This window comes from Alosa alosa, chromosome 13 (assembly GCF_017589495.1).
Source record: "Alosa alosa isolate M-15738 ecotype Scorff River chromosome 13, AALO_Geno_1.1, whole genome shotgun sequence".
Classification (NCBI taxonomy): domain Eukaryota; kingdom Metazoa; phylum Chordata; class Actinopteri; order Clupeiformes; family Clupeidae; genus Alosa; species Alosa alosa.
In genome coordinates, this window is record NC_063201.1 from 15,647,796 (window position 1) to 15,710,085 (window position 62,290).

The 62,290-nt window shown below is 43.5% G+C and overlaps 2 protein-coding genes across 3 annotated transcripts; both read left to right on the top strand.

Annotated features, from left to right (window-relative positions):
- The first annotated feature begins 16,358 nt into the window (after window positions 1–16,358).
- LOC125305931 (membrane-spanning 4-domains subfamily A member 4A-like) lies at window positions 16,359–26,193 on the top strand. 2 transcript variants are annotated; one of them, XM_048261002.1, is made up of 8 exons: window positions 16,359–16,452; window positions 21,061–21,234; window positions 21,439–21,549; window positions 21,702–21,758; window positions 23,900–24,058; window positions 24,168–24,281; window positions 24,391–24,459; window positions 25,181–26,193. In XM_048261002.1, the coding sequence occupies exons 2-8, from the start codon at window positions 21,076–21,078 to the stop codon at window positions 25,283–25,285; spliced, it is 774 nt and encodes a 257-aa protein (XP_048116959.1). In that variant the 5' UTR covers window positions 16,359–16,452; window positions 21,061–21,075; the 3' UTR covers window positions 25,286–26,193. The 2 variants fall into 2 exon arrangements, with proteins under 2 accessions (XP_048116959.1, XP_048116960.1); XM_048261003.1 differs by having other exon boundaries at window positions 21,443–21,549.
- Window positions 26,194–37,622: 11,429 nt separating this feature from the next.
- LOC125305932 (membrane-spanning 4-domains subfamily A member 4A-like) lies at window positions 37,623–45,201 on the top strand. The gene is made up of 8 exons (XM_048261004.1): window positions 37,623–37,764; window positions 41,897–42,060; window positions 42,248–42,358; window positions 42,591–42,647; window positions 43,834–43,986; window positions 44,090–44,203; window positions 44,313–44,381; window positions 44,844–45,201. Exons 2-8 carry the CDS (start codon window positions 41,902–41,904, stop codon window positions 44,946–44,948), a joined length of 768 nt encoding a protein of 255 aa, XP_048116961.1. The 5' UTR covers window positions 37,623–37,764; window positions 41,897–41,901; the 3' UTR covers window positions 44,949–45,201.
- Window positions 45,202–62,290: the final 17,089 nt, after the last annotated feature.

Sequence of the window (62,290 nt, forward strand, 5' to 3'; positions counted from 1 at the left end):
GACCAAGTTAAACCGTTGCGCTCCAGCATCGGAAGGGTGATGAATGTCGGAAGGCATGGGTAGCCTATCCTCTATCCCCCAGTAGCATACCAATCAAGTTCTCCTGTAATTGCACATATAACATTAAATTACAGCCTAAACATTAATTAGTCTGTAGTCGATCTGATAATATTCTAGTAAGGTGTAGGCCAAATTAGACTCCCGGAAAGGCTACATCATTCCTGGCATCGTGTAGGCCTACTGGGCCCTACCATTTCGCCCCCATGTTTGTGATAAGATGTGAAGCATAATCACATATCATCTGGCAATTATTAAAATAAAAATATGTTTTAAACACCAACACCATTGAGAGCATCCAAAAATAGAACCTACCTATCCATTCAACTTTAAGGACATTCTGAAAAAGCCAAAGCCCGTTAATTGAAGCTCACCAGCTAAGACAGCCTATCGTTGGTGCACATTTGGAAAACTTAATAAGTGATGCTGACCTGCCAGTGGGGTAATAATGATCCTCGTGGGTTTGAGTCCAAGAAAACGAATTAACTGCTTTAGCACAAGGCAAACTTTACGCACCGACCGACACTACAAAAACTTCCAGTCGGAGAGCGTGTGTTGTGTGTAGTAGTAATAAAAACAGAATGTAATAATCTGCAAATCTCATAAACTCATAGTTAGTTGCCAAAAGGACACAGACAACATATCAAATGTTGAAAATGACAAATCTGACTATTTCATGGAAATATATGCTCATTTTGAATGTGAAACCAGCAACACATTTCAAAAACAGTTAGAAAGGGGGTAACAAAATGCTGGAAAAGTTGTGCAATGATAAAGAAAACAAAAGGAGGAATATTTCACAACTATTTAGTGTCATGAGCCCTCTCACTCCACCGGGTTACCACCTTAATTGGTTTCCACTATCTTCCACTCTGCTCACCACTCTCTCTACTCAGCCTAACTAGCTCCACCTGTCCCTGCTCTGCTCTGCTCTAATTACTCTGCCAGCTGCGCTGCATTACCCACTAACCTCTCCCAGTATTTAAAGCCCTGTCTTTCAGCTCTCCTTTGTCAGATCGTCTGCAAAGCTCACACCCGGAACCTGTTTGCTTGCGCTTCTGGCTCACTCTTGTTTTGTGACCCTGGACCTGCCTGAATCTTGGATACTCTTCTGCCCCAGAGAACCAGACCTGCTTTCTGCCGTCAGAATCCACTTCTGACTACTCTTCTTCCCATCCCGGTAACTCTGACCAGCCTTCTGCCTTGCTACTACTTAATTTGGATCTCTCCTTGAACTGTACTTCTGCCTTGTTTCATCCGCCCCGTTGTGTCTGTGTTCCCCCCCCAGGACTTCCGGACCACCCACCACCGTCGTCATTGGATGCATCGCTGCCACTGGGGGGGACACAGACCCAGCACATTGGACGGAATCCCTGTTATTCCCAGTAACCCCTGGAGCCTTCACTCACTCCCTACTTCCCTTTTCCCTTAAGTTTAATAAACTTTCTGGTGTGACGCAATTGTGGTCGTCTGTCTGAACCGTGACAGTACGATCTGACCATCATGGACTCAGCGCACACTTCCCCCGACATGGAAACCGACGAACCTGAGCAACCCACCGCCATGCAACGCCTGGAACACACTGAGAGAGGGCTAGCCCGCATGAGCGGCGACATCACCTCCCTGCTTCAGGTCGGCCACCAACAGCATCAGCAGTTCCAGCAGCACCAGCAGCAGTTCCAGCAGCAACAACAACTCGCCATGATCATCCAACTCCTCACCAACCTTACCCCAGCCACTCCGCCCACCGGCCCAGTTCCAGGCAGTCTGCCCACCAGCCCTGCCCCCGAGTTACCTGCCCCGGTCATTGCAGCCGCTGCTCCGGAACCCAAGATTGGAAACCCCGAGCGGTTCAACGGCGATTCAACCCAGGTCCGGCCATTCCTGACTAGCTGCCGACTTCAGTTCTCCTTGCAGCCAAGGACCTTCGCCACGGAAGGGGCCAAAGTTGGGTATGCCATCACTCACCTGACGGGCCGAGCTCGACTCTGGGGAACAGCAGAGTTCGAACGTCAAACCCCCGCATGTGCAACCTTCGACCTGTTTGCTGAGGAGATGCTGAAGGTGTTTGACCTGGATTCACCAACCGCAGAGGCGCCTCCGCGAACTGTTCAGTATTCGACAAGGCAGACGTGCAGTCGCAGACCATTCCATCGACTTCGAACCCTGGCAAGACGAAGTTCTTGGAACACACCATCGTTGGTGGACGCCAGTTTCTTCCATAGCTTGGCCGACTATATCAAGGACGAAGTTGGTCTCCCATGAACTGCCTTCCACTCTTGATGAAGCCATCGCACTGACTGTCCGGATTGACAGAAGGATACAGACCCGCTGTCGTGAGAGAGGGGGGCCCAAGGTCCACCAACTACCGGCATTGGAGATCCGACTGGGCTCCTGTCATCTACTGCCACTCACCCAAGTCAGCTTGACCAGTCTGAGCCCATGGAGATTGGGCGAGCCTCTCACTCCTGCAGAGCGCCAGCGCCGCTTCACCTCAAACCTCTGCCTCTATTGTGGAGGTGATGGACATCGTGTGGTAACCTGCCCTTTTAAAGGCCGAAGCTCACCGGGCATAGGGGAGTCCGTTGAGCTCAATGACCATCCAGTCCTCCGACCGCCAAACCCCTGCTGCAGGTTCACCTCCGCCTCTCTGACTCAACTCACACCCTGGCTGCTCTGGTGGATTCTGGCGCCGAAGCCAACATAATGGACATCAAGCTGGCACGCCAACTGGGACTGGAGAACCACCGTTTGACACCTCCTATTCCTGCCCGGGCACTGGACGGACACTTACTCGGATCGGTCACTCATGTCACGCCCCGTCTCGATGGGTCTGTCCGAAAACCATCAAGAAACTATCCAGTTTCACCTGCTCCCTTCTCCAGGCCAACCCCTCATCCTGGGTTACCCATGGCTCCGCCGGCACAACCCTCAGCTCGACTGGGTGACCGGGGTGATCAGGGAGTGGGGAGAGGACTGCCACCGAACCTGCCTGCTTGCTGCCGCACTATCCCCTCGGCCAGTACCCACTAACTCCGCTCCTGACCTCTCCAATGTCCCAGAATGCTACCATGGTCTCAGAAGTATTTAACAAAGCAAGAGCCACATCTCTGCCCCCTCACCGACCGTACGACTGTGCCATCGACCTCCTCCCCTGGAACAGCCCCTCCAAAGGGGCCGTCTTTATTAGTTGTCTGCTCCTGAAAGAAAGTCCATGGAGGACTACATCAACGACTCTCTGTCCGCAGGATTAATCCGTCCATCTTCATCTCCCTGCGGGTGCTGGCTTCTTCTTTGTGGGGAAGAAGGACGGATCTCTTCAGCCCCTGCATCGACTACAGGGGACTCAACGACATCACAGTGAAGAACCGTTACCCTCTGCCTCTGCTCACCTCTGCCTTTGAGTTGCTCCAGGGAGCCACTGTTTTTACCAAGTTGGATCTCAGAAACGCTTACCACCTAGTGCGGATCCGGGAGGGAGATGAATGGAAAACCGCATTCAATACACCAACAGGCCACTACGAGTATCTGGTTATGCCTTTTGGCCTCACCAATGCTCCTGCTGTGTTCCAGGCTCTAGTGAATGATGTGCTGCGGGACATGTTAAACAAGTTTGTCTTCGTTTACCTGGATGACATCTTAATCTACTCCAGAAACCTGTCTGAACACACCCGCCATGTCCAGCAAGTCCTTCATCGTCTCCTGGAGAATTCCCTCTACGCCAAGGCAGAGAAATGTGAGTTTCATGTCAAGACAGTGGCCTTCCTGGGGTACATAGTGGCAGAGGGAAGTATCCAAATGGATCCTGCCAAAGTATCAGCAGTCACTTCATGGCCAGTTCCGGAGAACAGAAAGAAGCTGCAACAGTTTCTGGGGTTTGCTAACTTCTATAGAAAGTTTATCCGGAACTACAGTACCATTGCTGCCCCTCTCACTGCTCTAACCAGCACCAAGCAACCCTTCACCTGGACCCCAGCAGCCGACAAAGCCTTCAGTACCCTCAAGTAAGGTTCACCTCCTCCCCCATCCTCCAGATGCCTGATGTGGACCGGCAATTCATTGTGGAGGTGGACGCCTCGGGATGTGGGGAGTTGGTGCTGTGATTTCTCAGTGGGCTGCGGAGGATAGGAAGCTCCATCCCTGTGCCTTTTTCTCACGCCGGTTGTCCCCTGAGTGCAATTACGACATAGGGAACCGAGAGCTGCTGGCTGTGAAGCTTGCCTTGGAGGAGTGGCGCCACTGGCTGGAGGGGTCCACCATTCCATTTCTCGCTTGGACCGATCATAAGAACTTGGAGTACATCCAAGACGCCAAACAGTTGAACTCCAGGCAGTCCCGCTGGGCCCTGTTCTTCACCAGGTTTAATTTCACTCTGTCATACCGCCTGGATCACGCAAACACCAAGCCAGACGCCCCTCCCGTCAATTCCAGAAGGATGACACCCCTCCAAGGATCCTGTGTCGATTCTGCCAAGTCCCTGCATCGTAGCAGCTCTGACCTGGGCTGTTGAGGAACAGGTGCTGGAAGCTCTCCTGTAACCAGCCAGGTCCCAGCGCTTGCCCAGCTGGGATCAGCTTTTTTGTCCCCTAAAACCTGAGGTCCCAGGTCATTCAGTGGGGACATGACTCCTGCCTAGCTTGTCACCCTGGCTCCACCCAAGACTTACAACCTGCTCGCCCAGAGGTTCTGGTGGCCCTCTCTGAGAAGGGATGTACGGGAATTCGGCCCAAGCCTGCCCCATCTGCAACCAACACAAGTCGCCCTGCCAGCCCCCAGCCGGATTGCTGCAGCCCCTGCCTGTGCCCAGACGTCCCTGGTCTCACATCGCCCTTGACTTTGTTACACGGGCTGCCCCTTCAAGTGGCATGACCGTCATTCTCACCATAGTTGACCGATTCAGCAAGATGGCACACCTCGCTCCCCTCCCAAGCTCCCCAACCGCCAAGGAGACCGCCCAGGTGGTCCTGGAACACGCCTTCCGGATCCACGGACTGCCAAAGGATGTAGTTTCTGACCGTGGGTCCACAATTCTCCTCCGCCTTTTGGAAGGAGTTCTGTCACCTGCTGGGAGCCACAGTCAGTCTGACTTCCGGATTCCATCCCCAATCCAATGGGCAGTCAGAGCGGCAAATCAGGAGCTCGAGAAGGCACTGCGATGCATGACCTCACACAACCCCCCACCCTGGTCGCAGCAATTGACATGGGTAGAGCACGCACACAATTCTCTGACCTGCTCTGCCATCGGTATGTCCCCCTTCCAATGTGTTTATGGATACCAGCCTCCCCATTTGCCAGCCAGGAAGGGGAGGTTACTTGCCCATCTGCACTTGCTTTTGCCCAGCCGATGTCACCAAGACCTGGTCACAAGCCCGAGCCACACTCCTCAGATCCGCTGCCAGCTACACTACCCGGGCCAACCGTCGGAGAATTCCTGCTCCCACCTACCATGTTGGTCAAAGGGTGTGGTTGTCATCGAAAGAACCTGCCACTCAGGGTGGAGTCGCAAAGCTGGCACCTCGGTTCCTTGGCCCATTCCCCTATCGTAAGAGTGATTAGCCCAACTGCTGTCCGCTCCAACTGCCTTATTCCATGAGGGTGCACCCCACTTTCCATGTGTCTAAGATTAAGCCCATTCATGAGAGTCCGCTGGTCCCTGCTGGCTTGTCCTCCACTCCTCCACGGCTCGTCGATGGTGGTCTGGTTTACACTGTCCGCGCCTGCTTCGGTCCAGACGGAGGGGGTAGGGGCCTCCAGTACCTCATTGACTGGGAGGGCTATGGACCTGAGGAAAGGACCTGGGTGCCAGCTAGTCAGATTGTGGATAGGACTCTCATCACCGCCTTCCACCAACGGTATCCTGATCAACCTGTAATCTGTAGGGGGGCCCCCCCAGAGGGTCCCTAACCGCCCTGCCCGCCCCAGCTTCCCGCCCTGTGCCTGACCCTGTCTCCTGACCTGTCCCATCTCCTGACCACGCACCCTCCGGCCTCCTCCGGGAGATGAGGACGTGCTCACTGACTGCCTTGAGGAGTTCTAGCCCTCCTCCTGCTTCCCTCCCCGCCTCGGGGGGTTGCTTTGGGACTTCTGGGGCCAGCCCCCTTTGGGGGTTCTGTCATGAGCCCTCTCACTCCACCGGGTTACCACCTTAATTGGTTTCCACTATCTTCCACTCTGCTCACCACTCTCTCTACTCAGCCTAACTAGCTCCACCTGTCCCTGCTCTGCTCTGCTCTAATTACTCTGCCAGCTGCGCTGCATTACCCACTAACCTCTCCCAGTATTTAAAGCCCTGTCTTTCAGCTCTCCTTTGTCAGATCGTCTGCAAAGCTCACACCTGAACCTGTTTGCTCAAGGCTTCTGGCTCACTCTTGTTTTGTGACCCTGGACCTGCCTGAATCTTGGATACTCTTCTGCCCCAGAGAACCAGACCTGCTTTCGTTTTTTTTCCACTTCTGACTACTCTTGATCCCGTAACTCTGACCAGCCTTCTGCCTTGCTACTACGAATTTGGATCTCCCTTGAACTGTACTTCTGCCTTGTTTCATCCGCCCCGTTGTGTCTGTGTTCCCCCCCAGGACTTCCGGACCACCCACCACCGGCGTCATAGGACGCATCGCTGCCACTGGGGGGGACACAGACCCAGCACATTGGACGGAATCCCTGTTATTCCCAGTAACCCTGAGCCTTCACTCACTCCCTACTTCCCTTTTCCCTTAAGTTTAATAAACTTTCTGGTGTGACGCAATTGTGGTCCTCTGGGTGTCTGTGTCTGAACCGTGACAGTGCGATCCTGACCATCATGGACTCAGCGCACTTCCCCGACATGGAAAACCGGCGAACCCTGAGCAACCCACCGCCATGCAACGCCTGGAACACACTGAGAGAGGGCTAGCCGGCATGAGCTGGCGACATCACCTCCCTGCTTCAGGTCGGCCCACCAACAGCATCAGCAGTTCCAGCAGCACCAGCAGCAGTTCCAGCAGCAACAACAACTCGCCATGATCATCCAACTCCTCACCAACCTTACCCCAGCCACTCCGCCCACCGGCCCAGTTCCAGGCAGTCTGCCCACCAGCCCTGCCCCCGAGTTACCTGCCCCGGTCATTGCAGCCGCTGCTCCGGAACCCAAGATTGGAAACCCCGAGCGGTTCAACGGCGATTCAACCCAGGTCCGGCCATTCCTGACTAGCTGCCGACTTCAGTTCTCCTTGCAGCCAAGGACCTTTCGCCAAGGAAGGGGCAAAGTTGGGTATGCCATCACTCACCTGGCCGGGCGAGCTTCGACTCTGGGGAACAGCAGAGTTCGAACGTCAAACCCCCGCATGTGCAACCTTCGACCTGTTTGCTGAGGAGATGCTGAAGGTGTTTGACCTGGATTCACCAACCGCAGAGGCGTCTCGTGAACTGTTCAGTATTCGACAAGGCAGACGTACAGTCGCAGACCATTCCATCGACTTCCGAACCCTGGCAAGACTTGGGTTCTTGGAACACACCATCGTTGGTGGGCCAGCGTTCTTCCATAGCTTGGCGACTATATCAGGGCGAGTTGGTCTCCCATGAACTGCCTTCCACTCTTGATGAAGCCATCGCGCACTGACTGTCGGATTGACAGAAGGATACAGACCCGTCGTCGTGAGAGGGGGCGCCAAGGTCCACCAACTACCGGCATTCGGAGAGATCCGACTGGGCTCCTGTCATCTACTGCCACTCACCCAAGTCAGCTTGACCAGTCTGAGCCCATGGAGATTGGGCGAGCCTCTCTCACTCCTGCAGAGCGCCAGCGCCGCTTCACCTCAAACCTCTGCCTCTATTGTGGAGGTGATGGACATCGTGTGGTAACCTGCCCTTTTAAAGGCCGAAGCTCACCGGGCATAGGGAGAGTCCGGTTGAGCTCAATGACCATCCAGTCCTCCGACCGCAAACCCCTGCTGCAGGTTCACCTCCGCCTCTCTGACTCAACTCACACCCTGGCTGCTCTGGTGGATTCTGGCCCCGAAGCCAACATAATGGACATCAAGCTGGCACGCCCAACTGGGACTGGAGAACCACCGTTTGACACCTCCTATTCCTGCCGGGCACTGGACGGACACTTACTCGGATCGGTCACTCATGTCACGGCCCCGGTCTCGATGGGTCTGTCCGGAAACCATCAAGAAACTATCCAGTTTCACCTGCTCCCTTCTCCAGGCCAACCCCTCATCCTGGGTTACCCATGGCTCCCCGCACAACCCTCAGCTCGACTGGGTGACCGGGGTGATCAGGAGTGGGGAGAGGACTGCCACGAACCTGCCTGCTTGCTGCCCTTTTATCCCCTCGGCCAGTACCCACTAACTCCGCTCCTGACCTCTCCAATGTCCCAGAATGCTACCATGGTCTCAGAGAAGTGTTTAACAAAGCAAGAGCCACATCTCTGCCCCCTCACCGACCGTACGACTGTGCCATCGACCTCCTCCCTGGAACAGCCCCTCCAAAGGGCCGTCTTTATTCGTTGTCTGCTCCTGAAAGAAAGTCCATGGAGGACTACATCAACGACTCTCTGTCCGCCCAGATTAATCCGTCCATCTTCATCTCCTCACGGTGCTGGCTTCTTCTTTGTGGGGAAGAAGGACGGATCTCTTCGCCCCTGCATCGACTACAGGGGACTCAACGACATCACAGTGAAGAACCGTTACCCTCTGCCTCTGCTCACCTCTGCCTTTGAGTTGCTCCAGGGAGCCACTGTTTTTACCAAGTTGGATCTCAGAAACGCTTACCACCTAGTGCGGATCCGGGAGGGAGATGAATGGAAAACCGCATTCAATACACCAACAGGCCACTACGAGTATCTGGTTATGCCTTTTGGCCTCACCAATGCTCCTGCTGTGTTCCAGGCTCTAGTGAATGATGTGCTGCGGGACATGTTAAACAAGTTTGTCTTCGTTTACCTGGATGACATCTTAATCTACTCCAGAAACCTGTCTGAACACACCCGCCATGTCCAGCAAGTCCTTCATCGTCTCCTGGAGAATTCCCTCTACGCCAAGGCAGAGAAATGTGAGTTTCACGTCAAGACAGTGGCCTTCCTGGGGTACATAGTGGCAGAGGGAAGTATCCAAATGGATCCTGCCAAAATATCAGCAGTCACTTCATGGCCAGTTCCGGAGAACAGAAAGAAGCTGCAACAGTTTCTGGGGTTTGCTAACTTCTATAGAAAGTTTATCGAACTACAGTACCATTGCTGCCCTCTCACTGCTCTAACCAGCACCAAGCAACCCTTCACCTGGACCCCAGCAGCCGACAAAGCCTTCAGTACCCTCAAGGTAAGGTTCACCTCCGCCTCCCCAGATGCCTGATGTGGACCGGCAATTCATTGTGGGAGGTGGGCGCCGGATGTGGGAGTTGGTGCTGTGATTTCTCAGTGGGCTGCGGAGGATAGGAAGCTCCATCCCTGTGCCTTTTTTCTCACGTCGGTTGTCCCCCTCTGAGTGCAATTACGACATAGGGAACCGAGAGCTGCTGGCTGTGAAGCTTGCCTTGGAGGAGTGGCGTCACTGGCTGGAGGGGTCCACCATTCCATTTCTCGTTTGGACCGATCATAAGAACTTGGAGTACATCCGCACGGCCAAACGGTTGAACTCCAGGCAGTCCCGCTGGGCCCTGTTCTTCACCAGGTTTAATTTCACTCTGTCATACCGGCCTGGATCACGCAACACCAAGCCAGACGCCCTCTCCCGTCAATTCCAGAAGGATGACACCCCCTCCAAGGATCCTGTGTCGATTCTGCCAAGTCCCTGCATCGTAGCAGCTCTGACCTGGGCTGTTGAGGAACAGGTGCTGGAAGCTCTCCGTAACCAGCCAGGTCCCAGCGCTTGCCCAGCTGGCCGCCTTTTGTCCCCTCGAAAACCTGAGGTCCCAGGTCATTCAGTGGGGACATGACTCCCGCCTAGCTTGTCACCCTGGCTCCACCCGCACTAACAACCTGCTGTTCCAGAGGTTCTGGTGGCCCTCTCTGAGAAGGGATGTGCGGGAATTGGCCCCAAGCCTGCCCCATCTGCAACCAACACAAGTCGTCCTGCCAGCCCCCAGCGGTTGCTGCAGCCTGCCTGTGCCCAGGCGTCCCTGGTCTCACATCGCCCTTGACTTTGTCACGGGGCTGCCCCCTTCAAGTGGCATGACCGTCATTCTCACCATAGTTGACCGATTCAGCAAGATGGCACACTTCGTTCCCCTCCCCAAGCTCCCAACCGCCAAGGAGACCGCCCAGGTGGTCCTGGAACACGTCTTCCGGATCCACGGACTGCCAAAGGATGTAGTTTCTGACCGTGGCCCACAATTCTCCTCCGCCTTTTGGAAGGAGTTCTGTCACCTGCTGGGAGCCACAGTCAGTCTGACTTCCGGATTCCATCCCCAATCCAATGGGCAGTCAGAGCGGGCAAATCAGGAGCTCGAGAAGGCACTGCGATGCATGACCTCACACAACCCCCCCACTCCTGGTCGCAGCAATTGACATGGGTAGATGCGCACACAATTCTCTGACCTGCTCTGCCATCGGGTATGTCCCCTTCCAATGTGTTTATGGATACCAGCCTCCTCTATTTGCCAGCCAGGAAGGGGAGGTTACTTGCCCATCTGCACTTGCTTTTGCCCGTCGATGTCGCCGCACCTGGTCACAAGCCCGAGCCACACTCCTCAGATCCGTTGCCAGCTACACTACCGGGGCCAACCGTCGGAGAATTCCTGCTCCCACCTACCATGTTGGTCAAAGGGTGTGGTTGTCATCGAAGAACCTGCCACTCAGGGTGGAGTCGCAAAAGCTGGCACCTCGGTTCCTTGGCCCATTCCCTATCGTAAGAGTGATTAGCCCAACTGCTGTCCGGCTCCAACTGCCTAATTCCATGAGGGTGCACCCCACTTTCCATGTGTCTAAGATTAAGCCCATTCATGAGAGTCCGCTGGTCCCTGCTGCGCCTTGTCCTCCTCCTCCACGGCTGCGTCGATGGTGGTCTGGTTTACACGTCCGCCCGCCTGCTTGGTCCAGGCGGAGGGGTAGGGGCCTCCAGTACCTCATTGACTGGGAGGGCTATGGACCTGAGGAAAGGACCTGGGTGCCAGCTAGTCGGATTGTGGATAGGACTCTCATCACCGCCTTCCACCAACGGCATCCTGATCAACCTGCAATCCGTAGGGGCCGCCCCAGAGGGGTCCCTAACCGTCCTGCCCGCCCAGCTTCCCGTCCTGTGCCTGACCCTGTCTCGGGACCTGTCCCATCTCCCGACCACGACCCTCCGGCTTCCTCCGAGGATGAGGACGTTCACTCGGACCGTTCGGAGGAGTTCTAGCCCTCCTCCGGCTCCCCTCCTCCCGCCCGGCGTGGTGTTGCTCTTGGGACTTCTGGGGCCGTCCCTTGGGGGGTTCTGTCATGAGCCCTCTCACTCCACCGGGTTACCACCTTAATTGGTTTCCACTATCTTCCACTCTGCTCACCACTCTCTCTACTCAGCCTAACTAGCTCCACCTGTCCCTGCTCTGCTCTAATTACTCTGCCAGCTGCGCTGCATTACCCACTAACCTCTCCCAGTATTTAAAGCCCTGTCTTTCAGCTCTCCTTTGTCAGATCGTCTGCAAAGCTCACACCGGAACCTGTTTGCTCAGCTTCTGGCTCACTCTTGTTTTGTGACCCTGGACCTGCCTGAATCTTGGATACTCTTCTGCCCCAGAGAACCAGACCTGCTTTCTGCCGTAACGACTTCTGACTACTCTTGATCCCGGTAACTCTGACCAGCCTTCTGCCTTGCTACTACAATTTGGATCTCCCTTGAACTGTACTTCTGCCTTGTTTCATCCGCCCGTTGTGTCTGTGTTCCCCCCAGGACTTCGGACCACCCACCACCGTCGTCATTGGACGACGCTGCCACTGGGGGACATAGACCCAGCACATTGGATGGAATCCCTGTTATTCCCAGTAACCCTGGAGCCTTCACTCCTCCCTACTTCCCTTTTCCCTTAAGTTTAATAAACTTTCTGGTGTGACGCAATTGTGGTCCTCTGGTTGTCTGTCTGAACCGTGACATTTAGGGTAACTGGGAACATTGGGTATGAAAAGAGCATCCCAGGGAGGCAGAGTCTGAAATTCAAAATTATTATATATTTTCAGAGCGTGTGTAGCCTATTAAAAACTATTTTATCCCAAATGCCATCAGCATTCTTAACCAAACTTAGTGACAACACGCATAGGCCTAACTGCATGACAGCTGTTATGCAGTCTTTATTTAAACTCATTTATTAATTTTCTATATGTTTTCCCTTTTTTGTACTGTACTTGTTTTAATTATATCTTCAATGTGTCTGAGATGTTGTTTGTCCATCTGTCTGGTGAGCCAAAGACAAATGTCCACTATGGTGTAGGCTAGCTAGCCTAGCCTACATTAAAGATTTATTTTATTCTATTCTAATCCACCATGCGTAGGCTAATGTAGGGATGGAGAATGCTTTTCAAGCCTAGCCTATAGGCTATTTAGGATTCAGCTGAAAAACTCTAGCGCTCTTGAAAAACTTGTTTGGAAAAGAATGGATAGGCTATCATGTGATGTCGTGGTCTTATCGCCCTCTCACGGTGAATTGCACGGATGAATATTACATGATTTTATACTTCTTTGTCAATCGGACCTTCGTCAAAATGAAACGCCATTGTGTGACAAGTGTAAAAATAGCGGCCTGGTTGAACATGCATTGAAATAACCGAACATAATTGAACATAACCTGAACAAAACCTACCCCCTACCAGGTTAAGTTCAGAGCCTATCTTACCATAGGCTAGTTACTTACATAGCCTGATCATATTTGAGTGTTCTGGAACTGAAATCCCAGGTTTACCGCTAACTCTGGGTTAACATACCCAGTTAAGCCAGTAAACCTGCTTTCTGGAATACCCTTCTGGTGCTCTGAGAAGAATGCAGTAAGCACACCCTAGCTAGCATGAAAACACAGCCTATTTGTCTCCATTAGGTGCAGGAAATACATCAGTGTGCATATACAAATGATCACAAAATTGCTAAAGTTTAACTATGAAGAGTATGAATGTCTCCATTTAATGGATGCTGTAGGCCTACCTTATCAAGGCTTTGCTCAAATGTGTATGTATCTATTGTTATTGATTTTCTGTCTACAACCTCTGTTGTTCTAATTATTTCAGCTTATATCAGAATAAAGCAATATGTATATGTTTTATCATTTTATAAGTGACTATTTTGTGTTGTCAAGTCATTTTATTTGTATAGAACATAAAATGACTTGACCCAGAGTTGACCCAAAGTGCTTCACAAATTGTGAGGTTAGACACGACACACATACATGCACACACACGACACGCACACAAACACATAAACACACATACACACACACACCCTCACACACATGCACATACACACACACACACAAACACACACAAAAAAAACACACACAAAACACATATACACAAAAACAACCACACACTCAATTACAAACACACAAAAAAGGAACAAAGTAGGAAATGAACACAATTTGACAAGCATGACTTATTTTTGTGGAAAAAATGTGCTGGACTGGGTGGCGGTCATATTTTGTACCGATCTGCGGTACATCTAGTTTTATCTGCTACTATGATGAAGTGAGGCAATGATATCCTGCCAAAGTGTACTGTCCTATTTTGTAGGCTACTACAGGTAAGAAAATGTACGTTTTTGGAGTGGTTTAGGGGTTTTATAATATATCAATAACTAGATATTCCACCAAAATATGATGGTTAACAGTAAGCAAGCTAGTTTTTATCTGGTAGCTGAGCTTAAACTACACCTAAAGATTAGTCTGCTTTTAGCATGTGAGCTGGCTACGTCATAAGAAAACATAACGTATGTGAACTATTTTGTATTGGTATAGTCATTTCTGATTTCATACAATCGATATTTGTCTCTCGTAGCATTGTTCTTGGCTACTAGAGAAGGGCCTGTTGCTTGTATTTTCTGTGTAAAAATGTGTCATCTCCAGCTCTATGTTACCAAAATCAATAACCAAGACAGGAGGAAACAAGATGTTACTTGGTTTGAATATGGCCTGCTCCCAAAATGACACAGAAATGTTGGCATTTAGTTAATAAATGACTATAATGAAAAAGGGTGTACTTGCATGTAGATCATGATTTTCTCACTTCCAACATAATTCAATTCATAAGTGTAATTAATGCCAAACTGAATTAAATACATTTTTCTATAGGTTTTTAGACCAACATGTTTTAAACTGAGATATTCAGTAGCCCTAGGCTTCTAATCCACAGTGTTTAGATACAACCCCAAATCAGAAAAAGTTGGGATGTTGTGTAAAATGCAAATAAAAACAGAATGTAATAATCTGCAAATCTCATAAACTCATATTTAGTTGCCAAAAGGACACAGACAACATATCAAATGTTGAAAATGACAAATTTGACTATTTCATGGAAATATATGCTCATTTTGAATGTGAAACCAGCAACACATTTCAAAAACAGTTAGAAAGGGGGTAACAAAATGCTGGAAATGCTGGATTTAGGGTAACTGTTTAGGGTAACTGGGAACATTGGGTATGAAAAAGAGCATCCCAGGGAGGCAGAGTCTGAAATTCAAAATTATTATATATTTTCCATGAAATAGTCAACATTTTCATTTGTCAACATTTGATATGTTGTCTGTGTACTTTTTGCTGTATGACATTTTTCAAGACTTGTATATTATCACATTCTATTTTTCTTTGCATTTTACACAACGTCCCAACTTTTTATGATTTGGGGTTGTAATGTTCCCTGAAAGTGGATGTTCTGTTTATGTTTATGCAAACTCAAACCTCTGCCTCTTGCAATGATGAGCTTGAAGATGCTGTAGGCTACATAAGCTTACCAGTGACAGAACACAATGCAGCCTTTTTTCGCCACAGGAGTGCCAGTTATACATTGGATGAGTGCTAGTTATCCTTTTGAAAATAATAAATCAGATTGTCAAAGGCTGTTATTGACATGCTTTTGGTGTTGATACAGCTTATGAGAGAAGACAGTTTCTGCCTTCACAACATTTTTCAAAGTAAAAACACATTTCGACAGTTGGACAGAGGAGGGTCACCAGATAAAATGTTTAAGAACCATGTTTAAGAACCATAGACCCCTATATGTATATGATTGCGAGTGGCAGGTGCTCATATTTTAATTATTAAAAAGTCTTCAGAAAAGTCCTGTCAACATGTCCCATTCTTTATCCCACAACAATTATTAGCATTTCTGAGCACTTATATCAGACATTGGTGTATATCAAAGTGTTTAATGCATGTGTGTGTGTGTGTCTGTGTGTGTCCCTATTGGTGGTGGTCTCTGCAGGTCCATACTATAGTTTAATTAGAGCAGCAGAAATCACACTTAATCAACCACAAAATGGTGCAATCAGTCCTCGCAATAATTCTCAATACAAACCCGAGTCCCAATGGGCACTTGAGCCCAAAAGTGGTATGGACACTGAAGTACCCTTGCCCCTGTCTCCCTAATTCTGTTCCCACTTGTCTAACTATCATGTGTCGTCATCACAAGTTTAGGTATGGAACCAGAGGCGTTTGGAAGAGAGGCCAAACTTTGATTCTGTTTTACCAGGACATCTGGTAACTGTGTGCACTGCCACTGAAAACTCTGTAGGCTACGAGATGCACATTTCATGTGCAGACACCTATATCAGTGAGATATTGGTCAATACCAGAAGAATTCTGGTGAACCATTAATGTTTATGGAGGAAATGAGAGCAGTCAAAGGCCAAGCTGAGATAAGACTGTAAAGAAATTAGGACACCGAGAATGATAAACACATATTGGTCTCTTTCCCACATATTTATCATACAAGTATGTCACATGACAACATTCTTATGTTTTAATAGACCATTTCCAGCCAGTGGAGAACATGACGATATGAATCCATTGTTCTCAATTTATCATTTCTCAACTCAAAGCACATTTTTATTCTCAAGCATTTAACTCAGTTTAAGAGTGGTCCTTGTTGCCTTTTTGTTTTGGTCTTTGAAATCCATTTCTGATGGGCCTAATGGCTACACCACACAAGCAATGTAGGCTATGTTTTCAACACCATGGTGATGGTAATTTCAGTACATTGAGCGCAGATTTGCATTTTGGAAAAAAGAGACAATAGAAATGCACTACTTAGTATTAGGTCATGTTGAATACAAGCACCATATTCAACACAAGTAAACTAAGATAACAACCCCTGAGTGGGCAGCACCTATTCCGATTAGTGACGCAGGTTCAGACAAAGTTGTCAAGAACAAATAATCTCAGACAGTTGGTTATTGCTGTTGATCGTCATAGCCACACAGGGATTTCTGTTTTCATTCTACTTTCAAATAGAAATCATCAGAAGTAAGTCAGTGATACTTATTTGTTTGCTTCTTCAACTTGGTCAACATCTTTGTGAGCAGCCTAGTGTCTATTAATAATATAGACACATTGCGCTTTATGTTACAAGAAAATACTACCTTTTGATAGCCATTGTCTGTTGTTAGCAAGTGTGACCTAATATACAGTAGCAAGACAAGTTTATAAGCATTGTAGGGAGAATTTCACGGTGGGGAGGTGGCGTTTTGGGGCCGGGCTGATTAGGCTACTGTGAGCTCAAAAAGCGCATGATAGCCCATGGCTGTTTGAATATTGTATTTGCTGTGCCCTCCGATGATTTAGCATACTAAATAAAATTATATTAGTAGTCAACAATGCCACACAACCGAACCTAAGCTTATTGACACACGTTAACATATGGAAATAACCTAGTTTGAGCTAGTATAAGTATAAGTATATATACTCTTTTGATCCCGTGAGGGAAATTTGGCCTCTGCATTTATCACAATCCATGAATTAGTGAAACACACTCAGCACACAGTGAGGTGAAGCACACACAAAAGCTAGAAATGTCTCGGTAATGTGTTGTCCCACTCCACCCCTGTAGGCCTACACTTTTTCACACACAAAAAAACGTTGTAGCCATATTAGTACGGTGTCTTGTGTAATCCCGCAGGATTTTCTTGTAAAAAAATATTTTTTTGCATATTTAGCTAGTATAGAGTCTAAGGAACAAGATTTTTTTTTGTCTTCAAATTTTCACAATCCATTTTCACACTTATGTGACATATAATGCATAATGCATTTATATAATGCATAATTTAGACTGGGACTACTATCACTTGGGGGTCAAATGTGAGAAAACACTGGTAAAGAGGGTATTTTGCCTAATTTTTGGGTGCTGAATATCATATTTACTTAACTGATTTTTTTGTTTTAAACCTGCTAATTAGCATTTGCGGCCTAAAACTGGCCTCCATAGGCAACAAAGAACGGGTGAATAGGGTAAAAAATTTAACTCCTTGATATTCTTATGAAACTTTTACTAGTTGATTATTTATGTAGAGACAATATTTCATTACAAGTTTTCTGAAAATATATGTTTATAGATGTAATTTAACAATATCTCATTAATTATGCACTAATTTGCATACATTTCAATTACAGACATCTGAATATTGGATAGTTAACATTGAATGTCGTCTGGAAAAAGCGCCTAGCGCCAGTCCTAGGCATACCAGTCAACATTTAGCTTTCCAAAAACGGGAGATTTTTTTTTCCGGGGGGTGGTGTTTGTGTGTGTGTGTGTGTGTGTGGGGGGGTGTTCAGTGTTTGTACCGAATCAGTGTTTTCATATTTAACATGTTTCATACACGTGTTTCAACACTGCATTTCGGTCGTTGCTTTTACCTTACCATTACCATATGCATGGCAGTTATGTATCCACCAGCTGCCTGCCTGCAGCCTACTTCCAAAACTCCAAAGCTGCTTGCTGTCAGATTTGGTTCCGAGGACACAGTTCAGTGTATCAACAACACTCAAAAACAGTTTATGTGATGTGTTAATCAATTAAATTACCAACAATTTACAACAGCTAGTTCTGGAGTAGGTCATTCAACTAGCCCGCTTGCTTACGAGATTCAGACTGCGCGCAGTCGGCACCCGCTTCCTTATTTGGGTTTTGGGTTGCCAGGTTTTAACCCTATGACAAAATGGTTGAAATTGAAAGGAAGTGATTGTGTATGTGTAGGGTGTATTTCATACACAATCTGGCAACCTGGGAGATGTCAGACTAATAGAAAAAATGAATGGATCAATGATTTTAAAATAAAGTTTGAAGGCCATGCAAATTTCGAGAATTTTCCGGGAGAAATAACTGTGTACGTTCACTGTGTACACTAACAACAATCCCCTTCAATACCTGCAGTCAGCGAAACTGGGCGCTCTGGAACATTGCTGGGTTTCTCAGCTTGCCCTCTTCATTACAATATCCAATATCGTCCTGGGACAGCTAATTGCAATGCCGATACCCTTTCTAGGCTTCCCACAAGCCCCACTAACACTTTGCGATCTGTGTCACACGGCCTGGACGTTCCCCTGCCACTTGCCATAGCCAACATGCAAGCCTTAAGTGCACCTATCCAAGACTCTTGGATGACAGAATCTTGTATGGTGGACACCATCCCTGGTCTTTTGATCCCGTGAGAGAAATTTGGTCTCTGCATTTATCCCAATCCGTGAACTAGTGAAACACACTGCACACAGTGAACACACAGTGAGGTGAAGCACACACTAATCCTGGCGCAGTGAGCTGCCTGCAACAACAGCGGCGCTCGGGGAGCAGTGAGGGGTTAGGTGCCTTGCTCAAGGGCACTTCAGCAACCCTCCGGTTACAAGTCCAAAGCACTAACCAGTAGGCCACGGCTGCCCCCAGTGGATGGGACCTTGTGGATGGGACCTTGTACCGAGCGATCCAGGCTCCTCCTTCCAGGGATTCAGTGCTGCAGCTTTTACTGCCAAAGGTGTTGCGTGTCGAAGTGCTCAATAGCCTACACAACAACCATGGCCATCTGGGGGTGGATAGGACCATAGATTTGATATGACAGAGGTGCTACTGGCCCCAGTTTTTACTGGGCGGTGGTAGTGTAGTGGTTAAGGAGCTGGGCTACCGTGCAGTAGCTTGAAAGTTGTCTGTTCCCGGCTTTCACTGTTATGCCCTTGAGCAAGGCACTTAACCCCAATTGCTCTGGGGACAATGTGATCCCTTGTAATATAGCTGACATTCAGTATGTAAGTGACTTTGGTCAAGAAGTGTCTGCTAAATGTAATGTACATGTAAACTCTTTTGCAAGAACCATTTTTACGGTCGCCACAAAATCCAGGATACATGGGTGTCTACCAAGTATGAAATTGTGGAGCGTCTGGATGGAATTGGCACACAATATAAGATCAGGCCTTATGGGGAAAAGGGCCCCTTGAGACCATGCATTGCTCCGAGCTTAAACCTGTTCCCACCGGTCAAGATACATCCAGCCCACTAGCACTGGCTGCTCCACAGCCTCGTGGGGGTATCGGGAGGGAACCAGGCCTTGGTAACCCTGCAGTTGGAGACCTGTTGAGGGTAGCCATAGTCCACACCAGGACTAGTGCTTAGCATCACAGTGACCAAGATGGTGTTAACTTTAGCCTTGACCAACTGCCCTAGGCTCATATGGAGGGCGTACCAGATGTCCAACCCCCCCACAAACAGCGCCAGCCACCTGGCAGTGGCACCATTTAGCACAGACACTTTGGAAGAACCAGAGCTGGCCCCAAGTATAGCAGCAGGTGAAGATTTTCCAATCGTGCCCCCTGGAAGAGTTGGGTTTGAACCCTGATCCGGTTCTATCCTTCCGATGTTCCACTCATAATACTGCCGGACAGCATTCAAACCTCTTCCACCTCCCACAGTCTGTTTAACATGAGTTCTCTGCCAGTGTAGAAGAAGTAAATATTCTCCCCGTCCCCTTCAGGCCTACCAGAACGGTGGACTTTAAAGCCAGGTGTGTATGTGGAAAGGCTGACCTGCAGCGCTGGCGCACACGCCCACCCGTGGGTGGGGATCATATACGTAGCTTCCTCTCTGGGAGAACAATGCCGGTCATTTGAATTGTTTGGCGCATGGGTGCTTGTGGTTGTTGTTGTTGGAAGAACATGGCTTTATTCTTAATTCTAAGACTCCGTTGCTTCTCTCGCACGCCCGGCCTTTTGGCTGTGGATAACAGGTTGCTTTTAAAGAGAGCAAATGCACATGGTTTAGTGTCTGAGCAATGTTTTCCCTTGAGTTATTTGTTTTTTTGTATTTGTTCAGGCTGTGAGAGGGTTATCCGTGATTTGTCTGTTTGTTTATACCTTATATTCTTTTGTTTGTTAATTTTGCCTACTGTTACTCAACTACCCATGCCTATGACACCTAGTGGTGTACTGTGTTGCCTGTACTATATAGATTATTTCCAACACAAATTTCTCTTAAGGTAGACAATAGAATGACATGGCAGGTCAAGGAAAGCATCAAGAAAAGCAAAGATTAAGAAATCGTTTTTGACATAGGCAACAAGAGTGGAGGTGTTTTTACACTTTTCAGACAGTCAGTGTTTGAAAACTATGGATATTGTTTTAGGACCAACAACCTTTCTACATTATCTGGGGGGTTTGTGTGCAAAAAGTGGAATCAATTGTGAAAAAAATGTGAAAATCACTTTTCGGACTAGATATAATCGCTTATTTTAAGACATACAGATAAAAAAACTAAAGATGGATCGTGGAAATTTGAAGACAAAAAAAAATCTTGTTCCTTAGACTCTATATTAGCAAAATATACAAAAAAAATAAATTTTTACATGAAAATCCAGCGGAAGCCTATTTTCCAAACACAGCGTACTGTACTAATTGTGACAGATAGTGGTTGGACACTTCTTTAACTTATTTAATGGGACGCAGATTCAGCTCAGTTAAGTCAAAAGTGTGTTTGCGCGTAGCCTAGCATACATTTGGGAATAAAGACATAAACAAGAGTTGATCAGACTTTTTCCAGAACGTATTGTTATCTCACTGTTCTGCAACCGTTCAGTTGCTTATTTCAAGTTTGTGCAGCTTCCAACAGGAACCATGGCCAACTCTGTTCCCTCCACCAATGGCTTTGTGGTGGTCACTCATTTGTACCCACATCAAGGTGCCCAAAGTGTGACTTCACCCCAGAGCAGAGTTGATTCAACTCCATCCTCTATGCTTGGGAAATTCCTTAAAGGAGAACCAGCTGCCTTGGGGGTGAGTTTATGATTAGTACATTTCCAAATAACCCAGATGACTAATAACCAGGGTTGAAATTGGCCCAATAATCCAAGTTACATGTAACCCACTAGTAGCCTTATTCATACACAGAATCAAGTTGAAGTTGTAGCCTACTTTCAAGTTCTGGAACAAGAAGTTAAGAAGTCAAGAAGAACATAATGTGATTGTTTTTTTCCCCAGACAGTTCAAATAATGATTGGCGTGGTTATATTCTTGTTTGGTATTGTGACGACAGTTTCGGCCTCAACAATATCCTCTTACTCTGGTATCATGTTCTGGGGAACCATCATTGTGAGTTTTTTATGTACTATATTATTTCTCCTTTAAAAATGCATAACTAAATAAGTTTGAAGGTTATTTTGCATAACTAAATAACCTTCAGTCTAACTTTGTTTACATTAGCATGGTCTTTCCTAATGTATTATATGTGTTTGTGCTTTCAGTACATCACTGCTGGTTCTCTCACAGTTAGAGCCAATAAGAATCTCAATCCCTGTTTGGTGAGTATTTGATGATAGACACTGACAGCAGTCCTTTACCTTAATCCAACATCAGTAATCTCGTTCTTAGAAAGTCTCTTGCCATTGAGAGGCACAAGTAACAAACCAGAACTTCCTGCTCCCAACATCTTAAGAGACATCGAAGCGATAAATACAAAGAACGCTACTGTAGGTGAAATTCAAGACTCTTTTCCTCAGTGGTTCCTTGTTGGTGGAATTAGTTGCCCAGTGTTCTCCGTTCCTGTGATAGTTTTGGGTCTTTCAAGAGGGGTCTAAAGGCATATCTGTTCAGCATGAACTTAGTTAATTAAGCGTTTCTTATAAGGTTTGTATATTATGTCATGGTATATTATAGTATTTTTTTTTCGTTGTTTATTTTTATTAGGTTATTGCTTGCATTGACATGATTGTTTATTAAGACGGCAGCATCATCAACTTCCTGAATTTTTGGTCAACGATTCCCGGGACACCGAAACACCGGAGGAAAAGGAAACTTGGTGGGCATGTAGCCCCACTAAACTTTACGGAAAAAGATTGTTGGGTCCTTGGGGTCCAAATCCCACACCCGCCCACCCTCCGTGTTGGGCCCCCCTAGCCCTTGTGAAATTGTCATTGTGTAATTGCCTTCAGCCTCGTTCCTATGGCCGAATTACAGCCATGCCCTTATCCTTTACCAACCCCACTCCCACTCGTGTCATATTGCTTAAAGGAGAATTCCGGTGTGATATTGACCTAAAGTGTGTTGAAACATGATACCGAGTGTGAACGTATGTTTCATAGCTCACCTCGGCTTGTCCCCTGCACTCAGAAATCTGGCGGTAGTTAGCCAATGCTACCAACACAGTGTTTCGTTGTGGTGCCTCGGGCATCGGCCTAGCCATGCAAATAAATCACTGTTTTACACCATTTACGAGGCTCAAAGTAGCTCCATACTTCATTGGTAGACTTCCGAGGGCCTTGACATTTAAAACGAGACATGGAGAACTTTGAAAAAGCACTGCCCTGTACACATCTGACTTCTGCTACAATACTGAGTCATGCCACATGCAGAAGTTTTCGGATGATACTGCAATTGTGGGGTGTGTCAGGGATGGGCAGGAGGATGAATATAGAAGCCTGGTGGAGAACTTTGTGCAGTGGTGCCAACTCAACACTTCAAAGACCAAGGAAATGGTGGTGGATTTCCGCAGGTCTAAGCCCGCTCTGCTACCAGTTTCCATTGATGGGGTCAATATGGAGGTGGTAAACTGGACAATAAACTGGACTGGTGAGCAAATACTGAAGCACTCTACAAGAAAGGGCAGAGCAGGCTGTACTTCCTGAGGAGGCTGCGGTCCTTCAATGTCTGCAGTAAGCTCCTCAGGATGTTTTACCAGTCTGTTGTTGCCAGCGTCCTCTTCTATGCTGTGGTAAGCTGGGGAGGAAGCACAAAGAAGAAGGATGCTGGGCGACTAGACAGGCTAGTAAGGAAAGCTGGCTCTGTCGTGGGAGCCGAACTAGAGTGCATCACTTCAATATCAGATAAAAGGACCCTGAGCAAACTGATCAACATCTTGGACAATGAATGTCATCCACTCCACAGCACTATTATAAAGCAAAAGAGCTTGATCAGCTGGAGACTTCGCTCACTGCCATGCACAACTGACAGGCTGAAGAACTCATTTGTCCCCAGGGCCATTGAACTGTTCAATGCTTCACTAAAGGGAAGAGGAGAGATAGACTTCTCTGCATAGTCTGTATTGTTGCACTGTTTTGCAACCTTCACCATGACACTCACTCTCTTGAGCACCTTACCATGCACACAGTATTACAGGCCCAGTCCCGGCCGGCCCTGTCACTGCAAGCGCCTCATGCTTGATCATCTGCACACTAGATTTTTTTATTTAATTTATATAGTATATTTAGTATTTCGTTTTACTGATTGTGATTTTTTTGTGATCTTTGATTGTGGTTAGCTGAGGCATGCCCATAGCCACTGTAAAACTATCTGTAAACACACACCTTTTATTTCATTACATTACTTATGCATTAGTGTGATGATACAATATGAAGCATGGTCTAATCAAATGGGCCACTTTCAAGTATATTGGACTGAAATAGCTGCCGTGGTTATAGTGATGTGATTTCGTTTTTTTTTTTAGGTCAAAGCATCAATGGTGATGAACATCTTCAGCACAATAACTGCAGGGATTGGCATAATTATGCATAGCCTTGATTTATCTATCCCACTATATCCTTATTTCCACTGTTATGACGTCAGTTTTAATTACGATTGCTATATGATCGAACAGATTTACTGGGTAGGTATCCTAAACACTATACATTTTTACACAGCACATTCTGCTGCCCATGGAAATACCTTGATCTGTCTTACAGTCATGATGTATGATATTGGTTTCCCTACAATAGACCAGGACATTAGGGATTGCTGGAGTGATGCTGGTGTTGTCACTGCTGGAGTTCATTGTTTCCATCTGTGTATCTGCATTTGCCTGCAAAGCCACCTGCTGCACTACGACTCAGGTGAGTTCATATGCGATAAGTCTTCATAGTCCAGTAGTACTTTTTTGTCCAGTTAGTATACTGGGTACTGATACCCTTTTTACATGTTTTATATTTGTATTTGTTGCAGGTGCTATACCAGGTGCCACCGTCTTTTACCACCTCCCACCTGTCTGCACCTCCACTGAACACCTCTGAGGTATGGAGTCCTGATCATAAACAGAAAAGATCATTAAGACTAGTCTGGAAGACAGCCCAAATTTACCTGCCCACAAAATTTCAGGCCAGGAAATTCATTCCATTGAGAAGTCTATATACACGGTTAGGATGCTTTAGGCCAATCAAATTATTTTATGATGATTGACAAATGAGCAACAGTGAAGTAGTTCTCCATGTTACTTGAGCGTGCTTGAGATGATTTTGTTTACAACAAAAGCTAGATGTTTAGATGTCGTTATTATGTAAGATATTGACATTACCATAGCTTTTAACCCATTCGCGCTGGATGCTGCATAACGCAACATTCTAGCGCAGCATTGAGTCTCCCGCTGGTTGCTGCGTAGCCCAGCATGCTTTTTATTTCATGTTTCTAGGTGTACAGAGGCTTAGATATTAAGGTTTTGGTAGACGTTGACAATTCTTAGTATTTTTTCAGAAAACCCTCAGGAAATAAGGTTATTTAGTCTAGAATGGCATAGGATTCTATAGGCGTTTTTAGCAGGCATATTAGGAGTAAATGGGTTAAAGACAAACAGAAACCGTGATTAAGGCTTTTGACATCCTCAAATTTTTTGGGCGGAGTACATTCTTATCAGAATTTGAGTCTGGCTATGCCAAGCTACATTATGACTGACCCTTATTAAAAAAAAAAAACAGATGCATAGATCCCTCAGCTAACATCTTGTGTGCTACTTTTCCAGATGCCTCCCTTCCAAAGCAGTGTGGTGCCACCTGCCCATCCTGCTGTTGATGGCCTGAAAGTTGGCAGACCTGAAGATCTGCCCCCAATATACACTGTCCAATAATGAGGCAAGGAACATCTACAGGGGAGGCATTATGTTTCTCTAAGTATCTCTTTAGTGTCTTCATTATGTTGTCAAAGTTTAAGTGTATGTAGGCACTATTTCTGAATACTCACTATCATCTATTACATTTCAACAGTAGTTATCTATAGTATGGTCCAAGTGACTTTGCATTCAATTGAAATATTTTACAACATCCTGGCCAGCCATGGAATAAAGCCACTAATGTGTGTTGGAACAAACATACAGAAAAACATTCTGTATGCGAGCCTCTCTCTTAGCATTGAATATGTGATTGACAATTAATTTAAGGTGAAGGGTAGACAATACCATGAATTGATAGAGATCTAATACATCTATTTAAACAAAGAGATAAGGCCTGGGAAAAGTATCGCCTGGCAAAGGACGTGGCAGACTGGACTGAATATAAGCACTTAAGAAATGCCTGTACAATGAAAACAAGGAATGCAAAATCCAATTGCTATACAAATCATTGTCTAATGACATCAAAAATCCTAAACAATTTTGGAAGATACTTTCATTTTTTCTCTCTCTTTTTATATCTTTTGGTTTTCTCTTGATTTAGGCTATGTAAATAGATTATTGAGAACTTGGGGATGGGGTGGGGTTGATGGGGTGAGGGAGAGCTATAGTCTGTATGCGTGTGTGTGTTTGCTTGTTCTGTACTGTTGTTGTCTTTTAGAGGACCTCCTCGAAAACAAGATGCTGCATCTCAAGGGGTTATCCTTCAAATAATAATAAAATTTGTGATTATATAAGCTTAGATTTTTTTCCACTTTACTAAAATGAATTGGAGTGTTACAATGACAGATGGCTTTATTGCCTGTAGCAGCATATGATTGCCAGTGAATTCCAAATGTATACACATTTGATTAAATATTTGATTCAAATACAAGGTGTCATTTATGTTCTTCCAATCCATGAAATGTTTAACTTAGTCTGACAAACCATACTGTTTTTCATCCAGGAGTCTAATCATCATCTTTACAGGGAGGCTACACCCGGCACGTACAGTAGCTAAGGCCTTCCGTTTTTGCGCTGCGTTTGCTGCAACAATTAGCTTCCACTAATCAATGGAACATGATGGCGGGACCATGAGTCTCTTTTATTTCTCATGTAAGGTCATTTATTTACTTGTTTAACAGCAGCAAGTGGAACTCCCCCACAACTGAAATTAAAGGAAGTAGACAGAATATACATGCAGGAAAAGGTTTTATGAGGAACACAGAGTATGGTACAAAGATCACTCACAAGCAATAGACAGCAGCATGACTTCCCAGTAATCAAAAAGCAACAAGGACACAATCAAACAAAAACAGGAAGGATCTACCAGCAGTGGTTCTCAAACTTTTCACAATTAGTACCACCTCAGAAAACAATTGGGTCTCCAGGTACCATTATGTACATACTGTTTTGCATGTTTGTTTTTTTCAAGAAAGACTAAAACTAGTTTACATTTAACTTCAGTGATTGTTTGGTTAAGGAGTTTTTATTATATATGTTTTGATATCATTTGAGGTTATTATTTCGTCTTGATGAAAGAATGTCTCAGAGACTCCCGGAGTACCACTAGAGAGAGTAATATAAAGCAATATAATTTTCACATGTCATGTCATGGCCTATATAGTATGTTGTTCTTTGTCAATATCGCAGTCATACCCTATGTCAATATAATATCGCACTACAAACACACAGAATCTTGCCATCATCAGAAGTTTTCTGATTGGTCTATTATAGTAATGTGCCTGCTGGTTGCTGGTCTGAGCTGGGCAAAGTCACCTGTGACACCTGTTCAGATCTATAAAGTCTGTGTGGACATTACTAGTCACTTTATCTCTGCCATGTTTTCTTTTCTATGCTGTATTGCTGCTTATTGTTCAGTAATTTGTAATGCAATTTGCACTGTATAAATAGAAAAAATGAGTGATTGATTGTGGTGATATAAGTACCAAGGAGGGTAAGAGTTAATACTGTAAGTTGCTTTTCGTTTTCATTGTGAAGCTAGGATAAAATACCAAAAGATGATTTTGTATAAATTTTACACAAAGACTATCTTAAGATGCATTATTGTTGACGAAAAAGACGAGACTAAAATGTTTTGCATGAAATAAAAACTAAGATAAAATCTCTCTTCATTTTCGTACCAATATCTTCATTTTTATGAAACTACAGTTTGTCACCAAACCGAACGCCTAGGTTTTTGACAACCGATGTTTTGATCAGACCTTATTTGAATTGCATTTGCAAATTCTACCACTAAAAACTACAGGCTTCCGGGTGACTACCACACTCTATAGAGAAGTGTTTATGCACGGTTAAGATGCTTTAGGCCAGGGGTCGGCAACCCGCGGCTCCGAAGCCGCATGTGGCTCTTTGATCCCTCTGATGTGGCTCAGTAAAATCTAATAATAATGCATTTTATTTATGGGCGCCTTTCTGAACACTCAAGGTCACCTTACAAAATCAACAATAAAACATTCAATCCATTAAACAAGCAATCAGAGAAAACAAGCAATAAAATAACAAGATAATACTATTAATAAAAAAGAGCAAAAGAAAGAAAGAAAGAAAAAATTAAAGAGAGTAGGCCTGTCTGAAAAGATGAGTTTTTAGGTGAGATTTGAAAGTGGTTATGGACGTGGAGTGTTGAATGTAGTGGGGCAAAAATGAGTTCCAGAGGTGGGGGCTGAACTGAAAGAGTTCCAGGACGAAGGGGAGGTTGGGCTTTAGAGATGGGAGGATGAGCTGGATGGAGGAAGAAGATCTGAGAGAACGGATGGGTGTCTTGATATGGAGGAGCTCAGTAGATACTGAGGAGCAAGATTGTTAATAGTTTAAATGTAAGGAGGAGGATCTTGTAAATTATCAGAAGGGGGCCTACGAAAGCAGCGATGGAGGGGGTTCGCCATCTTGAAAAGATTTGTCATTTTTGAAAATGACCCCTTTACTGGGGACCTCAGATTTTACTAGATTTTAATATGTTATTAAGTACATCTAAAGGTATCATAATCAGTTGAAAAACCTTTTGTATCAATTTTTGAGGTTAGGTGTTTTTTTTTTGATATATTGACCCATGAAAAAAACAAATGCAATACTATATAACTTTCCACCTAACTTGACTCCATATCTACATTTGGGAAAATAGGCATTTGTTTTCCCTGACTGAAGCCTGCACAATATTGTTACATTTACATATTTTACGGTTTGTCGCCATGTCAATATCAAACAAAATCACCGTTTCCCATAGTTTAGAAATCAGCAACGCTGTTGCCCAAAAAGAACTTTTTTTTTTTTAACATAGTGTTGAGGTCCATCTGGCCTGCTGCCAGGGCTTTATAAGAGAAAAAACATCATGCAACTCTAGCAACCTCTCCGATAAGAATCTGGCTTGTGAGCTCCAGAAATCGAAACTTAATCAGGCATTGAAATCGTTTTTTTTAAACAGTATAGAGTCGCTTCTTGAAATGTGGGCTTAACATAATGGTTGATGGCAGAGTTGCAACGGTTTGGCTTTGAATTCCTTAAAAATCCTTATTGCTACTTGAAAACAAATATCCTATTGCATGACAGTGTTGATGTCAGAGGGGAATTTGAAAGACAACTGATTATCCCGCCCCTCGGACTGAACACTGCGAACGGTGAGTGCCCAGACCCTACATTTTAATGTGGGTCTGGCTCGCCAGGCTACGATTTCCCTTCATTTCAGTCAACGAGAACACTTTGATTGTTATTGTTGATGTGTGTGCTTGCTGGGGCCTGGGGGGTATGCAATGACATTTTGCCTCACATTTCTGTTTGCCATTAAGTGAATTATGAGCCCGCAGTAGCCACCTAGCTATCTGAATGGAATACGTTTCAGTCAGCTCTGCATATCATGTGTTTCATGTAAATGCTTGGATAACGATAAAACGCATTCTACAAAGGCAAAGTAGGAGACTACTTTTTTATATTCTTGTTCCAAATCACATTGATTGGAGCCTATGTTAAAGACCCCTCTTACCAATCTGAGTTTAAAAATGGTCAGTAGTGGGAATCGGATCACCGCAAACTCCTAATAGCCTCATCTTCGTTGCTTTAAAAGTTATATTAATACATAAAAAAAGTCTTATATTAATACATAATGACAAGCCAGCAATCTGCCACTGTCCTTTTCTCTCTCCTGCGCGCGCAAGGTGCGTTCCCAATTAAGTGGAGTAAGTAAAGTTAGATCTACATGGTGGAGAGGACCCAAAAAGTAGCATCCTAGCATGCACCATGCATTTTGACATTGTAAACGTTCTCGAGGAAGAGTGAAAGGCAGTTTGCAGTAAAGTTACTAAATTACTGAATAGCTAAATTGTTGGTGCCCTCTGTCCTTTGGTGCCCTACGCACAGTGCGTGATGCACGTGGTGGGAGCGGCGCCACTGCCCGGCACAAAAAAGCCCAGGCACACCTAAGGCTCCTGCAGGGGAAGCCTCTCTTTGTCTGGTATGTACATCAGATAAAGTAAGACAGAGCCGGGCCTGGGCAAGTAGGAAGCCCATGACATTTTACAGATTGGAAGCCTTCCACTGTGGCAGATTTTTTTTTGAAGATGTCATGTGTTGCCAGGCAGCAGCCGAGAGATATATGTAGTAAAGTTCATGAAGAGTTCATGTGCAGCCAAGTGGCCAGGCAGAAGCTGGGGCAGGATGTCATGCATGTGCACGAACGTGACACAGGCCTACCTGGGATTATTTAATAATTTTTGTGGCAGCTCAGTGAGCTCATCTACCTATATGATTTATTATGACCGCCGCGCAGCGAAGCGGCGGTCATATAGGTTTAGTCAGATTTTTTTTTCTTTTTTTTTTTTCGCATGTCCAAATTTCCGTCAATGATTCCCGGGACACTGAAAGACCGGGGTAGACGAAACTTGGTGGGCATGTAACCCCATATGGATAGCATGGAACCATCATTTTTCGTTTTGATCTGTAGCCCCCCCGCTGGACTGCACCCCCCGAAAGGAGGGTAGGGCAAACAGTTTTCTGTGAATATCTCGAGAACTGTAAGGGGCCATGTCAACCCATTCCATAACCACTCATTTCATGTATAGCGCCACCTCGTTAAACACAAAAAAGTAAAAATGAGGTGTTGTAATCGTAGGTGTGACCTAACATAGTCAAAATTGGAAGTGTAGGATCATTATGACACAATCTGAATGCACGTCAAGTTTCGTGGAATTCCGTTCATGGGGGGCCACACAATAAATTAATTTATGTTACTATACACCAACTGGCCTGTAGGTGGCCGGAGACAGTTTTCTGTGAATATCTCGAGAACCGTAGGGCCTAGGAGGTCCACCTTTTTTTTGTATGTTGGTCTTAAGGGGGCATGTCAACCCATCCCATTACCACTTATTTCATGTATAGAGTCACCTAGTTAAAAATTAAAAAGCAAAAAATTAAGTGTTTTCATCACAATATCTCTGGCTGACATGGTCAAAACTGCACAAAATTGAAAGTGTGGGATCATTATGACACCCTCCGAATGCATGCCAAGTTTTGTGAACTTTCGTTCATGGGGGGCCTTACAATAAAATAATTTATGTGTACATTTAGTGACCGTACACCAACAAGGATTCCCGGGACACTGAAAGACCGGGGTACACGAAACTTGGTGGGCATGTAACCCCACATGGATAGCATGGAACCATCATTTTTCGTTTTGATCTGTAGCCCCCCCGCTGTACTGGACCCCCCGAAAGGAGGGTAGGGCAGACACAGTTTTCTGTGAATATCTTGAGAACCGTAGGGCCTAGGATGACCAATTTTTTCTGTATGCTTGCCTTCAGGGGTCATGTTAACCCATTCCATGTGCACACATGTGCATAAACAGATACACACGCACACACATACATTCACAGTAATCATACGTATGACACATACTCACACAGTAGACATATGTACGCATGCATGCACATGCACAAACACACATACGCAGGCAAACACACAAGCACACACACACACACACACGCACACAATTCAAGAATTTCTCAGAATTATGAACAGGCAAGATGGGGGTGGGGTTGTATAAAATGAATTTTACATGTGAAATCTATGAACTAATCATGTTTTGGTACTTGTTGTCTAGCAGATACCAGTGAGAATTGAGTGTGGCTAATGCAATTTAGTGAGACAGTTAGAATCATATAGGCCTTTCTGCGTGATTTATTTTTGTGGAAAAAATGTGCTGGACTGGGCGGCGGCCATATTTTGTACCGCTCTGCGGTACATCTAGTTGAATATACATTGATTGGATGAAAAAGGGTCTGCCGATTACATAGGGGGCAGACACTGGGCCACGGTTGGCCATAAGTAAAAAGGAGGTGTTTTTGACCACATACAAAAACTTTCCCCCAAGAGGAAAATCCTCAGAACGTGCTCACCTTCTCCCCAAGGCCTGGGCCGTGGAAATGCATGGATTCCAGTTGCTGCTACTGGAAGAAACTGTAATCCATGCATTTCCACAGAATTATTTTTGGAATCTGATCCCTTATCATACCTGTTCATTCTTACTCGTCGCTCGACTTATCGTGACTAAATTCAAGATGGCTGCAAACGCTAAACTTCGTGAAGATACTGTCTGTATAAATCGTCTTGTAAATAAACTACCAGTGCTTTTTCAAAGTTCTCAATGTCTCGTTTTAAATGTCAGGGCCCTCGGAAGTCTACCAATGAAGTGGGGAGATACATTGAGTCTCGTAAATGGTGTAAAACAGTGATTTATTTGCATGGCTATGCCGATGCCCGAGGCACCACCATTGACCGCCTTGTTGGTAGCATCGGCTAACTAGCGCCAGATTTCGGAGTGCAGGGGACAAGCCGAGATGGGCTATGAGACATACGTTCACACTCGGTATCATGTTTCAAAACACTTTAGGTCAAAATCACACCGGAATTCTCCTTTAACTTTGGATGCACCATTGTTGGAATCCTACGATATGAGAAGTTATCTTCAGTGTTCGAGAATGTGCCTACATGCTTTAGAATTGAGTTTTTTGGATAATGGGTGAACTTTCTTTTTTTATCGTGGAACTGTGGTGGATTGAATGCTCCCCATAAATGTGCAAGCACCTTAAGCTTACTGAGGAACAAAAATGTCGATATTGCTTTGCTACAAGAGACGCATTTGACTAATGCAGATGCTAAACGTTTAGCCAATAGATTTTATTATACTGTGGCTAGCTCCTCTGCCACCACAAAAACAAAAGGCGTGGCCATTGTAGCTAGACGGAATCTCCCACTTAAGGTTTTATCATCGTGGGCAGATGATGCTGGCAGAATTGTGATAACTAAAATAGAGTTTAATGCCAGAAATATTGCTCTTGTTTCTGCATATGCTCCAAATGCTTTTGATGCCACTTTCTATAACATTCTCACAATCAAAATGTTAGAATTGACTGATTACTCTTTTATTGTTGGCACAGATTTCAACGCTGTGTGGGATCCTGTTGTTGATAGGTCAAAAGCAACATCTTCAGGGGAGCAGGGCCAGGCCACCAATGCTTTAAAATCCTGGGCCAATACTCTGGGACTGATGGACATGTGGCGGACAGTTAATCCCTCCTCCAAAGATTTTACGTTTTATTCAGGCAGACATAAATCTTTTTCTAGAATTGATTTTCTTTTTGCATCCCCCAACTTTTTCTTTCCATAGACAAGGCGATTTTGCTACCAATGGCTTTATCTGACCATAAGGGTGTCCTTTGTTCCATTACTGTTTGTCAATTGTCTCAGTGTGCAGCCAGATGGCGATTTAACACATCTTTGCTAAAAAATGAAGCCTATATTTCTCAGTTCATTACTGAATTTAAGGAATTTGCAGATATCAATGTTGGCTCAGTGGATGATCCTAGAATTCTATGGGAGGCAGTAAAGGGATTCATTAGGAATAACACTATACTGTTCAGTTCCAATGCACAGAAGGCCAGATCTCACCAGATTCAAGCCCTTGAATCTAAATTCATGAGAGATTCTGCTTTGCAACATAATTTTTCAGAGCAGGTATCTTTAGAGCGCTCCATAGTGAAAAAAGAAATTAATAGTATTTTGAAACGGAAATCAGAATTCCAAATTAACAGGACAAGACAGAGATATTATTTCCATGGTGCCAGACCTAGTCACCTGCTTGCCATGAGAATTAGGACCAGTGATCCTTTCTCTGACATACCAGCCATAGAAACAGCTGATGGCAATATCAGTACGGATCCCAAGGAGATTAATGACACATTTAAAACCTTCTTTTCTGACTTATACCAATCAGAGGTTATTCTAGACAAAGAACGGTGCGATAATTGGCTGACTCAGTTGGACTTAGATGAGTCAATTACCTTAGAGGAGCTGAGAGTAGCAGTGCAGAGTATGCAGAGGTAAATCGCCAGGACTTGACGGGATCCCCCCTGAATTCTATACCACTTTTTGGAATCAGTTAGGACCCTTACTTTTAGATATGATTATTTTTTCTGTTGATAAGGGCGGGTTTTCTAGGGATGTTAATACTGCCTTAATTTCTTTACTCTTAAAAAAGGATAAGAATCCTAGAGAGTGTTCTAGTTATCGCCCTCTCAGCCTTTTAAATTCTGACATAAAAATCTTTGCAAAACTCCTTGCCCTTCGTCTTGAGCCCCACATGCCAGTATTAGTTAGTCCTAATCAAACAGGTTTTATAAAATCAAGATTGGCGGCAGATAACGTTAGGCGCCTTTTGCACATCATTGATGCTGCAACAGGCAGTAGGACACCAATGTCCCTCCTTTCCCTTGATGCCATGAAGGCTTTTGACAGATTGGAATGGTCATTTGTATGGTCAGTTTTGGAGGCTATGGGATTTGGTACCACTTTTATTAAAATGATAAAAACCTTATATTTTAATCCTTCAGCTCAAGTGTTATCTGGCAGAACTCTATCGGCTTTATTTCCGATCTCTAGGTCTTCACGTCAAGGATGTCCTTTGAGCCCTGCTCTATTTGTCCTCTCACTGGAGCCACTTGCTCAAGCTATTCGCCAGTCCGCTACGGCCTCTCCGATATGCATTCATAATACTCAACATCACCTGTCACTGTACGCAGATGATATGCTATTGTTTTTGGAAAACCCCGCTCAATCTGTACCCCACCTCCTGTTTATCTGTGAGGAATTTGGTAAATTATCAAGATTTAAAATTAACTGGTCTAAATCAGCACTCCTTCATCTTAACATTCATATCTGGGAATTGAAATCAAAGAATCATCCCTATCTGTCAGTATTCCCATTGTAAATCATATGTTTGTCTACTTTACATATCTGGGAATTGAAATCTTCCCATACTTTACTTTTGTAAAACTTAATCAGATTATTAAGCACAATTATTCAGGTACCTTATCCAATGGTTTTGAAGGATATGGACAGCACCCAAGGCAATATCACCCACTTCGACATTTATTTACGATGAGTTTATGATAGTCCCCAACACTTTGGGCTTCCCCGTTGAAAGGGATCTGGGAGCGGGACTGCCCTGAGTTTGACGAAGAATTTGATTGGCACGACCATCAACAAATTCATTTCAATTTTATTCATAGGACATATCTTACACCAGTTAAACTTCACCATATGAATATCATTAGTGACTCATCTTGTAAGCTCTGTTCTTTGAAGGCTCAGGGCACACATGTAACAGAGCAACTATGTGCATACAGATAACAGACTTTGATGGGCTGGGACAAAAGTATGTATGTTGGTAGTTTTCCATGTGTGTGAGCCCTCCCCCATACAGGTGCAGAGAATACCCCAATTACACAGCAATCAGGATAAAGTCTCCAGATGTGCACCGGTGAGCAAAACTGGAATCCCGGAAGACGCACTGCCAAGCCGCGACCACACTCGCAACACTCTACTACAAGGCTGAACAAATGATCAACTACCCGATGAGAGAGGGCGAAATCATACAACGCACGCAATTTTGTGTGAACGAGTGCACCCCGCCTCCCCTTGTTTACAGTCTGTGTGAAGGATCAACGCCACCAGTGACGTTGGGAAGAAGGAGAACGATCTAACTGCACGCAAAATGAAGTGATTCCTCCTATGTCGTATCCGACGCTCAGCTGGAAGTGAATTTGTCTTACTCTTCCTGACTTCCTGGAGTGAATGTCGATTCAGTAAGTCACTAAATTGTGTGCTTTTTTCTTATTGTGCCGTAGCCTAGTGGGATGTAAACTGATTCAGACAGATGCTTTTTTTAGATCAGTGTGTATTAAGTTGCCAATTGACTTTAAATCTAGCATTTGCCTTGTATTCCCTACTGCACTCCCTGACGTAGAAATTAAGACCCCCCTACCCACTGTATTAAGGGTGTCACATGGATCTTTGCCTTTTTGCACTTTCTGCCCCTATGCACATTTAGCGGCCACGCTCTGTAGCTTATTGATTTTAGAAACGATAAAGTGTTACATGTTTGTTCTTACATCTTTAATAAACTTGTATTTTTATAAATTTGGCTCTTCAGTTGTTGTGTGATTCAAGGGTCCACTATTACCTGCTTATAACCGTTACACATATCTTCACATGATGTGGGACTGTCCACCGGTCAGTGGATTCTGGAACAATGTTGCATCCAAATTGTCTGACTTGGTTCAGGAAAGAATTCCTGTGTCTGTGTGTATTGATTTTAAATAACTTGTCAAATTCTAATTTCTCGAAACTGAGTAAGTGCGCTGTTTTTGCTGGATTGACAGCAGCCAAGAAAATGATTATAACCCGTTGGAAGCCACCTCATACTCTTTCTGTTAAGGCCTGGATCCTTTCCTTTCTGGATGTTGTATATCTGGAGTTTTCAACGGCCCGAATTAACGGTGCTTCAGATAAGACATTAGATTAGGCACAATCTCTCTAAATCTTTGAAAGATATGCTTTAAGCTATCCAGCCTTTTCCACACTAGTCTGCTATGTTGTTTAGTTCCCTCTGTTTTGTCTATTTGTCCTCTTGAGGAGAGATGGGGGGGCACCATTGACTGACGAGCCCTCTGTGGCGAGCCAAGCCCCCCTGTCTTGTCCGAGCCCGTCTCTATCCCGTAACTGTGCCTGTAACTGAGCCCGTCGCATGTAGCCCCCCAAGGATGACACGGAACCATTGTTTTTCGTTTTGATCCGTCGCCCACCCGCTGCAGTTTTATGTGAATCTCGAGAACCAACTCTGGAGTTTCCAGGGGTAAGAATGTGCAGGAGAAATTTGTTTACAGTATAATTCATAGCTTGATTAATAGGCTATATTAATATTTTATCCCTAAAACATGGTGAAAGCCACTAATTCAAAGACTACTGACAGCAATTTGTGATTTATTGAAGGATAAAAAGCGATATCAAAAATTGTCTCAGTTAAAACATTTGTATCTGTCAACAAAATGAAATAGGAAATTTTGAAGTTGTCTTCATCCAATGTTCAGTTTTTGGAAATGTATGCAAATAAATTCATATTTACATAGATATTTGCAAATACAAACATAACATTTCAGAAAAAGGTTTATTCACATGTAGTGTCTCGCCTATGACCAATATTGTATCAATTAAACAGTTATTAAAAATGGAGACCCTTATTTCAATGTTATACAGTGGATTAATTTTAAGATTGAACTTTAAAATCTGTAAATGGTAGCCAGTAGCCTACAGTTGAGACAGCCTGAGACACCCATTTTTAATGATGTAAAGTTAACTAACCGTTCATTGCTAAATGTAATAAATAAATAAAGAATGTGTAATAAGTGTTCTAATTTAAATTAATTAATTTCATTAATCAACGTAGCATTGGTTCAAAGGAATAAAACAGGAACAAAATATTTGACACAGGAACAGATATGACAAACAGCACAAATGGAAGTTTCTAGTAATAACACTAACAATACAGGTACATTGTGTGTCTCAACTTGACCACCTGCACATTTTGCAATGACACGTGTCATGAAATAGGCCTATGCCAGATTTTAGGGCGAGTGTGTAAAGATAGTTACCGGAATAATCCAATATCTTTGGATTGGAGATACCTGTGTCATTCAAAATCCCCATGATCAAAGAGGACACTAATATGCATAGAATGTAACAAAAATCACGACTTGGACTTGCTGCGCATAAGATCTATGCATAAACATCATACCACCACAGCCACTGGTAATTAGGCTACCATGCCTAGGCAAAGTGCATCTCACAACCCCTGTGCATATTTTGTTAAACAAATGTATGTCCATATCCAGTAGCTGATGTGAGAGCACAAGACAAATGTGTTACATTGTGTTCCTCAGTTTCCTCACCCCCAACAGGATGCAGCACCAATTCCGATCAGTGACGCAAATTCAGACGATGTTCTGAGGAACAATCTTACACAATCTCAGTTGGTTATTGTCGCTGATCATCATAGCCACACGGGGATCTTTCTCGTCTACTTTCATTGAACTTGTAATTAGAAATCATCAGAAGTAAGTCAGTGATATTTTATTTATTTGTTTGCTTGTTAAATGAGCGTTGAACTAGCCTACACTATCGAGTGAACTTTTCCTGAATAACAGAATAAAGTGATTAACATATTGGTAGGAGTAGCCTAGTGTCTATTGATACTATTGACACATTGCGCTTTATGTTACAAGAAAATACTTTGTTAGCCATTGTCTCTTGTTAGCAATTTGTTGTCTGATATAGGAGATTATAAGCAAGCCTAGGCTACATGCAATCGGAAAAGTCGGGAGAATTCCCAGTGTTGTGTGCCTTCTGGTTTTCCCCACCTTGGTTTCCTTGCGCGTCCTCGCGTTGCTCACCACAGCTGCAGGAGTTGTCAAACATTCACAAACTAGTTGCTTTAGACGGATTTGAAGTCGCAGTTCATATCTACGCCATGATCACTACAACCAATCGGACAAAAGACATGTAAAATATAGGCTATATTTTTGCAAACTTTGTAGCATTAAACTGGATTCATACCTGCAATAAATTACGCACCTATAAACCAGGCCTACCTTTTCAGCGCATTATCTCTCTGGGCTACTCAAATTCTCTGAACGTTGTCATCAAATCACCTATCAATTAACCATGTAAGCAACACCGTGGCAACACTTTATTTTGCATTAGGTGACACAAATTGCATTGCCCTTATCTTATAACTCCTTGTCTGAGCGACAGGCCTATGGTTTTGAAAAGTCAAATCAGACATTTGAAAATTAAGAACGTTTATTGACTTGAAAAATATTTTTTGCAAACTCCCTTCATTCAACCCTTGAAGACATCGCGGGCTGGGTGCGCTAAAATGTAGATGGTTTCTTCTCGTACAATTTCATTTCTTAGAATTTAGGTCTAGGCCTATACAATAACGTCATCACCAAATAGGCTACATCTTTTATTTTTAGTTGATCAACCACATAGAATAGTAGCCTAGGCCACTTAAACTGTGCACTGATGACCGTAGTGTAAAGGGGGGCTACAGCGGAATACACTGCCCCCTGCAGGTTTCTTTATTTGAACACGGGCACTGAGCAAAGGAAAACACCAGTCTACTAGCTATATAGAAAAGAGGTTTATTGTACAATTAATTTCACATAGAAACTTAAAACATTTAGGGGGAGAGCAATAACTCCAGAACTACTCCTACTCTCTTGAGCACCTTGCCAGGCACACATAACTAAGGATTATGGTTGGACTACTGTTTGCACCTTCACCATGACACTCACTCCCTTTAGCACCTCACCAGTCCCGGCCCTGTCACTACAAGCGTCTTATGCTTGATTACCCTCAAGCATATTGGACTTTTCTTAATTTAACTTATATAGTGTATTTAGTATTTAGTTTTGTTAGTTTTCTTATCTGTCTTATCTTCTACTGTCTTTATTGTACAGTGGAGTTTAGTTATATGTTTACACTTATACTTATGTTTACCATTTCTGCTGTAACTGCATGTTGTGTGTTATATCTGTATGCTACTGAGACCCTTGAATTTCCCCTGGAGGATCAATAAAGTATCTATCTATCTATCTATCTAGAACTCTGGCTGTTGTAAAGTGCTATGTGCTGACTCATAAATAATTAGGCTACATGAATTTAAGTAACAACTATGCCAGACCATCGGAATAAAACAGGTTATATAAGTTAGCAGATAATTACACAGAGAAAGTGCACACGTGCTCAATGGAAATGACAGTTCATCTCATAACACAGTTCATCACAAATTCAATCATAAAAACAAAGGTACAGAAACCACTGTGCAAACACTGCAACAATAAATACTTCACACAGCAAAGGCTACGTATATCACCCCCTTATTTCCGGCCACCGCCGAGGCTCAAATTAAATTATTCAGCACCAGAAGGAGCGTTTGTTTTCTCTCCACCCTCTCTCACACACATATACCTGCCGGGGAGTAGGCCTACACTTCCCCGGAAAAAGTTCACAAAGAACACAGGATTAATACATTACATCACCAAATGACTGCTGACTCCGTCACCACTGCTGCCGGACGTGGGGTTCAACGAAGGACATAAAACAGAACAGCGATCGCACTAACAGGGCACAAACTCCCTAATTTAGGCCTAATGGCACTTACCCCGAATGATTCGTCAACCACACCGACGCTAAAAGGATTGCCCACGTCCCAGCATGGCAGCCGTTGGTTCTAAACTCAGCAGTACGCTGTCCCTTCCCCTTGTTCAACAAAGACCTTAGCCATTTATCCCATCCCTCATTAACAAATGCAGCACAGGTGTGCTGCTGCATCCACCCCAACACCCCAGATCACGGGACTGGACCATGCCCTCATCCACAGCAACAATTATCGCAACACACCCGCTTACAGTAGCAGCCCAGGGTAACCAGTTGTTTCAGATGAAGGGCAACCACTGATAGCCTTCCTCAGGACAACATGTTACCTGGGTGTTACCTACGTTATTAATTGACGGTTAGCCTAGTTAAAGCAACACCAAATAACTTTTCCACTGTCGCACGCACGCTATTTGTTTATCCAGCACAGGCTTTGGAAATAACGATGTCCACAGACAAGGTAGAATATGTTGGATGATTTTATGAAAGTACGATGTATTGCGACATCAGATGCAAGTCAAATTTGTATTTTCTTGTCTCATTCCATCGAACTACAGATCCGCTGCCCGATCTAGCAAACTTACATAGTGCGGTTATAGCCGATAGAGGGCCGCGAAGCGAATGCAGAAGTGCCGTTCATCCTGTTACGAGTTGATGAACCACTGACACGATTTTGGAAACATTCTTATGAGGTAGCCTACAAAAAACTCTTTGGTGTTGCTTTAATTGCATTGCGAAATAGCCTGGGATAAGTTGGCTCAGTAAGAATGCATGAAATTATTTTGCGGGATCGAATCCAGTTTAATGCTAGTTTTCGCTCATGGCAGTATAAAAAGCGCTCATGGCGTATAAAAAGCAACTTAAAACCGCCTAACTTGTTTGTGAATGTCTGACAACTGCTGCTGTGGTAGACTATGAACACAACACAACGCATGCGTGCGCAAGGAAAGCAATAGGTGGAGAAACCAGAAGGCACACAGCACCAGTAACAGGTGGCTTTTTTTGGGGCCGGGCTGATTAGGCTGTGATATTGCTGTTTGAATACAGCCTACTGTGCTACTGCAGCCCTTCACTTTCACTCCCCGCGGCCCTGGGCATGAGAAAAGAAAACATTGTGGAACAGCAGCCGGCTAAACTCGGGTGTTCCTTCTCAGACTTGATGCCAACAAAAAGTTAAGGTTATCAGCTGATTTGGCCTACTAAATGACATGAGTAGCCTAATCAAAGTCCTTTTAGTAAAGTCCCTCCACTCGGCGGCCATATTGCAACGCTTTTTGGGCACTCATCGGGCATCCATTTCGGCAGAAACCTGCTCCAGTGGCGAGATCACACCACATGATTGGCACGATGTCTTCACAACACACCACATGATTTGCTCAATGTATTCACATGTCGACGTTTTGCCATGGAAGAGGTGTGATATGCGTAGACAACTGCCTAAGCCCATGCATTTCAATGGAGGATTTTTTGAGTGCTGTGTCTCCTCATTGGAAAGTCTCTGGCCTAATGCCACACAACCTAACCTAAGCTTATTTATAAACGTTTAGATCTACAGTACATCTGGAAGTAGGGTAGCCTACTTGAGCTGTCCTACAGGAGATCACAGTATCCACTCGAAGGCAGAGGACAACAATGTGTTCAGGAAAATGTCTGCATTTCAGACTTTTTTTCACCGCAAAACAGACGTGCGCTGTTTTCATACATATGGCTATATATACATATGAATACCTAATCAATCGCTATTAGCACTTCTCCCCTGTGTTTGCGCGATACTCCCACTTTTCCCTGACCCTCCTATGAGTGCATATGCATGACACTGAAAAGCGCAAATAGCCATTTACAGCTCCCGCGACAGACAGTCTGAGCTTTTTCCTCAATGCGGCCTGTTTGTACATACCTCACCATGGTTTTACGTGCACATTGCGAATCAACTACGCCTGAAGTGGGCGCAAAAACATTAGTACATCTGGTCCTCAGTGTTCTGCAACCCTTCAGTTGCTTAATTGAAGTTTGTGCAACTTCCAACAGGAACAATGGCCAACTCTGCTCCCTCCACCAATGGCTTTGTGGTGGTCACTCATGTGTACCCACAACAAGGTGCCCAAAGTGTGACTTCACCCCAGAGTGGAGTTGTTTCAACTCCATCCTCTATGCTTGGGAAATTCCTTAAAGGAGAACCAGCTGCCACTGGGGTGAGTTTGAAAAAAAAAAATAGATAAATGATTAGTCAATTTCCAAATAACCCAGATGACTATTGTGAAATTGGACCGATAAACTAAGCTGCATATAACCCACTGGTAGCCTAATTCACAGACAGAATCAAGTTGCACTTTCAATTTCTGGAACAGTAAGTTAACATAATGTTGTTTTTCTCCACAGACGGTTCAAATAATGATTGGTGTGGTTGTATTGTTGTTTGGTATCGTGACAGCATTTTATGCATCAACAATGTCCACTTACTCTGGTATCATGTTCTGGGGAGCCATCATTGTGAGATTTTTTTATGTATTATTTTGTTTCTCCTTTAAAAGTGCATACAGGCAATTCCACGCAAAACTGTCACATCCATAACGCCAACACAATGCCATGGTATTTAGTTGGCATTATGGACATGACAGTTTTGCGTGGAATTGCCCATACATTACTTTGTTTAAACCTTCAGTCTAACTTTTTTACATTAGCATGGTCTTTCCTAATTTATTATATGTGTCTGTGCTTTCAGTACATCACTGCTGGTTCTCTCACTGTTAGAGCCAATAAGAATCTCAATCCATGTTTGGTGAGTAGGCTATATGATGTAATGTAATGTAATTTATGCATTTAAACATGGACTGTACACCAAAAATGAACTGATATTGTGTCAGGTTGTAGCAAATATTGGGATGGGATAGCGACATCTACATTTTTAGCTTCCCAAGTGACAGGTTTTTTGTTGTAAAGAAAATCAACCGAAGCGAGCTCAGTTGACATGAATGACCAGGCACCGGTAAAAGCTTCTCAACAGAACAAGTCCAGACTGAATTTCCCAACCTCAAATTTTGTGGGCAGGGTTAAATTTGGGCTGGCTTCCAGGCTAGCACCAGAGCTTATCTCAGTTGAAGACAATCCCAAGGACAATTTGGGGTGTGGACAAGATTCATTTGCCTCCCATTTCCAAGAGGCCTCATCAACAGACGCCAATCAAAATGCCTCTGTATGCAATTATAGATAGACCTAAAACCAATCAGAACAATGAAGGAGATGACCTATGCAGAGCAATGGAAAAAAGAAAAGAGAAGAAAAGAAAAGAAGGAGAATTCTATCCATTTTTCACAGAGACCTCTTGTTTCACGGAGTACTGTTGGTACAAAAACGAAACAAAAAAGAAAACAGAAAAAAAAAATCAAGATCCCTCTAGAGTGTAACACTGAAGCTGCTTGGCTCTAGTTGTTGGCTGCAGCAACTCAAACTAGATAACATTGATTTTGTTTCGCTTTTTGTTTTTATACTGACAGTACTCGATGACCTTGAAACGCTATGTGAAAAATGGCCGGAATTCTCCTTTAAGAGACATGTTAGCGACAAATACTAGCATTAGCATCCATGGGTTTTAGCCTCCTGGCTAGCATGCCAATCAGTGGTGCTACATCTGTATTTTACATTCACTATGAGATGTGAATTTTACAACTTGAGAGTTGAGACGAGGGACAACAAAATCAGGGGTTTAAATTCAAAGGACTTAAAGGAGTACTCTGGGGAATTTTACCTGTTTCCCTCCATTGCTTCCTGTACCGAAGTCGAACTCAAGCCTTTTCCCATTTCCAGAGACCAAACGTGAAGTTTATGTCCAAAATAACGATGATTCAGCATTGCAATGTTTATATATTAATATTAATGACTGTAACAACATGAGAGCTGCAGCTGCTTGTTACTGAATGTCATATGGAGGACCAAAGATGCCTTTTATTTTTTGATTTTTTTTTTAGGTCAAAGCATCACTGGGAATGAACATCTTCAGCACAATAACTGCAGGGATTGGCATAATTATGCATAGCCTTGATTTTGTTGTAAGAGTGTACCCTTATTATGGCTGTAGTAGCTATGACGATGACTGCTATATGCTCCAGGAGTTATACATGGTAGGTATAACATTATAAATTGTACACAACATTCTGCTGTTCATGGAAATAACCTTGATCTGTCTTACAGTCATGATGTATGATATTGGTTTCCCTACAATAGAGCAGGTCAATGGGGATTGCTGGAGTGATGCTGGTGTTGTCACTGCTGGAGTTCATTGTTTCCATCTGTGTATCTGCATTTGCCTGCAAAGCCACCTGCTGCACTACGACTCAGGTGAGTTTATATGCGATAAGTCTTCATAGTCCAGTAGTACTTTTTTGTCCAGTTAGTATACTGGGTATTGATACCCTTTTTACATGTTTTATATTTGTATTTGTTGCAGGTGCTATACCTGGTGCCATCCTCTTTTACCACCTCCCACCTGTCTGCACCTCCACTGAACACCTCTGAGGTATGGAGTCCTGATCATAAACAGAAAAGATCATTAAGACTAGTCTGGAAGACAGCCCAAATTTACCTGCCCACAAAATTTCAGGCCAGGAAATTCAGTCTGGAGTCATTCCATTGAGAAATTTATATACACGGTTAGGATGCTTTAGGCCAATCAAATTATTTGGGCGGGCTTTATGATGATTGACAAATGAGCAACAGTAAAGTAGTTCTCCATGTTACTTGAGCGTGCTTGAGTTGATTTTGTTTACAACAAAAGCTAAATGTTTAGATGTCGTTATTATGTATATAAGATATTGACAGCCATGATTAAGGCTTTTGACATCCTCAAATTTTGTGGGCGGAGTACATTCTTATCAGAATTTGAGTCTGGTTATGCCAAGATACATTATGACTGACCCTTATGAAAAAAAAAACAGATGCATAGATCCCTCAGCTAACATCTTGTGTGCTACTTTTCCAGATGCCTCCCTTCCAAAGCAGTGTGGTGCCACCTGCCCATCCTGCTGTTGATGGCCTGAATGTTGGCAGACCTGAAGATCTGCCCCCAATATACACTGTCCAATAATGAGGCAAGGAACATCTACAGGGGAGGCATTATGTTTCTCTAAGTATCTCTTTAGTGTCTTCATTATGTTGTCAAAGTTTAAGTGTATGTAGGCACTATTTCTGAATACTCACTATCATCTATTACATTTCAACAGTAGTTATCTATAGTATGGTCCAATTGACTTTGCATTCAATTGAAATATTTTACAACATCCTGGCCAGCCATGGAATAAAGCCACTAATGTGTGTTGGAACAAACATACAGAAAAGCATTCTGTATGCGAGCCTCTCTCTTAGCATTGAATATGTGATTGACAATTAATTTAAGGTGAAGGGTAGACAATACCATTAATTGATAGAGATCTAATACATCTATTTAAACAAAGAGATAAGGCCTGGGAAAAGTATTGCCTGGCAAAGGATGTGGCAGACTGGACTGAATATAAGCACTTAAGAAATGCCTGTACAATGAAAACAAGGAATGCAAAATCCAATTGCTATACAAATCATTGTCTAATGACATCAAAATCCTAAACAATTTTGGAAGATACTTAACGTTTTTTCTCTCTCTTTTGATATATTTTGGTTTTCTCTTGATTTAGGGTATGTAAATTGATTATTGAGAACTTGGGGATGGGGTGGGGTTGATGGGGTGAGGGAGAGCTATAGTCTGTGTGCGTCTGTTTGCTTGTTCTGTACTTTTGTTGTCTTTTAGAGCAGCGGTCCCCAACCACCGGGCCACATTCCTAACCGGGCCGTAGCCTACGACATGAGTTTTAAAAAAAATGCATGCAAACTAAACTAAATTTAATTCGCAATAATGTCACGTTTTACATGGCATAGGCCTATATGCAGTTGTTTGATTGCACGATGTTTGCATTTTGCAAGGTCTATTTTCTTACGCCTGTCTGTCCCGCCTTCAGCACTTTTTTAATATTGCCTTCAGCGCGCGCAGCCTCAGGTCAGCTCACTTCACTTGATCAGTTTTGGCTTAACGGTAGTGTCACCACACTAAGTTAGCTAAACTGCTAGAATGAGCAACAAAAAACAAGCATCTTTAGCACTGGAGTGTTTGAGTTGCGAGAGCTGCTGCAGAGATTTCTTACAGAAAAAAAAGTCACCGTTAGCTGCACATTTTAGTGATGAGGACTGGGTGTCAAAACTTGCTTACCTGTGTGGCATATTCGGGTTGCTTAATGACCTCAACCTGTCACTCCAGGGGAGAATGACGACTGTCTTTAAACTGTCAGATAAAGTCACTGTATTTAAAGCCAAGCTTGATTTGTGGGGACGAATGGGAACGGGGTGTATTTGGTATGTTCCAAACATTAGTGGGGGTTTTGGGAGAGACTGAGGCAGGGCCCTTTCTCTTGCAGCTGGTGCGCGATCACCTTGTTGTGCTTTCAAATGAGTTTGAGTGTTAGGCTACTTCCCATCCTCCAAAGATCCACGGCAAACCAATGAGTGGGTCTGCAACCCATTTGTCAATATCCAGAATAGTCCTAACTTGTCAGCGCAGGAGGAAGAGCAGTTGATCGAAATTGCAAATGACGGTGGTCTTAAGAGTGTGTATGAGGAAACCTCTCTGGCGGGTTTTTGGATGAAAACCATAGCAGAATATCCCAAGATAGCCGTAAAAGCGCTGAAAACGTTGCTACCATTTTCCACCACGTATCTATATGCGAGGCCGGGTTTTCTGCAATGACTGCAACTAAGACCAAATTGCGCAATCGACTGGACATTTCAAACACACTGAGGGTGTCACTGTCTTCCATCACCCCCAGATGGACCCTTCTTGTTGCAGGGAAACAAGCACAGGGCTCCCACTGATTATATTAGTAATGCACGTTTAGTTCCCATGTTTTGTTCCCATATTTTGTTAAGCATGTTCACACTTGATAGATGTAGCTTCAAGTTGTTCAATTTTCATAGTTCATAGGCCTGCACAACACAGTATGCACAACACATATGGAACATGGAACCCCCAACCCACTACCCCCCCCCCACACACATTTAATTAAATATTTGATTCAAATACAAGGTGTCATTTCTGTTCTTCCAATCCATGAAATGTTTAACTTAGTCTGACAAACCATACTGTTTTTCATCCAGGAGTCTAATCATCATCTTTACAGGGAGGCTACACCCAGTAAAGATGATACAGTAGCTAAGGCCTTCCGTTTTTGCGCTGCATTTGCTGCAACAATTAGCTTCCACTAATCAATGGAACTGGCTATACCAGACATGATAGCGGGCCATGAGTCTCTTTAGAGTTTATTTCTCATCTAAGGTAATTTATTTACTTCTTTCACAGCAGCAAGTGGAACTCCCCCACAACTGAAATTACAGTAAAGGAAGTAGACAGAATATACATGTAGGAAAAGGTCTCATGAAAAGTTTTATGAGGAACACAAGAGTATGGTACAAAGTTCACTCACACCAATAGACAGCAGCATGACTTCCCAATCAAAAAGGACACAATAAAACAAAAACAGGAAGGATCTACCAGCAGTGGTTCTCAAACGTTTCACAATTAGTACCACCTCAGAAAACAATTGGGTCTCCAGGTACCGCCATTATGTACTGTTTTGCGTGTTTTGTTGTTGTTGTTTTTTTCAAGAAAGACTAAAACTAGTTTACATTTAACTTCAGTGATTGTTTGGTTAAGGACTTTTTATTATATATGTTTTGATATCATTTGAGGTTATTATTTCATCTTGATGAAAACATGTCTCAGAGACTCCCGGAGTACCACTAGAGAGGGTCATATAAAGCAATATAATTTTCCTTGCACATGTGACATGGCCTATATACTATGTTCTTCTTTGTCAATATCGCAGACATACCCTATGTCAATATAATATCACAGACATACCCTATACACTACAAACACACAGAATCTTGCCATCATCAGAAGTTTTTTGATTTGTCTATTCTAGTAATGTGCCTGCTGGTCTGAGGTGGGCAAAGGCACCTGTGACCCCTGTTTAGATCTATGGAGTCTGTGTGGACATTACTAGTCACTTTATCTGCCATGTTTTCTTTTCTATGCTGTATTGTTGCTTATTGTTCAGTAATTTGTAATGCAATTTGCACTGTATAAATAGAAAAAAAATGAGTGATTGATTGTGGTGATATAAGTACCAAGGAGGGTAAGAGTTAATACTAGGGGTGTAACGGTTCATGTATTCGTATTGAACCGAAACGGTACGGGCGTCACGGTTCGGTGCATGAATTTACACGGAGAATACACGGTATAAAAAAACATAAAACTCGTGTGCGTATTAATTAATGTCATGCGCAATTACTGTTAAGTAGCGAGAGTTACGGGAGTTCTTTAGCGACACCTAACGCTAATCTGTAGCCTCGCCTTAGCTCTGAAGCTCTGATTGGCGCCTATGTTTTTTTTGTCAGGTCGTTGGTCGAGTCAGTCAGTCAGAGATAGTAGCACTAAGGTGGCGACACACATTAGAGGATCCGCTGGTCTCTTCGCAAGTTTGAGAACTTCAGTTACAGTAGTACAGGCGAGAGAGTGGTGGATAAGAAACTGTGTGTCGGCGTTGTTCAGCAGTTGTTGGGTATGTGAGTGGAAATATATGCTACACATGTTCGAAGCAATCACCCAGATGATGTAGGCTACCAATCACCGAAATGAGAGGGAAAAAAAACTTCCCCTGCGCTTCACCAGCCTTTGGATACACATACAAATAGAGCCAAAACCTATGGCTTAAATTAAATGATTTCGTAATGATAGAAAGCCATGTAAATCGCATGGTAATTAACTTTATGTTGGGGTAACTTGTAACTTCTCACATGAGGAGCTGGTAGTGTTAAGTGCATAGACAGTAAGTGTCAACGCTAACCAGGCTAATAAACAAACCATGCTACGATGCATGTGAGTTAACGTCGAAGGATGTGACTTCTAGTTATAGTCTGTTTATGAAATGAAAGGAGCAATGTCGTTTTTTAAAAGAAGGCAAAATAGTGTGATATTTTCACAGTTAGTAGGCTAGATTATTACTGTACACACACTGAAAAATATTGAGGCAAATTGTAGACCCTTCCATATACAACTAAACACAGATGTTGAAGGTCTTGCTTAAGTGGATTTTTAAAAATCATTATTCTATGTAATTTGCACTTTCAGAAATAAGAGATGCTGCAGGCCTATTTTAAGTTTTATAGCTGATTGTCTTATTATGACCGCCGCGCAGCGAAGCGGCGGTCATATAGGTTTAGTCAGATTTTTTTTTTTTTTTCTTTTAGCATGCCCAAATTTCCGTCAATGATTCCCAAACACTGAAAGACCGGGGTACCGCGAAAACTTGGTGGGCATGTAACCCCACATGGATAGCATGGAACCATCGTTTTTTTCGTTTTGATCTGTAGCCCCCGCTGGACTGGACCCCGAAAGGTTGGGCAGACACAGTTTTGATCCGTCAATGATTCCCCACTGAAAGACCGGGGGGCACGATTGGTGGGCATGTAACCCCATGGATAGCATGGAACCATCGTTTTTCGTTTTGATCTGTAGCCCCCCGCTGGACTGGACCCCCGAAAGGAGGAGGGTAGGGCGAACACAGTTTTCTGTGAATATCTCGAAAACCGTAGGGTTTAGGAGGACCATTTTTTTTTTTTGTATGTTGATCTCAAGGGGCCATGTCAATCCATTCCATAACCACTCATTTCATGTATAAGCGCCACCTAGTTAAACACAAAAAAGTAAAAATGAGGTGTTGTAATTGAAGGTATCTGTGACCTAACATAGTCAAAACTGCACGAAATTGGAAGTGTAGGATCATTATGACACCCTCTGTTTGCACGCCAAGTTTTGTGGAATTCCGTTCATGGGGGGCCACACAATAAATTAATTTATGTTACTATACACCAACTGGCCTGTAGGTGGCCGGAGACAGTTTTCTGTGAATATCTCGAGAACCGTAGGGCCTAGGAGGTCCACCTTTTATGTATGTTGGTCTTAAGGGGGGCATGTCAACCCATCCCATTACCACTTATTTCATGTATAGTGCCACCTAGTTAAAAATTAAAAAAGCAAAAATTAGGTGTTTTTCATCACAATATCTCTGGCTGACAAGGTCAAAACTGCACGAAATTAAAAGTGTAGGATCATTATGACACCCTCTGAATGCATGCCAAGTTTTGTGTACTTTCGTTCATGGGGGCCTTTCAATAAAATAATTTATGTGTACATTTAGTGACGTACACCAACAAGGATTCCCGGACACTGAAAGACCGGGTACACAAAACTTGGTGGGCATGTACCCCACATGGATAGCATGGAACCGTCATTCTTCGTTTTGATCTGTAGCCCCCCACTGGACTGGACCCCCGAAGGAGGGTAGGGCGAACACAGTTCTCTGTGAATATCTTGAGAACTGTAGGGCCTAGGATGACCAATTTTTCCGTATGTTTGCCTCCAGGGTCATGTTAACCCATTCCATGTGCACACATGTGCATAAACAGATATACACGCACACATACATTTACAGTAATCATCATTATGACACATACTCACACAGTAGACATATGTAATAGCATGCATGCACATGCACAAACACACATACATGCAAACACACAAACACGCACATACACACACACACACACACACACACATAAACATAAATTTGTACACGCGCACACATGCACACAATTCAAAATTTTTCCGTCATCTACTCCCTGAATTTTTGGTCATTGATACCGGGACACCGAACCACGGGGTACATGAAATTTGGTGGGTATGTAGCCCCACTAGACTTTTACGGAAAATTTTCATTTTAGATCCCGGGGACCACCCCCTCCCCCCCCCCTGGGCCCCTGAACCGCAAAAAAAAAAAAGTTTTTCCTAAATAACTACCTGAACCGTGGCACTGAGGATGAAGAATCTTTTTATGGTATGTTGGTCTCAAGGGCCCACATCAACCTGGCTCATAATCACTCATTTGTGATTTGCACCCCACCCCCGTAAAAATTAAAATGCAATATTATTCTGCTTTAATCTTCTTCAGTTAAGATGTTGAACTGCACCAAATTTTGTGTATGAACTGACCTGGCATTTTCTGTGGGTATGATTTTGACCTTTCATCCATGGGGGTCTAAAAAATTTTATGTGTACATTTAGTGACTGTTCATCCATGGGGGCCCGGTGCACATATACACATGCACACACACAGGCACCCACATACTATCGGTATTAGAACGGCCGATACATAATTACAAAATTCAGTAGGATTAAAAGAAAGCCAAAATAAATATTCATCATCATCATGGCTGCATTTTCAGTATTGGCGAGAAGTAGTCGTTTGTCCACTAGATGGCGCATCGTTGCAGTGAGGCGTAATTTTGTTGGAAGTTAAAAGTGGGTTGGAAAAAAAAATGGGCGCTTCCTACAAGGACTGTAATTTACATGGCGAACATCTAATAAGGATAGGGGCGATGTTCACATGAAGTGTAATTCCCATTTCTTCTTGAAGCGAAATAAATCTGAGGATGTTTATCGGACATGCTTGGTTTTTACTGCAGGTGCGTTAATCTTGTAATATCAATAAGGACCTAGGTAATGTTACCGTTAAGCGTTGGTTGTGATGGAGGCATTTGATTGATTGCATTTGTAGAAAACTATAAATCGCGGTTATACCAAGCAAATGTATAGCAGCACTGTTTGTATCTTTCGACTGTCATTTATTGCCGCGTGCTACAAAAATCATTCTGTGCAATGGAAGATTTACCAACGTTACACGGTCTGATACAGTTTTGCCTATACATCGTGAGACTGAGGCGCCTGTTTATTTTGTTTTAAAGTGCGTGCAGGGTGTGAGAGGGGAATCGATGTGCTTTGATTACAGCCGTAGTTGTAGTCTGTGAAATTAAAAAAGCATGTGTGTGTGAAGTATCCAAACAATGACACCTTCATTTCATTATGGCTGCTTTAGCAAAACACCTTAAGCTACTGTGTAGTGGGTCCCATTTAGAAGTGGCTACTTCATTCGGCTTTCCTTGACTCATGGAGCTGCGTGCATGTTATTACAACTTTTAAGCCCGCGATATGACAGTTTAAGTCCGCTTGATACTGTAAGGCGTAAAGCCTGGTTTCCAAAGGAGATTTTATTTGTGTCGCCAGCATAGCCTATTGACAATTTATGTTGTAAATAGGCCTACCTTATAATCCTACCTGTAGCTTAGGAAGCTAACAACTTTCTATTAGGATCTAGTTTGTTAGTTACCGTTTTGTCATAACTCCCTGATGCATTGTTGCATTTAGAATAGCCAGAGCGTGTATATCTCAATCGGAAAATTAAACAATATCGGGTGCCTATGGACTAGGCTGGGTGAACCCAGCCTGATCTGCCCGCTATTTATTTTTTGATTTCTTAAAAGATTGAGCTTGGTCTGATGAAAGCCAGACTAGCAGTGGACCTCAGTTAAACAATGCAAGGGAACATGAATATATTTGCACGAACAATAACGGACAAACGCTCTTCAACTTTGGCCCGTTAAAATGTGTATGAACAGTCTAGCGACGCATTTCATCAAGGCCCATTTGGACATGTCAGTTATTTGCACCACTGGTTAGATGTAAAACAGCATTTCGTTTCAGACTAGGCTACTGTTACTTAATTTGTGCATTAACAATAACGTTTCAGACTACTGTTACTTAATTTGTGCATTGACAATAAAGTATTACATGAACTAAAGATGACACAAATCTTATGTAGAAGAAGAAACATTCACAAAAATCCATCCATCCAAAATGACCTTTGTTTTTTGATAGCTGTTGAAAACGGCATGGAACTGACAGATATGTTTTTTGTTTATAAATACATAAAAATAAATAAATAAATAACATTATGCTGATACCTTTTGCTTTTCCCAAATACAATGTAGCCTACAGGTGTAAGTGACCTTTCATCAATCCAGTTGCAATGGATGAACTGTGATGAACTGCCCTACTTGTGATTGTTTAGAGATTTTAAAGGTTTTATAACAATGCTACATCTTCTTTGGCTATTCTACAATCTATTCACCTTTTCAGCACCAGTAGGCTACTTTCTGTGCAGCCGCACACACACACTCAGGCATGCCAAACAAGCATACACAAAAGTTTAAAGAGTGGGGGATGGAGTAAAATATGGAGACAAATTGAAGTGTGATTTATTTTCGCGGAACGGATGTACAGGACTGAGCGGCGGTCATATTTTGTACCGCTATGCGGTACATCTAGTTTTGTTTACAACTTACAGATGGAGTCTGGGTACTTATTGTACTGTTTAGCCTACATCTTACACACTTCAGGCTGTTGCAGATAGCTCAGGGAAGAGACTGTATGACACTAGGTGGTACAGCCTGATACATGCACAATAAAAAAAATTGCTTTCTGCATTTTTGGTTTTGCTTTTCCCTCCATTGTACCGAACTCATACCGAACCGTGATGTCCGAACCGAGGTATGAACCGAACCGTGACTTCTGTGTACCGTTACACCCCTAGTTAATACTGTAAGTTGCTTTTCGTTTTCATTGCAAAGCTAGGATAAAATACCAAAAGATGATTTTGTATACATTTTACATATCTTTACCAGGGGTGCCAATAAATGTAAAGGGCACTGTATATCAGGGTTCTACCACATGCTATGTTGATGGTGGCTTATGTGTGTATGCAGGCCATATTCACGCCTCATTGGTAATGGTAGCTTCTGAGAATGCCTTCTTCAGCTAAACTGATGGCCCGTAAGCTAAATTCCAGAATAACATGCCCTGACAATTGTACTCATTGAGTTGATCCTCATCTTTTGTTTACATTAATGTGTATATTAAAAAATATGTTATGTTTAACATTTCTTAACACTTGATCATTGGTTAAAATGGAAAAAGTATTGTGTTGTTGTCAGTTTATTTAAAACTCAGTGTATGATACAACCGTTGTCTGAACTGAACAACTGTGTTCACCTGCGTCTGCAGTAAAAAATATTATCTTCAGCACAGTCTTGTTGATTGTATATTGATTGCATATGTAGAGGCAAGCAATATGGGCACTGCTGCTGTACAAACCAACAAAGAAACAATGTAAACAAATTAATCCCAAAGATAAAGGTATCATAAAGCGGTGAAGGACGGTTACAGTTCCTGTAAGTTGGTAGGGTTGCCACATTTGATTTGTAAAAATCTGGGACATTCATTGCCGCCCCTTAAGGTTGCTGAGTCTGAACCAGTGGTCCCCAAACTTTTTCTTCCGAGGGCCAGCTCACTATGCCTGGCTCTAAGAGAGGGCCAGAGACTCGGAGTATCAGTAACCATAAATAGCTTAGTGCTGTGAACAACAGCAGTCTACCTTTGTTGAATGTTCCATTACATTTAATCATAGGCTACTGCAATTTAATACCATTGTTAGCTGTGTTTAGGTTGCCATCATGCCATATCAGTGTAAAATGTAGCTCAAATGAAATAATACTAATAAAAAGACTTTAGCATTCCCAAAAGTATTATATTCAAAATGTGTGAACTCTTAACTCTGTGTCTGCATACACAGCTCAAGTTGTGAACAAGCAATATCCTACAAATAATTCAAAGTTCTCAAACTATGAGTGCTGGCAAAAACATCTGAAATCACCTTATGAGAACTTTGTGAACTCTATGAACATTTGAACGAGTGAATAAACAAATAGAAATAATTATCCCAGAAAGTCCCAGAAATATGACTTAAATAGAAGTTAGTTAGTTATTAACAATTATTACACGGCTCTTCAGAGTGCTGCAGAAAGTTCCATTCACATGAATGGGCCTTCCCAACGTTCGGGCCTATGTTAAATCTACATAAATCACCGGCAAAGCATTTAATCACCGCTATCAATGGCAACGGGTTTTGTGCTTCTGATTAATGTCTTTCATATCACTACGCAAGGACTGGAACTTCATTCAAACGTGAAAGCAAACGGTTGATCAGCTGTGTTCTAAAAGAATGTTTGATTCAAGTTCAGCAGCGTGTGTTGTTGCGGGACTATTTGTTTCTCAGCAAATGCCACGATGAACGGTAACAAATAGGCTAGGTTATGTAAAAATAGGTTGTAATAATGTATAGAACGGTTCAGCCTCCTGCCCTCTGGAAAGCGGTACAGGAGCCTCCGCTCCCGCACCACCAGACTGGCAAGTAGCTTCATCCACCAAGCAATCAGGATGCTGAACACTCTACCCACTCTCCCATCACTGACAGCCCCCCCCACCCACCAGCCAGCCAGGAACCTAGGAAACTAGGATCCTGTCTACCCTAACCCCCCCCCCCAACACCGCCCTGTGGAACTGCACTGTGACTGCGCAGCCTAACGTGTTGCTGCTTCACATCAAGCCTGATATACTTGAAATTACTGCATACTGCATATCAATGTAAATATACAGGTCACACAAGCACAAGTTTAAACTTCATGTAACTGTTAAGACTATATAAATATACAACACAACTACCTCTATTTTTTTATATATATATGTCCTATATTTCTATTTTGATACATACATGTTCTATATTTCAGTCTTGCACTTTAATTTAATGTTTATTGTCTACGGCTATGTCTATAGTATGTCTATGTCTGTATTTAAAGCATGTCTATGTCTGCATGGGAAAGTAAGAAACGAAATTTCAATTCTTTGTATGACCAGTGCATGTAAAGAAATTGACAATAAAAGCCGACTTGACTTGACTTGACTTGTAATAATGTATAGAACGCCGGTCATTACTGTAAAAATAAGTCCCTTCAGGGCGGAACAAGTCCGGTTCGCCCTGTCGGGACTTATTTTCCCAGTAATGACCGGCGTTCTATACATTATCCCTTACTTAATTGATAAACTTTTAGAATACTTTGAGCACTGATGCAGTCAGCATAGGCCTCTTACATTGTTTGCAGGTAGGCCTACATTTCATTCCGTTTTCGATGGCAAACGCGAAACAGCGTCAAAACAACCACCAGTGGACAGAAAGAGTATTTCACGTGTATTGTTAAGACTGTTAAGACTCGCCATAGAGAATGAATGGGGGAAATTACGGAGGTCATAGTTTGACGATGTCGTACTCCTGTGCGGGCCGATGCTATATACCACGGACATGTTTTGGTATTCGGCCCGCGGGCCGTAGTTTGGGGACCACTGATCTAAACGGTTCTTATAATGCCCTTTCACCAGCTCTTTTAAGATATAAGGGTAGGCTAATCCATAAAACATTAAAGGAACACGCCACCCAATGTCAGTAGTAATAATTCATAGCTGCCAACTCTCACGCATTGGCCGTGAGACACACGCATTTGATTAGTTTCATACACTCACACGCCACACCCACGATTTCTCACGCTGAAGTGTCAACCCGGTCGGTCAGATGCCTGAAAAATGAGTTTAGACTATAGATCTACCTGTCGAGACACGGTTATGCTTTCAGAGACGGTGAGAGGGTTCAAGAGCACCCCCTGTCTGTGGAATTTTCTAAATTTTCTCTCATTTGCGATGCTACTTCAAAAGCCACCCCAGGCGCATTCCCCCGGCTTCAGGTAGGCCTATGCTTTGAGTATTTTTCACGCTGAAGTGTCAACGTGGTAGGTCAAATACCTGGCAGATGAGGTTCAACTAAACTAAACCTATACATGATATCACACATCATGTGAACGAGCGGAATCTAAGCTTTCCAATGATATTAGCGCCAAGTTGCTGTGATAAATGGTTCGCGAAAAATTATCATTGAACCGGCGTGCAATTTAGGCTAATCATATTTGCATTTTGCACACAGTGCACACCCATTACTCTCGGTTTAATATCTCACTAACCCTTCACACAACATGTGGCAAACCTAATATCACAATAAACAGCAAACCGTGCGAATACGAGGATATAAAGCATGCCTCTGTTTTGAAATTGCAACACATTTCAACATAGCCTCATTGGGGCTAAATTATAATGTATTCTAATGTAAACTATTTGTCAGTAGGCCTACATACATTTTTGTAAATTGCTCAGTAGATTATCCCACTATCATGGTTCTTATATTGTCAGGTTCCAGCCAATCCCACTTACACAGATAAATGAATATATTTATATTGCCATGCTTTCTAGTGACATTAATGCAAAAATATAAAGAAAATCAAATAAGGAGACACAAATATTGATATAAAGCCTGACATAAGCCATATGCAAACATTCACATCATGCAGATATGGGTACATCCTGAAAAAGGAATAGCCTGTAGGCTATGGCCATTACAATGACCAATATATTATCTTAAATGAACTAGCTGAAAAACACAGGTGACCACTTCTGCATAATTTCATGGAGTGCTGAACATTTCTGAACTGTGAAATCTACCATATGTTTTTGTGGTTGTGAACTTATTGCAATATCACCATAACTATTCCACCTGTGTATGCATGGTTATAATTCTGAAGTGCAAAATAGCTTAGGCTACAGCACAAATATTTCCATAAAAATAAGCAAGTCTGACCTCTGAATTTATTTTTAAAAGTGCACCAGATTGATAGCCTGGCGGGCCATCCCATATCATTTAAATGTATAGTCTGGAATCGAACCATTCACCTTGCTTAATCCAAGGGGCGGGCAGAGAATTGTCTTTCAAACTGCCTAGGCATGCAATAGGCCAGCGCTACGACCATATCCATTATCCTGTCGGCAAAGCGGCAAATAAATCCTTCTTCAAAGGAATGACTTAAGTGCATTGTGTTGCTCAACTTTCAAAGAAAAGCCAACTCCTCCAAAGTTGGCGCCAACGCCGATTCAAACAACCGCTCTTAGTTAAGCCATAGCCACCTTCCTTGTTGTTCACCGTCGCAGACTGTTGTTATCCTGTTAAGCCCGCCTTAAGGCTCTCTAACAAAATAGAGCGCTGTGATTGGATGACGTCCACGGCATCAGCCAATAGAAATCCCTATGGTTTGACTAGACGTACAGGCTGAGCAAATTAATTTGCTGCCGCTAGAGTGCGTCTAGATTTCTAGGCTACCAGATTGATGCATTTAAAAGTTAAAATATACAAACATTTCTTAAATTCTTACAAAACACCCACCCACTTTTTAAAATTGTTAGTTTGGACCCCCCACTATTGCCGTGCGAAATACCAGTGCTGTTTGTACGCCAAATAAACAACAACTCCCCATTAACAGCATCACGTCACTAACCACAGCTAGACTGCACAATGGTAGGCCTTCAAAAGCATGACATTTTCACTTTAGTTTGATATTTAATTTACTTTATCCGCTTTCATGCGTTCATTGAACGTCCGCAGTGCTGTAATGGAAACCTTATTGCGTAGCCAAGTAGCCTATATATTGAGTTATTTTTAAATTATGCATGATTTACTTTTTATTAATTTTGTAGGCTGGCTTTATTTTGTTATATAGAAGTATCTAAATAACCTGGTAAAATGTACCAGAATTCAGGAAATTGCATCTAGTCCAAAAAAAATATTCTGGGGGAGGACCCCCATACCCCCCACTGAAATGTCCCACCCACTTTCAGAATGCCTCCATCGCCCATGGTCCTAGCATTAGGCTAGATCCCTTTGATACCAATGTTAATTTAACTCTGGGACCCTGGTCCCTACACCTGAGAAACAATGTACTTTTTTTTTTACTGTATGGTATAATGCTGAACGAGCCAAACAAAAATTTCCCCAGCAAAATTTTGGTTGGCCCCACCAAATCTCACTCCAAGGTTTTTTGAAAAGTTGGCAGCCCTGGTAATATATGTTATTACCTTGACTTTCAAGAGTTGAGTCATACCTCTCCTGTGTCGGTACGTGCACTCAAACGCTCTGGTGCGCGGCTGGACTGTGTTAGCATGTTGCTATGCTAGCGGGCTTTGCCGTAACTAAGCGTAGAAGTAATAAAAAAATCCACGTTTTCCCGACTTAAATACAGTTGCACGAGTAGTTGATAGAAATGCTACGGCCACGCAACAGACTTACTGATGCATAAAGCGTCAAACCTTAACATTTCCCAAAGGCACTGACCTTTGCAAGTACAAGGTAAAGGTAGGGTACATAGACGTCAGTCAGAGAAGCAGACACTCAACGGAACATTTGACGGTCACATTGGTATCTTATCAGTTACATCGGAGCATTTCTCATGCTAATAAGTCATTCAGTGATGGGGAATTTGTGATGTGTGTCAGATATCTTTGCAGCTCTTTTGAGTTGTGTTGAAATTTTTTTTGGCTCTTCATGCTGGACTGGTTGGCCACCCCTGCTCTAGAATCTTTGAGGTAAACTTTCATTTCGCAGGTCTGCATTACAACCAATCAAATAAGCGCATGCCTGCCTCCGACAGCTGGATACAATCAAGATAACTTAAGAAAAATAGTAGGATTGCAGGAGCGGAACATAGGTTTTATTGAAAGTGAAACTACAGTGCCTTTGCATCAAAAACGGGACATTTGGTATCCCGGGAAAGATTATCAATTTTCCGGGACAGACATTAAAAAAAGAGAACAATCCCGGGAAAACCAGAACGGCTACCTAGAACCCTAACGGCTTCTACACACAGTTGCGTTCCGTCAACGTGTGTTCCCGACGGTAGCTATGAAAATGACTTGAAGTATAACCGTAATTTGATTGGTTGGTGCCGTCCGTCGATTGGCTTGATTGGCCGGTGCCGTCTGTCGGTGCAGCAACAGCTGAACTTCTCAACGCGAGCGACAGGAGAAACGCGACGCAACGGACCCACAATTCAGTTCGGCAACGGATCATGACGTAAGTCCATGTAAAGTGAATGGGATGCGTCTCCAGCACTGCAACGCACGCAGCTGTGTGTAGAGGCCGTATAAGTTGGATGCTGGAGCTATGTTAGCTCCTCTACCTCTACGCTGCTCTCTGACTTGGTGCTCCTGCACAGAATGTAGTAGGGTGAACTGATTGGCATGATTGTTTATGGTAAATGACTTATTCCCCTTGCCCCTCCCCCTCGTTGCCCTGTATGTTAGCACCAGGACCGGCTGCTGGTGCTCTATAAGTGGAGAGCAGGCCTCTCCTCACATGTCTGAGCTCTGGGCACTGGCTGCCTGCCACCCTAGTTCCTTCCCTGAGTCTCCAGCCAGATATTGACAAATCAAATGCAGCAACCCTAGCTAGCTCATTGAGTTGAGGTAGCCTACACTGAATGACCAACTGGTTAAATTTCGAAGTTAGCCTATATTCATTTATCAAGTAGGTAATACTAATGAAACCTTCATAATGCAGCATTTGATTTGGAACAGCTATTCAAAGGTAGCGTGGTCTCTTCAGTTCACTCCATTTGAAGGCAGCCTTTGCGTAAAATAGGCTTAGCTGATTCGAAAATGATTATTTTTTGCCTCCAAGGAGGATAGACTAATTTAGGTAGTAGAAATGTTTAGGTTATACTGTCTCGTTAGTAAAATGATGATGAAGGATGTAGCAAAGGCGTATCAGTGTGGGGAGAGAATTTGCTGCAGCTGCTACTGTATGCCATTTTAGTTGATCTAATGTCTAGTGTTGTGATCGTGCAGCAAAAGCTGCATATGGGTAGGTCCTGTATAACAAATTTCCAGAGGCTGGCAAGTTTGACAGGGGTCCTTCAATTCTAATGGAAACACAAGGACTGAGAGGACCAAGTGAGAGCAGGTTCCTGGACAAGCTCCCGCCTCCTTAGGTTTTACCCCATATGCCCGTATGGACACTCTTTATAGTTCTGGGCTACACTAAAGGCGTTTTATAAACGTATATTGCACAATTCATGCAATATACGTCTTTATGCCGCAATACTTTTTGAGAGTCTTGAGAGTCTTCTGTGTGGGTCGCGGAATCTTTCTGAGTGGCTCGTGGGGCTTGTGGTAAAAAAAAATAATTAAAACGCTACCCTATCAGCTCTTATGTCAGACCTTTCCTTTGATAGACTTTATTCATATGGCATTTGTTGCCATGGACATAGACAATGTTTATGTGACGGGTCATGTTAGACATCATTTTAGTGTGACAAAATATGGCAAAACGACCCTGAATACTTGAAGAATGCCTTCACTTGTGTCGAAGACAAAAAGGAACAGAAACCACAGTGGTGTGCAGTGAATTACTGGCACATGAGAGCATGAAACCATCAAAACTAAAATGGCACATGGAAACAAAGTGCCCTACTGTCAAAAATAAACCTGTTGAGTAGTTTGAAAGGCGACACAGGAGTTGAGGACTTTGCGTTGTTGAGGACTTTGCGTTGTTGAGGACTTTGTTTAGGAGCTGAAAATGTGCTTAACATCAGCATGTTCCAATGGGTCACGACTTATTGACCATGGGAAAGTGAGGGTCCCAATGCCAGACCAGTTAAGAAACACTGATGTAGAAGATTACATGTTTACTATTACAAGTAATGGTACCTTTGATATTATATTTTTCACCAGAATGTGGATGGGCAAAAGAATGACATTTGACATTGTTCTTGGACATCAACATAAGCATGACATCAGCTTGGGACCGCACACCAAAGAAGTTATGAGAAAGTCACAACACTACCTCTTCCACCTAAGGAGATTTAAAAAATTCTGCATATGTCCCAGCATCCTCCATCCCTTCTACAGAGGCACAACTGACAGCACCTGTCAGCTACCTGTGAGCTAAATACCTATACCACCACCGTCCACTGCTACATCAGGACCTGCATTGAAAACATTACAACAAAAGTTGCATCTGAGTTTTCCCAAACAGGAAACCCTGGGTGAGCAAGGAGGTGCAGGAGCGGAATGCAGCTTTCAGGGTGGGGGACAATCGGGCCAAACACAACCTGTAGAAGGGCATCAAGCAGGCCAAGTACGTGTACAGGAAAAAGGTCGAGGGTCACTTTTGCAAAAAAGAACTGGCACTTATGTGGCAAGGCATCCAGCACATCACAAACTACAAGGGAAATCAGCAAATACCGCCAGACAATGATACACACCTTGCAGAGGAGCTCAACCACTTCTTTGCACGCTTTGAAATGACAGGGAGTGGAAATGGCGCAACAACCTCACTGGATGCTGCTGACACATGATCTAAGGAGGTTCTTCAGCTCTGTGAATGTCTCAAGTCTGCCAAAATTATTTCAGTGCCCAAACAGTAACATCATCTGTTTAAATGATTACAGACCAGTAGCACTTGGTGAACTCTGCCCTCCTCACTGCAGCTTCATGAATTCCCCTAGGGCTACTGGTCGTGGAGGTGGTCTGGTCACTGTTTATAATAACAACTTTAAATGTAGAATTGTACAAATTGATATGTTCTCCACTTTTGAGGTACAGCTTGTAAAGATAAATGCCACCCTTCTCTGTGCATTAGTTTACCGACCACCAAAAATTAAGCTTAATTGTAATTTCATTCATGA

Bases quoted from the DNA above. Each gene is read 5' to 3' on its own strand.
- LOC125305932 (XM_048261004.1), top strand. From the start codon at position 41,902: ATGGCCAACTCTGCTCCCTCCACCAATGGCTTTGTGGTGGTCACTCAT. The intron at 42,061-42,247 runs GTGAGTTTGAAA...TTTTCTCCACAG, and splicing joins GAGAACCAGCTGCCACTGGG to ACGGTTCAAATAATGATTGG. The intron at 44,382-44,843 runs GTATGGAGTCCT...CTACTTTTCCAG, and splicing joins CTCCACTGAACACCTCTGAG to ATGCCTCCCTTCCAAAGCAG.
- LOC125305931 (XM_048261002.1), top strand. From the start codon at position 21,076: ATGGCCAACTCTGTTCCCTCCACCAATGGCTTTGTGGTGGTCACTCAT. The intron at 21,235-21,438 runs GTGAGTTTATGA...TTTTTTCCCCAG, and splicing joins GAGAACCAGCTGCCTTGGGG to ACAGTTCAAATAATGATTGG. The intron at 24,282-24,390 runs GTGAGTTCATAT...TATTTGTTGCAG, and splicing joins CCTGCTGCACTACGACTCAG to GTGCTATACCAGGTGCCACC.